Below are 72,089 nucleotides of genomic sequence, written 5' to 3'. Positions count from 1 at the left end.
ATAGCTGGAATGACCTTACCTTGAGGCTACCTGAAGGTCACCATCACTGTGAATGGTAGCACTAAACATGAGTCCATTGAAAAAATAAAGCTCGGCAACTGGACTCCTTTCATTGCCGAGCTTTCAAGTTTCCCTGTTTCTTAGTGGGTTTCTTTTTTACATGCTTTCAGGAGATGCTCAGAGGAGCCACAATAAAAACATAGGTTGTTTTTCTTTCGGGGCTCTCTTTCTTCCTGAGAGAGAGGACCTTGTGTAGCAGACCCTATCTTTATAGGTTCTGGTGCAACCATAGCCAGTGTAGGGTTGACTGGAATCATGGGGAACACACCACATTTTTCACCCTTTCTAGCGGCCTTATGAGCATCAATCTGGAGAACCAATTCCAGTAATTCTGGGAATGTTACCGGAACTACCGGTACCATAGCAAGGGTATCTTTCAATGAGTCAGATAATCCCTTATAGAACAATGAAGCCTTTTTATCATCAGGCCAACCTGTTTCAGCAGCCAATTGATTGAATTTGGCCAAATAGGCCAGGAGTGTCAGATCACCTTGCTGTAAACTTAACAACTCCAATTCCATGACTTGAGCGTTAAAGCAGCTATCAAATACCTTTCTCATAGCCTCAATCAATGCGTCACAATCGAACAATAGGGGACTCCCTTCTTCCAAAAGAGGGTTAGCCCATGCTGCTTCAGTCCCCCAAGATTTGACAATAAGAATGCAGCTTTAGTGACAGCGTCAGGGTAAGAACCCGGTCGGCACAAATAGTGCAGACGACATTGGTTTAGAAAGGTCCTGAAGTGTTTTGAGTCCCCATGAAACCTCTCAGGAGGAGCCAGTGTGAATTGTGAGGTAATGTACAATGGTCCTGCCTCCGCCTTTGCAGGTTCAACAGCTGAACTGGAGGGAAGTGTAGGTGCCAGTGCAGAAGGGGGCTGCATGGTTGTCTGTAATTCCAAGATTTGTTGTTGAGTAGTGGCATGAGCATTAGCCATGTCAGTCCTCAAATCAGCCACTAACTGGAGAATATTGGCCAGTGTCTCGTTGGGATCCATGATAGGTGGCTTCTTATTATGTCAGAATTCCCCTTCACTGACTTGACCCCGTAGTGTAGAAGAATAATTCTTCCCACTAATGTATCCCTCTGAATGTTCAGATATACATACAGAGGAATCAATTAATTGAAAGACTGGATTCCCCCTGAGACCAACATGGCTGTAAAAAGAAATATGTACAATGAGTACCTTTTTACACTTTACGAACTCCAGAAAAAACATAAGACAATATCCACCCACTGACCGAATTGCTAGAAGATAGGCTCAAAAAATAACCAGATCATGGAATAAGCACAGTAGTCAGTAGACTTTCAGCAAAATAAATTATCACTATAATTCTTCAAAACCAAAGGATATAAAGAAGAAATTGGAATTGAAAGAAACAAGTAAATATAACCTTACCAGGGAAATTCCTGTTGTTATAGTAGTTTCTGGGAATATATGGTAGTTCAAGAGAGCCAGTAGTTCCAAGAACCTAGGACCAGCACCCAATCCTGATGCCTAAAGTACCGAAATGTACACAAAACAGATAATATACCGCGTTGCAGCTAAGGCTGAAACAGACCCCCCTCTACAACGGAGTATGAACCTGATCCCACGTTGCAGCGGAGGCTGAGAGTAATCCAACGTTGCAGCGGAGGCTGAAAGCAATCCCACATTGCAGCGGAGGCTGATCGTGATCCCACGTTGCAGCGGAGGCTGAGCGCGATCCCACGTTGCAGCAGAGGCTGAGCGAAACAGTCTCTGAGCAAAGTCGATTCTATAGAACAAAATGTAACAAAGTGAATAACCGAGTACAAAGGCAGTCTTTATTCACAAGCAGTCCGGGTCTTGACAAACGTAGAAATGTCACAATGAGCCAAATCGAAAACCAAAGAAGTCCAAAAGCAGTCCGGGTCTATTATACAGACGGGCACAAAACAAAACTAAAGGAGAGAGCAAGGCAAATCCATGGACGATAAACAAAAGATCCTTCACACCAGAGAGATCAATATTTCCAAAACAGACATGGGTAATCCAAAGACAGGTCAAATAACAAAGTAGCAGAAGATATGTAACTCCAAGGAAACACAGAGCAAAATGTTTAATCAGAAGCACTGAGAAACTGTCGGGGTGGGACTAAGTAGAGGAAGTCACATGATTAGCATCGAGATCCCGGACGCAGGTTGCTTCCCCTTAGCAAAGGTTTTGCTAGCTTCCATGGCAACCTCCAGCCACCACAGAAAGCGGAGTTCCGAACTATCGTACGCCGATGCCCAATTCTCCTTACATGAATGGCTCTAATCAGGGTTTTGGCTGCTTTTGGATAACGTGAACTGTTCCCCAAATGCCTAGGCATGACAGGATCCTATTCAAGACATTAGCCATTACCCATAAATGCCTTTCCGTACTGCCCCCCTATCTTGCTGATAAAGTAACTAGAGCCATCTCCTCCAGACCCATAAGTTCATATCACGCGAATCAGCTTAAAGTCCCCTCCTTCAAAAGGGCCAAAGCAGGAGGTACCTGCTTCACTTTCTTTGCCCCCAAACTATGGAACTCCCTCCCTACAACCTTGAGAAATGTGACCTCTCACCTATCATTCCGCAAATCTCTCAAAACTGTTCTCTTCAATTAGTTCACTACAGTATCCTATGTCTTCTATGCCTTCCCACTCCTCCACCTCGGGGAAGGTCTCCTGCCTTCGGACTGGGCATTTGGAATTCTGTCTCGTACATGAACCTCTTAGCATATATCTTTTACGTTTTCTCTAGCATTGTAACACCCGTCTGTCTGCATTAGGTTCAATGTAACCAAGAACCACAAACGCTCATGCCTATTGTCATTGTAACTAAGTAAGTACCTCTGTAACAGCGCCACGATGCCCCAGAGCCGCTTTGTGTGCTTTATAAATGTAAACATTTTTTTAAAAATATGATGGTGTTATTGGAGTCAGACTGGCACACTGCCTGATAGAAAGACCGGCCCTGCATGTAACTACCATGCATGGTTACAGTACATTCATGCACCGGACAGCCTTTCTTCCGAAATCGGCATCAATTTCACGTATGGGAAAGGATGGGCAGTAAAGTGGGGACAGAGCCATAGAAAATAGATAAGGGGCAACAAAGGCCAAGTGTACACAATATCACAAGTGGTAAAGGGGTTTGCGCTGTAAAGATAAGTGGAGTGAGTGCTGTGCAGAGAGCAGGCAGCACAAAATGGGGACAAAGAGGCGGTATAGAGTTTAATAGAGGTTTTGGGGCCAAAGGTGTGCAGAGAAAAAGGAGCAAAAAGTACAATGTGAGGGTGGCTGTATATCGAACATAGAGCAATCAAATCCAAAAAAGGGCAGTATGTGAGAAAATAATTGCAGATGGGGAAAGGCCAGCTATTTTAATATTTTTTTTTTTACTGCACAATAATTACAGAAGAGGGCTCTTTCAAAATATCCATGTTTTAGAATTAAGTGTTTTATTAATGGATACACATTCATTTGGACTTCTAATATTTTAGGGAGAATAATGAAATCTGGAGAGTGAAGTCTGTACTGAACTGAAAACGTGCTGCCACCTGTAAGTGACTTCAATCCAGCATTCCAACTAAGTCAATGCCTAGTATGGGATGCCCAATGAAAACCCTTATTTATATATTTTTATGTCAAAAGGTCTTTTAATCTGGATGATTAACCCTTATATTACGCCCCTCTCTTTGGATCTCCCCGACCTCACTGAGCCAAGAAGTAGGTTTGTTTTGCAAATTAAAAGTTCTATTTGAAGAATTGAACAATATATATATATATATCACTTTTATGAATATGAACAATATTGGAATATCACACTTATTAATATTTCTTCAATGATCAGAAATGGGTAATATTACAATAGCAACAATCTATTTAATGTAGCAGAGAATACTTTGTATGGTTTGAGGAAATGCAAGACAGGAAAGAATGCAACACAGAAATAAAACTTGATATGACTTCAATCAAAAGACAATTTAATCACGTTTTCCCCCTGTTACTACTCACTCCCCCCACTATGCAATATGAAGAGATGGAAATGAGGGCACACAGGTTTCAGGAATACAATCAATAATGCAGTTCAATCCCAGTTCCCCCAGCAGCTTAGAGAGAACAGGTATGCTTGAAACACAGGTCAAAATGCTTTTGAAGGTGAAAAATGCTAACAATGATTTTAATTCACTAAATGGATTCAGAACTAGTGAAATTACTTTGGATTGGTTCAGGTCACACTAGCAATGATTGATGAATGATTATCAGATTGAAAACGAAATTCAGAAGTTGCAAGCAAGAAATAGCTATTTTGACATGTGGTGAAATTTAACCAAATTGCAATTTGCTGCAACTTTTCCGCGTGCGGGAAACGCGATTACAGAAACACTATAAGGAATTGGAATTTTTAGGTTGTTGGAAAGCTTAGGATCCTAGCTTCAAAATGACAGTTACATTTTGGTACTAGGACGTGCGGTAGGACGTGCGGTTCAAAAGTTAAAGAGGTTTTTGTGAAGGTAGATTTTTCAGAAACAGAATAAAGACTTCAAAATGAAAGATTGTGCTTTAAAGATTTTGGACTTATACTAAGGGCTATGAAACTACAAGATACCCAACGGGACAACCACCAGAAACAGGGCGCCTTCCGCTCTGATTGTTGTGCATCAAGCCACTTGAAAAAAATATCAGCGCATAGATGATTATCGCTATAATTACCACAGACTATACAATGAAAAGGATTCAGGATGGACACAAGATTCTATAATGCAGTTCTGGATAGGTTGAAATGGATGGAATAGGATTTCTTTAAACTAAGAGATTGGTTATGTACAGTTCTAGACTGGATACTTACTCCTATGGCTTTGGAATGGAGTTGGCCCCATCAAAGATCTGGTCAAGGGTTTGGCTGGGATTCTCTCACCACCGGACAGGCCTCAGGCACTGGGTTCTGCTCTCAGCACGTACTAGGATCTGCGCAGCCTCTTGGACTGGATCTGATGGGTTCTGGATACAGCTCTGCTCTCTGGGTCTGGATCTGGGTTCTAGTACAGGGTTCTTAGCTAGAATAGCAAAACAGCTCAGCCAGGCTGTTGAATGGTTTGGTTAGGCCCCGTGGAAGTTTAGGGGTTAGAATCAGGTTGCAAAAGATTCTGAAGGCCTGCTGAAATGGGTTCAGCTTTTGGATTAGGCCTCTCTGCTCCAAAGTCTGGAGTCTGGATTCCAAGTTCTGGAGCCTAGATTTTTCTGCAGGGTGCTTTGCCAAGAAATCGGTTGATGAGTGGAAAAGTGTGTGTTGCCTCTCCTCAGCAGTCCCTATTTATGTATTTCCAAAGTGGGTGGGGAGGCTGATTATCTATGCCCAACCCTCTAAGGATCTGATAGGTCATAGGATTCCCTGTCCCCTGACTGGATAAAGGAGCAGCGTGTCATCCTGTGTCATCATGTGTCATGTTTATGGCTTAGGGGAAAAACCCTCCCCTTTATCTCTGTACAGTATATCTTATTTTTCATAAAAACATATTTACAATATGCACATCTTGTTAATACTACATAAATACATGACAGATTAATTAAGGCATGTCTCTGTTCAAGTCCCATGTTCCTATGAGCTTTGATTCGTAAATGACAACTTTTTCGCGCCTTTGGTGGGTTTCTCAATATTACTTCTGCACCAATTTGTATCCATGCATGCACACCCCATTTGGGCACATTTCTGGAAGTTCTCATGTTCCTAGCATAAACACAGTAGCTACAATATGAATAAATTCTGGGGTTCAGTCTCAGAACATCGCACGGATTCCAGCTTAGACTTAAACTGTGAGCAAATTTTTCATTTTAACAATCTCAAAGTTTCACATTTTTGTCAGTTCAGTGCAATTTTTTAGAAGTATTTTCCTTAAACATATATTTAATCCAATGTTAAATCCACATTTCAGTCTGGTCTGCCTCCAGAGCTGGGCTGACTCAGAGGGTGACATGTCCTTCTTCCTGCCAGCAGTTTGTTGTCAGTCACACCCGAATTAGCATTCCTATTCAGCCCAAAGACTTCTTTGTCTGCACTCAGAGCAACAGGCCAGGGTGCCCCTCCTAGTTCCTTTTCACTACTGCCTGTCAATTTCTTAGCCAAGGGCAGGGGGAAGTTTCCTTTGTTCAGGGGGGAGGTGTGGAATTTGTTTGAAGCACAGTGTGGGAAACTTTAACTCTTAAACCCAATGTCTAAAAGTATCTTGTCTTATAATATAACTCAAATATTTAACACATACATCAAACTATTTTTTACTTCAAGCCTTTTTATAATATAGTTTTGAATTGTCTCCACCTCTTAAGCTTCTGATAGCAAGTCTTTCTTTGGCATACTTTAAGCTCAATGTACAACTTTACACAAGATGGTTTTAAATCGCCGGCTTCTGATAGAGGTGAGTACAGTATTACACCCATTTTTGACAGATTTCTTCCAGCAAGCAATCCTCAAAAGTGGACTTTGTTCAGATAACACATACTTCTGTGGACCTTATATTTATGTAGATTCTTGCAGTAGAATGATGTTAACAACCCAACAAGGAGGTTGAATCTTTTTGGGTGGTTTGTGAGCCATGATTTTTGAAAATTTAAACACCAAATAAAAACGGATTTCTGAAACAACTCTGTTTCTTTTGCAATGATTTTGCTCTGTGGGCAGCCAAATGATGGGTTTTGGCAGTGGTCTCCTGTGTTACCACTGACATAGGCAAAAGTGGATGGCGGCCTATTTTTCAGCTTTTCACTGCGCACTTTCTGATGATTTCTATCGAGCAGCATGCTTTCCGGTGGCCATTTCTGAGGTTTCTGCTGCCAGCAATGCACAGTAATGTTGCAGGGCTTGGATTAGTGGGTTGATACATCCCAACACCAGAGGTATTCCTTGAGAACATTCTGGTTCAGGAGGTTGGGGGTAGGGGGATTAAGTACCACCCTCTGGCTACATCAAGTGTATATTATCTGTGTTGGACTTAGAAGGCGATGTGCCACTGGGAACCCTACTGTGGAGAAGGAAACACTGCAGGCCAGTGATGGGAAAAGCAGGCCATTGAATCCACATGCTTAGGATGTTAGCATAGCTCCCCTTCCCCAGCAGTGCCCATGCCAGCCCCGTGGGAAATTGTCTCTGGGAAAAAGAGTTTCGGGAATCTCCTATTTTGCAGGATTTGCCTGACCTTGAGACGTGAGTGGATGCTTGGCTCAAATCTCTGAACCTTGCTGCTATGACAATGCTGGATCTGACATGGAACTGACCTACGAACTTTCCATTGAAATGCCTGAGTCTTGATTCATACTTTAGGGAGTCTTGAAGGGTAACTGGCACTCTTTTTTCCCCCCATTGCAGCCCCATACATAGGTTTAACAGGCTCCACCGGGCCATAGGTTTAGGAGGCAAAGAGATAGAACTAGACACTTAATACCATTTTTCAGGATGACTGAGACAGTGGGGTCTAGCTCTGTAGCAATGATATAAGGCTAAAAACAAGTAGGCCAAGGTGCCATGGCTCAAACCGCACCTAGGGATCAAAGTCTCAGGCTTCGCATTCATCATTCAGAAGAACAATAGTCCATTCCTGTAAGAAAGAAGACATTGTATTGTTAGTTATAGTGGACAGTTTCTCATACATAAAGATGGCCAGTAGCTTATTGAGCCATTCTGCCTTGGAGGGAGCAGAGGTTCTCTTCCACTTCTGGGCCAGAGACAAACTCCCCGATCTCAGCATTGCCACTACCACTTTTGGGAAAGTGTCCAACTCGAAATCGGGCATGGGCGTACCTAGGAGGATCTCAAGAGGGAGAAGGGTTGGGCTCATACCCACAATATCTTTGATCCAGCTGAGCAGTTCGGCCCAGTACACCTGAATAACCAGGCATTCCTACCACATGTGGTACCAGGTACCGCATTGAGAGCACATCCTGGGGCACAGTGGGGACACTTTTTCAAACATCATGGATAAGGTGGAGGGGGGACGATGCCAAGAATGAAGACTCTTGAAGCTCTGTTCCATAGCCGAGGTATACAAAGACCCCGAAAAGATTGATTTAAAGATCGCTCTCCTTGTTGGTTCTTCAAGAGTCAACCCCAGCCTTTCCTCCCATATCCGCTTGAACGGCTGTCTACCCTCTAAGTTGGCTGTGATAAGAACTTTATAAATCTTAGAGAGGGAGCCCTTTCTGGTCGTGGATTACACCGAAATCATTTCAAAGAGGGTCAAGGGGTGGGTCATATCAGCCAACAAGTTGCGGTGAGGATCCCCTTGAGACGCAAATATTCAAAGACGGGTCGGGTTTCCCCCATCGCCTCAGACATTTGGGTATACTCTGGGCAGCTCTCTCCAACCCTTTTTCCAACCATGCTTGAGTATCACGAAAGCACCTAGATCCAAAGTTAAATGGAGAACCCCAAAGAGATGACAGGGGGGAAGGTCAGAAAGAGAGCTGTTTGTTATCTTTGTTTGGCTTCCAGAATGCCCACAGGATGGCCAGCGTTGGGTGGGATCTGAGATGCGTGGGGAGGGTTTTTAGGGAGGCTCAAATGAGGTCCCGAACTTTTTTCGGGTGGGTGTGGAAGTCCTCCACATAGGTCCAGTAGGTCCCCTGGTCATCTCTCATGTGTTGTAGCATCACGCGTAGCTGGGCTTACTTATGGTATAGTCTAAAGTCAGGTAGTCCGAAGCCTCCACATGTTTTCGGAAGTGTTAAGGTTGAGAATTTAACTCTTGACCTTTTGCCATTCAAGATGAAGTGGAGGACTTGGGATTGTAGCCGCTCAAAAAAGGCTTCTAGAATAATGCAGGGAAGAGCCGAGAAGAAGTAAAGCAGGCGGGGTAGAATATTAATTTTAACCGTAACCATGCGCCCAAACCACAAGAGAGTGAGGGGCACCCATCGTACAAGGTTGCTACTGATCTTTGTCATAATTGGGGGTAAGTTGGATTCAAATAGTTTACCCAGGTCTCTGGGGATGATGGTGCCTAAATACGTGGTGGCCTTCTGTTCTATTCTCATTCCCTGCACCTCAGATTTATTGCTGACCGCGTGACCTATAGCACCCATCGGCATTATGCAGGATTTGATTACATTGACCTTGAGCCCTTAAAACGAGCCAAAATCGGCGAATAAGATCAAGCAGTCGGGGAGGGAATCCTGAAGGTCAGTCAAATAAACCAGAATATCATCTGCAAACAGGGAAAGTTTAATTTCACAGTCCCCACAGTGAACTCCTAAGATTCCACAGTCAACCCTGATCGCAATGTCCAGGAGTTCCATCGCCAAGGCATATAAAAAGGGGGATAGGGGGCATCCCTGGCGGGTGCCTCTGGAAAGGTGGAGGGGTGTAGTGGTAGAGCCATTAACTAGGACCCTTGCCAAGGAGCCATTGTATAGAGCAGAGACCCACCCACAGAACCTACTTCCCAGGCCCATTTTTTGGAGCACCTTCCCCATGTAAGGCCATTTGACGCGGTCGAAGGACTTTTCTGAGTCAAGTGGGTGGAGAAAGGCCTCTAAATCTTGACTCGAAACTTTGTGCATGAGGTCCAGAGTTTTCCTCACCTTATCCAACCCATGACGATTAGGGATGAAACCGACCTGGTCTCCGTGCACCAAGGACGGGAGGAGGTTAGCCAACTTATTGTCTAGGAGCTTAGCCAGGATTTTAACATCCGTGTTGAGAAGGGAGATGGGGCGGTAGGACTGGCACTGGGAGGGGTCTTTCCCCTCTCTGTGAAGATCCACAATGAGGGCGGACATCACGGAGTGTGGAGGGGCTCCTGTTTCAAGTGCAGAGTTAAACATCTTGGCCATGAACAGGGCTAGAGTGGAACGATACATTTTATAAAAGCGAACCGTGAAACCGTCATCCCCTGGTGTAGTGCCGCTTTTCAGGGAGGAGATAGTGTCTATTATTTCCTGGGGAGTTATGGGGAGCTCCAGGGTGTCAGCCTCTCCGGAGGGAGACGGGGATGGGAAGGGCCTCCAGGAATCGGTCCACGTCAGTGCCAACCCCTGTGTATTCTTATGAGTACAGACACTCGTAATATTGCCAAAACTGTTCTGCTATCGAGCCGTCATTTCAAAATGTTTCACGCTCGGGTGAGGAGATGGAATTCACTCTTCTACTATTTCTGAGGTCCTTCAGCCTCAAACTAGGATCCTATCTGCTTTTCTCCCTTCTCCATGTACTTCTGCTTTTTTTTATTTTTTTTATTTTTATTGTGTACAGTTTACAAAAGAAACCTTTACAAACGAAATCCTTAAATACAGAAAAAGAAAAAACAAAAGAAAAGGAATCATACATTACTGGTACATTGCATATTGATTTAATTTCATTACCAATATGGTAAAAAAAAACACGTACAGATCCACATATCCTTTTTCTATCAGTAAGTAACATATGAAAGGCAGTTAAAATATTCAGTGCACATTAAAATTTTAGACACAAATTTGGTAGTTAAAAGAGAAAAGAAAATTTCCCTTTACATAAAAAGAACGAATTTAGCAGCAGTATCAGTTAAAATTCCAGGGTTTGTATACATACATGATAGACTTGGTAGTATATAAAGATGGAATTCATCAAACAAATTGGTCAAATTGGAGGGGGATAGAGATCAAGAGACTTAATAAAACCTGCCACAGCGAGACCGTCTTTAATTTTAGAAATTGAAAGAGACTGGGACCAAATAACATTCTCTGCCCCCAAAAGACCCAGGGTATTGAATCTGCCTAAGTAGATATCTCTAAGTCCTTTCAGAGCAGTACATTCTAAAAAAAGATGGCGTGTAGATTCAATTACCCCGGGGGTATGACAAAATCGACATAAAAGGTCCAAATCACTAATCTCCTTCCTTCTATAAAGAACTTTTTTAGTAGGTAGGAGATTACATCTGAGTTTGAGAAGAAGTGAACGGTAATAGCGGTTGGGAAATTGAGTTAAGATAAAAGACAGGCAGCCTCTTTTCTTGTGGTCAAATTGCAGATCGCTGAGAGATGGGTAAGCATGCAATTTTTCCAGCGTATTACTCCAATCGCTAGTGAAAAGACATTCTTTGACTTTGTTGGGGTTAGTTAATAGGGTATCCTTGTCAGTGGAAAGATCTGATAGAGTCTTATTGCAGAGGACACTAAATCTCGAAAGAAATAAGTTTTGGTCCGGTGATCCCCATGAGAAGAGCATCTTACCAACATCAACATAAAGGGTATCCTGTTTCGGAGAGAGCAAAGAAGAGAAAAGTGTCAGAACTCTCCATATAATTCTAGCTCACAGAGAGACTAGACCCAATTCATACTTTAAGGCAACTATTGGAACACAGTTAGGCAACTTCATAACTTTTCTCCAGAAGATACCCTCAAGGGTGTCCCAAAAGGTCAAAAGAACAAGATAATGCAGTTCCATTCCATATATTAGTTTTGGAATCACCTTTCCCTTGACGAAATCCACTACAGGTTTGAAGGAGAACATGCCGTATTTGCTATCCAGCTTGATAGATTGAGAAATAAGCGGAAGTATTTTGTGTGTAAGGGAACGTCTTAATTCAATGGCAGATGATTGGGCCAGAATGAGGAATCCCAAATAGACAATTTTGTGTGCTCTAATGATATTTTCACCACCAATTTTCCATACTTTTTTATTACCCTCTCTCCCTCTAGAGAAGACCATTGTTCAAGTTTTACTTGGGTTAATTTTTAACCCATTAATTAAGGCATATTCTTCAAATTTACAGATAAGCCTCTGTAAGCCGACTTTAGTGTGATCAAAAAGAAGAAAATCGTCGGCATAAGCCAGCCAAGAGAGCCTGAGATCCCCCAATTTTGCATTTACCATGCCTGTACTTTCAAGGAATTCCCCTACGTCTGCCAAGTAGAGGATAAAAAGGCATGGAGCTAGCAAGCAGCCTTGTCTAACCCCAATACGAGTCCTTATCCTTCTAGAGAGGGTACCTTTGAGATCGATCCTAATATGGACCCCCGAATTCTCATACATTGCCATAATTAAAGTGAGTAGACCTGCCGGAATCCCCCATTTAGTTAGTCTTTCCCAGAGTCTCGACCTAATTACTAAATCAAAAGCATTTGATAGGTCGATTGAAGCCACATAGAGAGAGCCACCATATTTTCCCCATGTTGAACTTTGAAGGGCAGTTAGAATAAATCCATTAAGATTAGTTGAGTGTCCAACCCTGAAGCCTGTTTGTTGCTTTGGAAGAATATTATTTTCCTTAATCCAAAAATTAAGGTGCGAGAGGAGCATAGTAGCGAAAAGTTTGCAGTCCGCATCAATAAGGGAGATTGGTCTATAATTCTTGACCAATGTCCATAGACCTCTCTTAAAATGGGAACAATATGGGCGGTCTGCCAGCTAGATGGAACATTACCCGAATTAACTACATCTTGGAATAAGAGACAGAGGAGTTTAGCCCAAATTTCAGGTTCCGCTTTAAGTGTGTTATTTGTTAAGCCGTTAGGGCCAAGGGCCCTTGATTTCTTAGCTTTGACAATAAAGCCTAGTATTGTCTCATAGTCAATGTCAGGCTTCCAAGTATCGTTAAGCACATATTCCCTCTCCGCCCATATCAAAAAGTTCAGTGTAATGCGCAACCCATTTGGCCACAGGAATAGCATTCAACTTGTCGGCCACCGCCCCATCATCCTGGCCAGAAAAAATAGCCCAAAAAGCCCTAAGATCTCTTTTGACAAGGACTTTAAGCATAAACTCCGCGTCATTTTGTAACAGACTAGATTTTCTGGATTTGCAGTATTTTTTATATTTTTGACGGAGAGCTCTAATTTTTGTTTTGTTGTTATCCCATTCAATATCAAGGAGTTGGACCTCTCTGATAAGTTTTTGAGTGTGGGCCTTTTCACTGGCCAACTCCTGATCGAACCTATGGGCATGCGATTTCTTAGGAATACCCTTCCTTAGTGAACCAGAGATGCTGCTGTGCAAAGCATTAAGAAAGCTATCAAAGTATAAGGTATTAAATACTGCGTGTTTTCAGGAGAGAGAAGTGTGATTAAATGAGTAAATCAATTTAAATTTAGGAGATTAATATTGTCAGGAGACCAACGCACCCCTGACCCTTGTCCCATGATTTTGAGATGGCATGGCCCCCCTGCGGGCAGAGGCTTCATGGGGAAAGGAGAAGAGAATGTAACCAGCAGTGACCAGTGGTCACTCCAAGGGTTAAAGGAGACCTTGACCTCAGAGGAGAGAAGGGACAGAGAGTGATCTACATAGACATAGTCAATGGTAGACAATGAAAGACCCCTATGCCATGTAGGGCAGAGTGGGAGAGAAGCGTCAAAAGACCCGTTAAGGCAGGTTAGGCCTACCGAGTCCAAAGCGAGATTCCAAAGTCTACCCCAAACATATTTCTGGCCTTGCCGATTGTCATCCTCCAAAGCCAAACCCACGTCGTCATAGTTGGCCTCGGAAGAAATGGAAGAGTCAGAGTTAAAATCATCAGCCAAGATCAATTTCCCCCTGGGATGTAGGGATACCCATGAAAGTACCATATCTGTTGAGCATTCTAAAAAAGGCTCAATGGCAGCCATGCCTTTGTGCCAGTATACATTAATCAAGAGGAGATTAACCAGTTGATCCAAGGAGGAGGCCTCCATAGCTAAAACGCCAAATGGAGTATCCACGAGAACCTTATTCCTGAAACCAAGAGAAGCCCTGAATCCAATGAGGAGACCCCCAGAGGCCCTCCTTCCTAAACTAGGTTTAGCATTTTGGGAATGAATATCAAATCCATCAACAATGGGAGGAGAGAGTAACCAAGTTTCTTGTAAGAAAAAGCAATCTGAGGCAGTAATCATAAGTTCTGTCTCAGTATTCGTGAACAGATGAGAATTTCCCCTAGAATTCCAGGAAAGAAAAATAAATTCATTCGGGACCTTTATATTGATAAGAGTACCAGGGCAATCAAAAGAGTGCTCATTTCCACAAACCTGAGGTGACCTGGGCCCAGTTTCTAGCATTACCATTAAATCTGGGTGTAAATTGCCTCCGTTGAGGCTGTGAGGCTCTTTCAGGGTAATAAACCATAGTAAGGTTTCCCCTATACTCTTCACACCCACTATTTTTTCCAGAATGCTGATTGGGTTGTAGCAAATTTGCTTCAAAGCCAAGCTGCATTAAACCTTCCCTTTGTCCCATTATTAGTTCTAGTACCACTCTAGATTTCAGAATAATGTTACTCATATCTACACGTCCTTGAGTAGGAAAGAAAATCCTTTCCATGTCGTAACTTGAGATAAGTGAGAGTGAAGGAAGTTGGTGGAAGATTTTTAAAATATTTCCACGATTAAGACAGATAGGCATATCTTGACCCCTTAAACTAATAAGCTGCAAGATTTTGATAGACTCTTTAACCTTAGTTGATAGAGGTAAAGAGTCAGTAATACATTTTGTAAATTGACTCAGAGAGTCAGGTTCCAGATCAGTACCCCTACCGCCCCTTGAAATAGTCCTATTTTGGGTAACATGGGGTCCTACAGGAAATCTTTCATACAGATTGGGAGAATTCCTATTTTGGGTAGGTTTGGGTCCAGTGGGAAGACCTACACAGACACTTGAGGGCTTTGGGTGAGCAAAGTTAGAAGAGTTGGGAACATAGAGACCCTCCACTGGTCTAAATCCCATAAAACACTCTTCCATTATAGACTACGTGCTGGTCAAGTGACCGTCAGAATGGCAGAGTGAGTGACCATCTGTGGGAGGAAAAGTTGTTAAGGGAACCCTAACCTGAGATACGCCTGAAGTCAAATTGAAATCCACCCCAGTAAGTGAGTTTGAGCTCACAAACTCCTGAAATAGTTGTTTCACCATGTCAAGATTGACAAGATTCGCCGTAACCGGGATGGGAGTGGGCTCAGAGAGGGTAGGGTTTAAACCAGTTTGGGAGTTACCCATAGTAATTAGAGGATCTGCAATCAAATCAAATGGCAATGGATTACCTGTGATTTGTGTATTCAAAATAACTGGAGCAATGTTATTTAAAGGCTCTGGTTGAATAATTATCTTTGGTTGGCATATATCATGAGTTTCCTCCCCCTGGATTATATTGCCCACCTCCTCAAGGGGAATAATATCCTTTGACATATAATTCCCTGGCAAAGCTTCGGGCTGACCGGAAACAGCCGGAATAGTCGGAACAGAGGTGGAGCCGACGGAGACAACAACCGCATTAAAGGTAGCGGTATCAGTTATCGCTGATTCCCCCTGAGTCTGAACCCCCTTTGGCGGGGAAGAAGTTGTAACACCCAAAGGAGCACATGCCATGAACAGATTTTTAAAGAATTTGTTAGAGAAAGAATTATTTTTTTCAAGTTCTTCTGATTTTTAGTTTTCGTTATTTGTTGGATATGTTTTTTATTACCTATATGAACAAAGCCCTTTAAGGGTGCCGTTTCCTTAGTGAGATCGATACAGTCAAGAGGCTTCTCCAAGGGAAGGTCCAATATAGAAACGGGAAGGGGGGCAGCAGTGTCTCCTTTAGGTGGTTCAGCCGCTTCCGATGTAATAGATTTACCATAGGGTCCCTGAGGAGTGGAATCAGGGAGATTAGGAATCAACCCCTCTTGGGCTTTTTCCACTAAAGAATTGATAATCACTTTTATGGGAGTGACACAAAGTTTAGCATCCGGGGGAGGATACACTAAAACGCCCTCAGGGATCGATGGGGGGATTAAAGAAGATTGGTCAACAGAGCCTCTGTCCGAGCAAGGAGGGACAGTATTGACTTGAAGCATATTAAGAACGACCCCCGGAGTACTGTCTTTCTCCACATTAGGGACTTTATTAACCAGAGGCCCTTCCATATAAGGTTGCCTACGAGGAGTTGAATCTGGCCATTTTTTTATTATTGAGGGGTTATCGTCCTTAATAATTTTAACCAACTCTTCAAATCTATCTAGACCTTAAAGCCTAGTATAGATTTCAGAGAGGAGGAGAGAGTGAGATCTAACCTCTGACCAAATGTTATCATACAGACTCACAAACGAACTAAGAACCATATTGAGTGCAGATAATGTAGGTTGAGTTAATTTTATTCTATCATCTGCCTCTTTAAGGGTATGGTGTACGAATGACTCACTTACATGATCCTTTTGTATATCTTGGAGTAAGCCCCTTTCACTAAGCCATTTTTGCTTCTCTGTGTACTCATCAATAAAATGTGTGAGTTCTGAAGGGGAACCCATATAGGAGGCATCACAAGTTTGCTGGGTTACATTATTAGTATTAATGGAATTAAATTCCAGGTGACTCTCGCTGTTGCCTTGTCTGCACATGCTATAATACTAATATCATCGATATCGTTATCAGCAAGATCTTCAGTCTCCAATTTCTTTGCTACATTTTCAAGATGCGTAAGATCCAAGGAAGCCACTGTTAGGACTGAAAGTGGAGGTTAAATAAGAGTACTAGTGGCAGTCCTTTTACCAAAGAAATTGAAGATTATTTTCCCTTGAATAGGTTTACCCATACTAGGTTTTGTTTTGGAGATTTTGTAAGTGGAGTTTTGAAAACAGTGGGTTTCACTGTCGAGGTAAGGTACAGAGATAGCAGAAAAATTAACATGAATAGAGGAAGTGTAATTGGCCTCCCCATAAGAGGAGGGTACCTCCGGTGTTAACTTGACAGAAGGACCACCCGGGTTCCTATAGTCCTCCAATGGGGGGGCGGGAGGGGTTGTAGAACAATCACCTCTTTAGATAGGACAGGAGGTTCTATATAGTTCCCGACAGGGGCATCCATCATTGGTATAGGCAGTGGCAACCTAGGTTGTAATTGGGCGGGGATTGGGTATATATTGCTCACCATGCTATTATTCAGATGCTCCATACCCTCCCTTGCCCTAGATCGGGAGCCAGCTTCCTCCAAATTCAGAGCTATAGTAGCTGCTAATCGTTCTTCCTGTGCATTTACGGAGATATCTTGTTTTCCAAAAAAGATGCAGCTATTATTGATTGGGGGTACGTGGGATGATACCCATCAGATTGAGTACAGCAGACCTATCATTTGAATGGATTTGGGCTTGGGCCACACTTTTTTGTAGAGAGCTCACCAGGGGGTTCTCTACTAATGTATGTTGTGGCTTACCCGGAGGGGTAGTAATAGGGTTCATAGATGGGGCAGAGTCTAACAAAGTAGGGACAGGAACCACCTCAGGAGGAAGGGTAGAGTCAAAAGAAGCCTCCATGGTGGCCTGGCTCCTGAGTCCCTTGCATGTCATCCAAACAATGAGAGTGCCTGGGGGGGTAAAAGGCGGAAAAGTGGAAGAGAGACAGCAAGATGGCTCAGAAAATGCTTTGATGCTAGATGTTATAAATTAATATTAGAATAAATATCACAGGGAGTAGAGGTCACAGATACTAAGAACAGTGAAGTAGCAAACAGTAATTATTAAAATGCACTGAATAGGGGGAGCGGCAAAAAGACACGTAACAGTACCTCAAATACAGACTAAATGTAAAACACAGAATAATATGGGTCCTTTGTTAAACTCAAGGTAAGAAATGTATCCAAAAATAGGCCCCTAGAGTATTATATTAAAAGGCATAGGCTGGCTAATCATTCCAGGAAATCAGGAGACGACTGAGGCTGCACTCAGTATCAGGGTAAGGAACGCCCGACAGCTTGAGGAGCTGCCAGAGTCCGTCTCTCCCCCCTTACCCTGAGTACTGGTTAGAGTTCACACAAAAGGAGTAGAAACTTATAGCCACGGTCTATGATACTCACAGGGCTGTTGCATGGGCACAGTCACAGGTCACAGCCAAACAGCAAAACAGCAGCTCCAGCCCTTACTGCCTCCAGGGCTTAACGCCGCAAGGGTGACTGGGCCAGCAATTTCAGGTCGATGAAAGTCACGTGATACGTCATGTGTACTGGCTAAGCTCCGCCCCTTAAGGAAGCAGCCAGGCAGCAAGAGCAGCGCTCGCAGTGCTGCTTTGGGGGATAGCCGGCAAAACACAGGAGCAAGCGTTCAGGTAACCAAGTGCTCCTTCACAGCAGCAGAAAACACGCTGCTCGGGCGGCTGGGCCGGCAATTTCAGGTCGATGAAAGTCACGTGATACATCACGTGTTCTGGCTAAGCTCTGCCCCCTTGAGGAAGTGGCCAGGCAGCAAGAGCAGCGCTCGCAGTGCTGCTTTGGGGGATAGCCGGCAAAATACAGGAGCAAGCGTTCAGGTAACCAAGTGCATCCTTCACAGCAGCAGAAAACTTCTGCTTTAGAAAGGCTAATTTCCTTTCCATCCGATCCACTAGGAGAGTTGCCAGTTTCGACCTGAGGTTTTGTAATTCTGCCCACTGACCTGGGAACACCTGCGTTTTTAATTTCCCCCCTGGTTGAATAGAAGCAATCTTCTCTCTCAGCTTTTTCTCCTCATAGTCTCTATCCCTCTTTTTCCTCGAGCCCATCCCCATAAGTGTACCTCTGATTGTGGCTTTGAAGACCTCCCAAACACCAGTGACTCCCACCTCCCCATTATAATTGTTGACAAAGTATTCTTTAATAGCAGCCAGAAGGGACTGCCACAGCTCTTTATCCTGCAGCAATGTGATTCTCCTGAACTTTCTTTGCCCACGGACTTTGCGTCTTTCCATGGATGACTTAGAGTTCGGGGGGCCAGGAGGCGCCCACTCTCGTCCATCGTCAGCGGGTTCCTTGTTCTGATAACCCAGGAGTTCCTAGGACACCCTATGGATATCATCCTCTGTTACCAAGGTGTATTTGTAGCCCTCAAGTTCAAAAGAGGACGAAAAGGGGTATCCCCATCAATATCGCACTCCCGTATATTGAAGCATTTTTGTCAAAGGGGAGCAAAGCCAGCGCCTTCCTAAGGTGAAGGCCGACAGGTCCTGGTAAATCGAGATTTGTGCATCTTCCCAACTCACAGGGCCTCTCTTACGTGCAAGTTCCAGAATTTTACTTTTCTCAGAGAAGTAGTGAAACCGCACAAGGACGGATCTAGGGCCCCTGCCAGACGCACCCGCTCTGTGCGCTCTGTCGATGGTTGGTTCGTTAGTGTTGGCATTGTCGAAAAGAGCCCTGACAATGGCGTTGATAGCTTTAAAGATGTCAGGTTGGGTTTCACCCTCCCGTTCCAGAAAGCCCAGGAATCGTAGGTTGCAGAGGTGCTCCCTGTTTTCCAAATCGTCCAACTTTAAAGAACACTTTTCTTCCTGTCTCTCCAGTTCCGCCAAGTGCATATCAAGTTGGGTTTCAAGGATATCTATGGATGCCGTATTAGCTTCTAGGGCTCGGACTCAATCGTCAATGGTGTCCACCTTCTTGTCCAGAGTATCTAGCCTTACGGCAATGTCCGCCCTGAAGCCTCGTATTTCTTCCAAAAGAGTCGCCATGGTCTTGGTGACTGAGTTAGCATCGACTGCCTCTAGCTGCATTGGGGCTGCCATGCTGGGGGAAAGAGGCAAGCTAGGAGGGGTCTGGCAAAATTGTTGGAGGGATTCAGTCCAGTTCATGAAGGCCTCAGTTGTGCAGAGACTCGAGACAGGCCTTTTATTTAGGACGGACAATAAGGCGCAGTGTGAGGGGCCTGGGCCGATCCGTGAGGTAGAAACTGGGAGGCCGTAGGTGGGTTCCCGCAGGTACTAAGAGTGGGGTCTAAGGACAAGTGGCCAGCACACTCCGTGGGAGGGGAACTCCATTCCAGAGTAGGGAGCGCCAAGCAGTGGGGTATTATCTAGAATCTTAAACTGAGGAGAGGTGCGGTGCGCGGCTCCGCCCACCACTATCAGTCACATGGGGGAGCAGCTAAGGAGCAGGAGCCCACCAGGTAGGCTGAAGGCCGATGACGCTGGGGAGAGGCGAGGGGGCCCGCTAGTCCAAAGGGAGGATAATCCAAGGTTGTTTAGGGTGCAGGCCGGAGTCGGGGCTTGCAGCACATCACACCACTACGGTGGGTGACTAGAACCAGTTTGAATTGCACCCTGTGCAGACCTCTCTTACTCTCTAAGTGGCGGGCACGGGAGAGGAGATCAGACTCCTCCAACACCCATGGCATTCAGCCACCGGGGAACCTGGTTCCCCTCCCAAGCCTGCCGGAGTTGGTGAGAAGCAGGGAGACCCCTCAGGCGACAGGGGCCAGGGGGCGACCCAGGGCACCAACCTCAATCTCTTCAGGTGAAGCTCCTTAGGCGAGCAGGCAAGAGCCTCCGCCGCTCGTGGGGCCGGCCCACAGTAGAATAAATGAGGCAGCTCCGGAAGAAGACAAACTCTGCAGGGAGCAGGTGGGCAGGACCCCCGCAGGACTGTTGCGGTCTTCGTCCGGGTCCGGCGACTGCAGGGAGGGGGGCTCCAGCAGTAGAAACGGTAGTCCGGGAAACCAACGGGGCCCCTCCAGCTGCGCACCCCCTGTTAGGGAGAATTCTCATTTCATGGCTAATTTCCCTTACCTATAGAGTCCCCCAGCAGCTTTGCTGAATTTGAAGGGTTTGTTCCTTTCTACCTGCTAAGAGTGAGACTCTTTTTCCCACTCTTAGGCATTTTTGCTATGTGTGTTCTAGGCTATTTTTGTGTTTAATGCCTATGGGATCTTTTCTCTCACCCATAGGAACCATCTTTATGCACAGGTGTCACACAGCACCCTCCGATCCGTGACACAGGGGTGTCGTAGCGACCCCCAAACATAGACTCCATACCCTGGGACTGACTACTGTCTCCCAGGGCATGTAAAGTCCCCATTGACTTTACTAGTCGATTTTTATGAACTTAACCAGTACACCCCATCTTAATATGGAAGTACAGGAAGGGGTTAATAGTTTTTCCCCTATGTTCATTTTCGAGAGGGTACCTTAAAGTCCCCCTCTACACAGTTTCTGGCTAGTGGCAGTGGTTACTACCTTTTATATTCAACCGCAAATATTTCTCTGTGGGATTTTCCCATTGTTCGAGGCTACCACTTTTACTGACAGCCTCTAACATACCGCCGGTCAATTTTGTATTAACTTTACTCCGTTAGGTTTTATTTGCCAGAACTTTGATAAAACTTCTTTCTCGAGTCTTACTCCATTTTCCTAACCCAGGTCGGGGATCCTTTGTTCGTCCTTTTGGTGGGCTTCTGCCAAGAAGCCCTCCTTTTGGCGCCACTGAGTCTGGGGTGGGTCTGTTGTTTGGGAGGGGGAGTAGAACCCCCGGACAGAGTTGCTACCGCAACTCAGGTTGCACTCTAACCTGATAGGCTGGAGGGTCTCCCGCCAAAATGACCACTCCACTGTGTGAGTGACAGCTAGGCTGTATGAATGTGTCTCTTTCGGCATAAAAGCAGGGTCCTGAGGACTGGAAGAGCAAGACGTCGCCACTGGAACTACGGAACCGAAGGGAAGAGAAGCCAGAGACATCTTCAGCATTTACACCACCGGTGAAGCCCTGCCGGATCATCTCACCACTTTTCTTCCACACGAAGAGAGGAGATCTTCAGCGGAGGAGCCTCCTTCCCTTGGGCTGGTGGGGTCAACCAGTTCACCTATTGCATCCTCGGACCTGCCTTGGTTGACTCGACAGTGCCCCGCACTTGAAGACCGGATAGCCAGGCAGCTGTCGACCCAGACAGCGATTAAATGGAGCGTACATTTTAAACTTCGTTTGGCAGCACCGCGGCTGGTTTCATCCCTGGGTAGTGCAGCGACTCGAACCTTCCTCCACGATGAGAGCCTCTCTTCCTCTGTTGGACCCCTCGACCTGCAGGAACTACCAGGAACAACTGCCACCGCAGGAGCCATTTCTCCACGTTTAAGGTACATTGTTCGGCCAGGTCGCGCTTTCTCCGTGGTAGCCCTAAAGGTGTTTTAAATCCTTTAACTACTTGTGGGGTCGGCCGCCCTCTATCTTAACATTGTCTTTCGCCTCGCATCTACCTCTTCAATATTTTTCTACTAAAGACTTGACTGCAGCTACAAGAAAATGTTTGCTCCTAAACTCTTGGTCCTGTACCACTGACTCTGGCTCAGGCCTATTGACTCTGGCTGATTTGTTAGATCTGCTCTCACTAGATTAGTTTTCAATGAGAAATGTGTTGATGCACCTAAATCTTTGAAACCCCTCTTCCTTCCATTTTGCTCAGCTTTCATTCACTTGTCTTTTGGTTAAAGTGTTACTGTGCATTACTTGTTCACAAAACTTCAGGGAAGTGTTGCTAGGGGGTGTCTAGAAGATATTTTGGTTTAACTTGTACTTTCCCTCCCTTTCGTTGAATTGGTAGACTGCCATTTGAAGTAAGTTTTCACTGTGCCGTTTTGCTCAGTTTTCACTATACCGCAAACTTCTCTACAATTGAATAGGGAGTTGTATATGCTTTTCTTTTGACTAAACGTAACTTACTTTATTAACTGTGATCTATGTGTTGATTTAGAAGTTTATAAAATAAATATATATTCTCTTTTTAATACACAACTTTGGTCAGTGTTTCCTTGCTCCATAGTACTGTGCTACCTATTGTGTCAACCCTGAATACTGCTCATCTCCCTCTTGAGATAAGTCTGACTGCTCAGCCACAGCTACCAACTAAATCTTTGTGGTGCGGACTGATACCAAAGCAGATTTATTGCTCTCACCTGTAGTCCTAATCTGGGGTAGTGCTCCCTAAGGGAACTGCCCTGGATTCTGCCTAACACTGGTGTACAGCGGTGAGGATGAAAGTATTGGATTTACATTTTAGTGTGTTACTAGTGCCTTAGTGCACTAACCACAAGGTTAACAATCACAAAAACTTATTTTAACAAAGTCAAAATTATGGAAAGTTATATCCAGGAGACCCTCCTTACTAATACTGCTGATTATTTAAGGGATCTTTGTAGACAGAAAGGTCTTCCTGTAAAAGGCTAAGAACAAGAAATGATTGATAGACTGTTAGAGAAACAAAGTCTGGATAGTGGTGCTGTAGTGCCCACTACTCCAGCAAATGTGGCAAACAGTAATGAGGATAATGTTGAAGATGTTATTGTGGAGACAGATGAGGAAGAGGAGGATAACTATGTCACCCTCTCTGGTCCTTTGCCTGCTCAAGGGCCTCAACCTGTAGCTACTGAACCCTTAACAGGTCCCACATTAAGTCCTGAATTTATCTCCCTAGAAAAAATGAGACTTGAACTTGAATTCAAAAGAATTAGTGCCCAAACTGAAAAGAGACACCAAGAACTAAGGCTCAAAGAAATGGAGCTCAACCGTGAGCTTGAGATGAAGAAACTGTCTTTGGAAAATGCTTCTCTCCCCGAATCCTCTAGATCTTCCAGTCCAAAAAGACCCTGGATGCCTAAAGAGATTGTGGGTATGTATGAACCTAAGTTGGATGTATTAGATTGGCTTGCTATGTTTGAAAATAATCATGGGCTCCAGGATATCACAGGTGATCAGTTGATCCCCTGGTTATTCTCTAGGCTCCTCCTTGTTGCATTTGATGTGGTAATGGAGTTGGGGGAGGAGGAGAGAAAGGATTATGAATGTGTAAAGCTAGCTTTAATAGCTAGATTTGGGAAGACTCCTTCCCAGTACCTTAAGAGGTTTAGGACCCTCAAAAAGCATGATAGTACCCCTTGGGCTCCTTGGGTGAATGAGTGTTTGAAGAACTTAGAGGGATTGATTAAGGTTTATAGAGTTAACACTTATGAAGGAATGAGAAATCTTGTTATGATGGAGTCTATCTATGATGCCTGCTCTCCTGAGCTCAGACAGCACTTAGCTGATTCAAAAGAGTTAGATTCTAAGAAACTGGCTAAGGCTGCTGACGTGTGGGTTGCCAACAGGGCTACTCACAAGGATTCAGTGGTAACTCAGAAAAAGTTTGAGGGAAAGCAGCCAAAGAAAGACAACAAAGAGAATTCAAATAATTCCAATTCCAAAGAAGGCCACAAACAAAATTCTAAGGGTAAGCCACCAGGGAAACCATATCAGGCTAGTGTACCTTCTGGTCCCAGACCAGAAAGAGGTCAGAGCAAGCCACCATTCATAAAGACATTTGGAAAATGTTATGTTTGTGGCTCAACTGACCATGTGAAAGGGGATCGCAGATGTAAGGGTAAACCTTCAGGGGTCCACACTGTCTCCTTAGCCTTCGCTCCAGAGGAGGAAGTACATATGGTCAGTGGAAACTTTCAACTACTAGCTGATGATCCCATTGGAGTCTCAGCTAGTGTATCTTTAGTATCTCTTGGGTTGTGGGAACAACAGAATTTAGATGTGTATAATTCTATCCCTCCTAATACTAAAGAGTATTATAAAGACAGTGTCCTAGTCAATGGTCAGGAGACTCCTGCCATTAGAGACACTGGCGCCAGCATAACTGTGGTGGACACATCTTTTTCAAGGTGGAGGATGTTGCTAAGGCACCCAAACGCCTCACCAAGTTAGCTGGAGGGCCTGTGCAGATGCTTCCCCAATTACCAGCTCTCATCCAGTGCAATGAAATGATTGTCAGGATACCTGTTAGTGTACAATCTGAAGTACCAGGAAAGGTGCTATTGGGCAATGATCTGAAAGACCTGGGAGTAGTATCCACTATGCCCAGACCTCCTAGTAAGAGATTACAGGAGCTTACCAGACCTGCAAGGGAGAGGACCTTGAGGGGCTCTCCTGAGGAGATGATAGAAAAAGAAATCACTCCTACTCCACTGGAGTTACTTACTGTTATCTCTAAACAACCAGAAGCAAAGGGGAGACCCAAGGCTTCCAAAAAGAAACAAGCAGAAAGCACTACAGTGCTGCCAACCAGGTAATCTCCTAGGTTAGCAAAAATCACACCTGTGATTCCTCCTCCAACTGAGGCTGAGAGTGAGGTACAACCCTGGGTGGTTGAACTATAGCCTGAGGACTCAGATCTAGTAGGAGGCCAGGAACTCATTGAAGATCTTGACCCTGTGGACCATCCTGAGCTGCAGTCGTTACTGGCAGAAGGTGGACCCCAAAGGGCAGACTTTAGTAAGGGACAAAGAGAATGTCCAACTCTGGAAGGTCTTCACCACCAGGCAGCTTCTCAGCTTGAAGGGCAAGAGCCTGGGAAGTATAGGTTACACTGGGAAGATGCCTCTTCTATAGTGAACCAACAGAGTCAACTCCTGGGGACTACAACAGGCTTGTAGTGCCCCAAGCAAACAGACTCCAATTCTTGCAACTAGCCCATGAGATACCTTTGGCTGGTCACTTGAGCTTCAAAAAGACCAAGGAAAGGCTCTCTCTCTATCTTTATTGGCTTAAAATGGGGGCTGAGGTAGATAAGTATTTCAAGAGTTGCCACACTTGCCAAACCTCTGGTAAAAGTGGCTCCAAGAACGTGGCACCTCTAGTACCTCTCCCTGTGGTGGGAGTACCATTTGAGAAGGTAGGAATTGACATTGTTGGTCCCTTTGATCCTCCAACTTCTTCAGGCAACAGGTTTATACTTGGTGTAGTAGACCATGCTTCTAGGTTCCCTGAAGCAATTCCTTTGAGGACTGTTACAGCTCGGGCTGTAGCTAAGGCCCTCCTTGGTATTTTTACCAGGTTTGGGTTTCCTAAGGAGGTAATATCCAACAGGGGGTGAAATTTAATGTCCCACTACATGAAGGCCATGTGGAAAAACTGCGGAGTTACCTACAAGTTCTCAACAGCATACCACCCTCAGACAAATTGATTGGTAGAAAGGTTTAAAAGAACCATGAAGAGCATGATAGGCGCTTTAGAAGACCTCCTTAAGAAAAAGTGGGATCTTCTACTGGCATTCCTTCTCTTTGCATATAGAGAAGTCCCTCAGGAGGGAGTGGGTTACAGTCCCTTTGAAACCTCTCTATGGCCATCCGGTTAGAGGTCCATTGGCCCTGATCAAGGAGGGGTTGGAGAGTGCTACTTCCCCCACACCAATCAGAGTCACTGACTATGTGATAGGACTCCGGAGGACAATGTCACACATGATGGCTGAAGCAAGTGATAACTTGAGAGCAGGTCAGGCTCTGGTCAAGCATTGGCATGACCAGAAGGCCAACATGGTTGAGTTCACTCAAGACCAGCTAGTTCTTGTTATGGTACCAACAAGGCAGAGGGCCTTGCAGGACAAATGGCTGGGACCCTTCAAGGTTGTGGGAAAACTTGGAGAGGTGAACTATCTGGTGGACTTAGGCAATCCTAACGAGGCTCCAAGAGTCTTTCACATCAACCGTCTAAAAGCTTAAGTCTCGAGACCAGAACTGGGAGCTTTGCTTCTAGCTTCAACTCAAGAGGAGGAGGAGAGTGAACCTCTGCCTGACCTCCTCAGAGGCAAACCTTTAGATGAGAAAATAGAAGGAGTGAACCTCTTTTCTAATCTGACACCTGAGCAACAGGAGGAGTGCAAACTTGTGTTAAATCAATTTGCCCCCTGTTCTCACTGACACCAGGTTTGACCCCTTGAGGCCAACATGATATCCAAACTGGTGACTGTCTACCTGTCAAAAGCAGGGGCTACAGGATGTCAGGAAATGTAAGAACCCACATCAAAGGAGAGGTCAACAAGATGCTTGATCTCGGGGTAATAGAGCCCTCTACTAGTCCATGGTCTAGCCCAGTTGTGTTAGTACCAAAGGCAGGATCCAAGGAGTTGAGATTCTGTGTGGACTATAGAGCTCTAAATGAAGTCACTAAAACTGATGCCCATCCTTTGCCAAGGACAGATGAGCTGGTGGATAGACTTGGTTCAGCCAAGTTCCTCAGCACATTTGATCTCACGTCAGGCTATTGGAAAATAGCCCTGACTGACCATGCCAAGGAGAAAACTGCATTCTCCACCCCAGTTGGCTTATACCAGTTTAAGGTTATGCCTTTTGGATTAAAGAATGCACCTGCTACATTCCAAAGGATGGTTAATCAGGTTCTGAATGGGAGGGAGGACTTCTGCATGGCATACTTGGATGACATTGCAGTGTTCAGCCATACTTGGAAAGAACATGTTGACCACCTAGGATATGTTTTGCAGGCTCTGGAACAGGCCCATCTGACCATAAAGGCAAGCGAATGTCAAATTGGTCAGAGTAAAGTGGTCTACCTTGGGCATGAGGTAGGAGGTGGTGAAATAAGGCCTTTACTCAGCAAGATTGAAACTGTGCAAAACTGGACAACCCCTTCTACTCAAACTCAGGTGAGAGCCTTCCTAGGCCTCACTGGGTATTACAGGAATTTCATTGAGAACTATGGATCCATAGCTTCTCCACTGAATGTAATCTCTTCCACTAAGTTTCCTAAAAAGGGCAAATGGAATGAGGAATGCAATCAGGCATTTGAAAGCCTAAAGAAAGCCCTTTGTCAAGCTCCAGTTCTCAGAGCTCCTGAATACCACCAACCCTTCATTGTACAGACACATGCTTCCAATATAGGTATAGGCGCAGTGCTCAGTCAACTGGATGAGAAAGGTAGGGAACACCCCATTTGCTTCATCAGTAGGAAACTGAAGGAACCTGAAACAAGGTGGGCAACTATTGAGAGAGAATGTTTTGCCATTGTGTGGGCTTTGAAGAAGTTTAGACCATATATACTATGGATCTACTTTCACCATTCAAACAGACCACCAACACTTGAGATGGTTGATGCAAATGTAAGGGGAAAACCCAAAACTGCTAAGATGGTCAATCTGCCTCCAAGGGTTTCATTTTACCATTGAGCACAGGCCAGGATGTCACCACCAAAATGATGATGGTCTCTCTAGGATGTTTTTAACCGACTAGAGGTATGAGACTCATCCAGGAGTGGATTAGATCCTCCTGTCCCTTAGTCTTGGGGGGGGGCGAGTGTTAGGGAGAATTCTCATTTCATGACTAATTTCCCTTACCTATAGAGTCCCCCAGCAGCTTTGCTGGATTTGAAGGGTTTGTTTCTTTTTACCTGCTAAGAGTGAGACTCTTTTCCCAACTCTTAGGCTTTTTTGCTATGTGTGTTCTAGGATATTTTTGTGTTTAATGCCTATGGGATCTTTTCTCTCACCCATAGGAACCATCTTTATGCACATGTGTCACACAGCACCCTCCGTGCCGTGACACAGGGGTGTCGTAGCGACCCCCAAACATAGACTCCATACCCTGGGACTGACTACTGTCTCCCAGGGCATGTAAAGTCCCCATTGACTTTACTAGTCGATTTTTATGAACTTAACCAGTAGACCCCATCTTAATATGGAAGTACTGGAATGGGTTAATAGTTTTTCCCCTATGTTCATTTTCGAGAGGGTACCTTAAAGTCCCCCTCTACAAAGTTTCTGGCTGGTGGCAGTGGTTACTACCTTTTATATTCAACCACGAATATTTCTCTATGGGATTTTCCCATTGTTCGAGGATACCACTTTAACTGACAGCCTCTAACATACCGCCGGTCAATTTTTTAATTAACTTTACTCCAGTAGGTTTTATTTGCCAGAACTTTGATAAAACTTCTTTGTCGAGTCTTACTCCATTTTCCTAACCCAGGTCGGGGATCCTTTGTTCGTCCTTTTGTCAGGCTTCTGCCAAGAAGCCCTCCTTTCGGCGCCCCTGAGTCTGGGGAAGGTCTGTTGCTTGGGGGGGGGGAGTAGAACCACCGGACAGAGTTGCCACCACATCTCAGGTCGCACTCTAACCTGATAGGCTGGAGGGTCTCCCGCCAAGATGACCACTCCGCTGTGTGAGTGACAGCTAGGCTGTATGTATTGGTCTCTTTCTGCATAAAAGCAGGGTCCTGAGGACTGGAAGATCAAGACTGGAACTACGGAACCGAAGGGAAGAGAATCCAGAGACATCTTCAGCATCTACACCACCGGTGAAGCCCTGCCGATCGTCTCACCACTTTTCTTCCACACGACGAGAGGAGATCTTCAGCGGAGGAGCCTCCTTCCCTTGAGCTGGTGGGGTCAACCAGTTCACCTATCGCATCCTCAGACCTGCCTTGGTCGACTCGACAGTGCCCCGCACTTGAAGACCGGATAGCCAGGCAGCTATCGACCCAGACTGCGATTAAAAGGAGCGTACCTTTTAAACTTCGTTTGGCAGCACCGCGGCTGATTTCATCCCTGGGCAGTGCAGCAACTCGAACTTTCCTCCATGATGAGAGCCTCTCTTCCTCTGTTGGACCCCTCGACCTGCAGGAACTACCAGGAACAACTGCCACCGCAGGAGCCATTTCTCCACGTTTAAGGTACATTATTCCGCCAGGCCGCCCTTTCTCTGTGGTAGCCCTAAAGGTGTTTTAAATCCTTTAACTACTTGTGGGGTCGGCCGCCCTCTCTCTTAACATTGTCTTTCGCCTTGCATCTACCTCTTCAAAAGTTTTCTACTAAAGACTTGACTGCAGCTACGAGAACATTTTTGCTCCTAAGCTCTTGGTCCTGTACCACTGACTCTGGCTCAGGCCTATTGACTCTGGCTGATTTTTTAGATCTGCTCTCACTAGATTAGTTTTCAATGAGAAATGTGTTGATGCACCTAAATCTTCTAAACCCCTCTTCCTTCCTACTGTTTTAACTTGTGGAGTGCTATTTCGCTCAGTTTTCATTCACTTGTCTTTTGGTTAAAGTGTCACTGTGCATTACTTGTTCACAAAACTTCAGGGAAGTGTTGCTAGGGGGTGTCTGAAGATATATTGGTTTAACTTGTACTTTCCCTCCCTTTCGTTGAATTGGTAGAGTGCCATTTGTAGTAGGTTTTCACTGTGCCGTTTTGCTCAGTTTTCACTATACCACAAACTTGTCTACAATTGAATAGGGAGTTGTATATGCTTTTCTTTTAACTTAATTTACTTTATTAACTGTGATCTATGTGTTGGCTTAGAAGTGTATAAAATAAATATATATTCTCTTTTTAATACAAAACTTTGGTCAGTGTTTCCTTGCTCCATAGTACTGTGCTACCTATTGTGTCAACCCTGAATATTGCTCATCTCCCTCTTGAGATAAGTCTGACTGCGCAGCCACAGCTACCAACTAAATCTTTGTGGTGCGGACTGATACCAAAGGAGATTTATTGCTTTCACCTGTAGTCCTAATCTGGGGTAATGCTCCCTAAGGGAACTGCCTTGGATTCTGCCTAACACCCCCTTGTGGCGCACAGGTTGCCAAATTTCAGGGGCGAGGAGGGGGAGACCTCCTATGCAGGACATCTCTCACTGGCGCTCCTCGGTTTTGTTAGGGCCTCACACCACTCAGGGCCAAGTGGAGAAGATTAGCGCAGCCTCGACGAGGTGGGGGGGCACACAGGGAGGCGCCCGCAGGATACAGTTGCAGGGAAGGGAGATCCTACAGTGTTCAGCCGACGGAGGCTCTGGGTCCCTCCCCCACCTCGGGAACGGCGTCACAGGCGTGGAGTCAAAGTCAGGAGCCAGGCCGGGCATGCTCCGCTAACGAGGACTAGCTCGATTCTCTGGCCACAACTAACCTCTGAAGACAGGATTTTCACTCAATTATTGCTTGGGACGGTGATATTCTTCCACGTGGACCGCCTCACGCAAAGTCATCGATCACTCAATCATTCACACAATGATTAGGCTGACACGGAGCTGGGGTGCAACACCTCTTTACTGCATCACAGTCAGACTCGAACTGCCCTTGGGCGGTAACCCCGCCCCTTAACACACGTGGGTCGCACCCCATCAATGAACAGAAATAGAAAGAGGACTCAGCCTCTAATAGTAGACAAGAGTGGCGAAACCACACCCTCCCGTCACTAAACTTTATGTCCTGCCCTCAGTTCATTTCTTCAATGAGGCGATGGGGTTTCTTTCTCGTTCTCGTTGGTCGACACTCTGCTCGAACCGGCGGGTCTGTCCAGGTCTCTGGTGTCATGTCTCCTTCAGAGTCTTCTCTGTCTCCTTCATAAGGAGCATCCCATTGAGTGAAATCGTCACTCTGGTTTGAGTCGCCCACGACTGGGGCTCCCGGCATCCGTCTAAAGTGAGATGAGTTTCTTGTTATGGACCAACAGTCTCCCTCCGCAGTGATGAGTGATCCCTTCCTTTTGACGATGATGAGTGGTTCCTCGGTGAACGGGGCTATGTTTTTCCGGTGCTGAGGTTGGCGGACCACCACCAGGTCTCCTGGTGCTAAGTCGTTCACTTTGGCTCGTCGGGTGGTATCCGCGGCCCTTTTCATGTTCTCCTTCATGTGTTTGTCTTTCTTTCTCATTTCTGTGTCCTTGTCATATTTATCTTCGTCAACTGCCACATGTGGTATTCGTGTTCTAATCGCTCACCCAAACATCACTTCCGATGGTGTCTTCCCAGTGGTGCTGTGTGGCGTGTTTCTGTAGTCTCGCATGAGTTGGTATAGCAGCTTCTCGACTGGCTCTCCAGTGATGCGTGCAATTTGTGTGGTGCGCTTAATGTTGCTCATAAATCTTTCTACTGTACCATTTGCTTGTGGCCACAGAGGTGTCACTTTTCGGTGCCGAAAACCCATGTATTCTGCAAATCTTTGGAAGTCTTGCCCCGTGAATGGAGGTCCATTGTCGGACTGTACTACCTTGGGTACTCCGTAGGTAGCGAACATCCGATCTAGAGCGGGTATGGTGTGATGTGCTGATGTGGACGGGACTATCTGTAGATCGGGGTATCTTGAGTATTCGTCCACTACCACCAGAATGTATTCTCCCCCTTCCATGGGCCCAAAATGATCGACAGCTATTTCTTCCCATGTTCCTTCAGGCAGTGCGGTCATGTTCAGGGGTTCAGGGGATGTGTGTGGCTTTACAAGCGCACGGGTAGGGCAGTCTTGTAGTAGTTCTTCCACTGAGGTGTCTAGTTGCGGAAACCATAATTTCTGCCTTAGCATTCTTTTGGTAGATACGATCCCTCGGTGTCCTTCATGGGCGAGTTCTAGTACCTTCTGCCGCAGGCTGCGTGGAATTACAAGCTTGGTGCCCTTTAGCAGCAACCCTTCGTCTGATTTTGCGAGTTCCTCCTTCACGGCTAGAAAGCATGTGATGTCATGTTTCACGTCCTCATTCATTGTCTCTCGAATCTGTTTGGCATGTTTCCATCGCTCTGTTTCTAGGCATCGTAGAATTACTTGTATCCCTTGGTCAGAGTTGGACTCACGAGTTATGTGATCCATGTCGAGTCCTTGTGGCGTGTTGCTGTGGATGACATATCTTATGTACTGGTCGGCTATGGAGTGTTCTGGTCCGCATGTGTCCTTTGGGTGCCTCAAATGAAAGTCTGCCGGGTTCTGCTCTTTCCCTGGCCTGTGTGTGATGGTAAATTGATAGTCTTGTAGTCGAAGTGCCCATCGAGCTATCCTGGGCGGCATTTTTGCCTGAGGGTTGCCATATATGAAGATGAGGGCCTGGTGGTCTGTTACAACTACGAAAGGCTTTCCATACAGGAACAAGTGAAAATGTTTGCAGGCCCAGACCACAGCCAAACCTTCCTTCTCTGCCTGAGAGTAGGCTTGCTCGGTTTTGGAGAGGCTTCGACTGGCATAGGATATTATGTGCTTTCCGCTTTCCTCTCTGTCGTTCAGTTGTGTTAGAATGGCGCCTAGGCCAACTGGACTGGCATCAACGATGAGTTCTGTGGTCTTCTTGGGGTCAAAGTATGCCATATTTCGGGCGCAGAGATGCGGTCCTTGATGATTTGAAATGCCTCATGGCATTGAGGTGACCAGACGAATTCTGTGTTGAGCTTGGTGAGTGCTCAGAGAGGTTCGCTGATGGAGGCGAAATCTCTTATATATCTGGTGCAGTAACTTGCAAGTCCCAAGAATGACCTGAGGTCCGAGGTGGTGGTGGGCGGCTTGGCTTCTCGGAGCGCACTGACTTTGTCTGGGTCTGGTGTCATGCCCTTCTCCGAAAATATGTGTCCAAAGAAACGGATTGTTTTCTTGCGAAATTCACATTTCTCCTTGTTTAATGTGAGCCGTGCGTCTTCTAAGGCCATGCACACTCTCATTAGCGTGTCATTGTGTTGCTCTTGATTTTGGCCGAAGATCAGGATGTCGTCACTGTAGTTCAAACAGTTTGGCACGTGCTTGATGACATTGTGAATCTCTGCTTGAAAAATTTCAGCCGCGGACGACACTCCAAAACTTAGTTGCTTGTAATGGAAAAGTCCCAGGTGGGTAGTGAACGTAGTTATATAGCGAGAACTCTTGCAGAGTTCCAGCTGGTGATACCCTTTGCTTAGGTCCAGTTTTGAGAACACGGTCACCCCATCCAAGAGATGCACCATATCTGTTATTCGAGTGGCTTGGTGGCGTTCCCTTAGAATGGCCTCATTTGGTCTCCTCATATCTACACATATTCTGATGTTTTGGGAGTCTCTTTTTGGCACCGGCACGATGGGAGAGACCCATGGGGTGGGGCCGTCCGCTGGCTCAATGATGTCTGCCTCCAGCAATTTGGTCAGTTCGTTTTCAACTTGTTTTTGAATGTTGATGGGGATTCCCCGGTAATGTTGGGCTACGGGTGGGACACTGGTGTCGATGTGGAGCTCGATCTGTCTGTCCTTTAATTTGCCAAGGCCTTTGAATAATGATGGAAAGACTTGGTCTATGCTTGCTGTGGGGTCTAGATATTTGTGTACCATGAGGCGATATAATATGTGGATGAGTCCCATCTCTATGGCTGCTTGATAGCTCAGTATTCATCCGCTCTCAGTGGCCGCTTCCAGCACGTGCATGGGGATATCTTTCTTATGTTCTTTATATCGACACGATGCTATGAAGAATCCTTTGCATGCCAAGGGGGTCTTTGAGCCATATGGATAAATAAGTGTTTGAGCTGGTTGCAGGCGAGGGGCGTTTGGTATGCTTTCATAGACTTTCTCACTGATTACATTCACGGTCGCCCCTGTGTCAATTAGAAATTCAGCCGCCGTCTGGTTCACTTGTATTCTGAGTATCGGGCTATGTTCTTTTGCCGTACTATTTCCTAATGCGTATAGATATCCCTTTTTCCGCTGCGTTTCCAGTTGTCTTTCTGGCCGATGGGCCCTCTCATCTGATGATGCGCTTGACACACTGTCAGACTGTGACTGCTCAATGAGGCACCGTACATATCTCCGGGGTCGTCTCCTGGGTTTTGAGGGTAGGGTCTTGCTCTCCCTCCAGTCTCTTCTGTCTTGCCTTCTTTCTGGTTGTTCGTCGTGGTGTTTGTGGCGCCCTTGTTCATGGGGTTGGTATGCTCCCCGGTGGTAGTGGGGTGTCAGCTGGTTTTGTTCCAGTTCTGTTATGGGTTTGTTGCTTCTTCCCGCCCCTCTCATTTTTCTGCGGCCTTGTAAACACACGGCCTTGTAATGGTTTTCCCCGCCGCACGCGGAGCAGTTCTGACCCATTGCAGGGCACGTTCCTTCGTGGGGGTATTCATGTTCACACCGGTAACAGAAAGGGTCACTGTTTCTTGCCGTCCCCTCTAGCTTGTTGAGGCTCTCATGTTTTCCGTGGGTGATCTTTATGTCATCCAGGCCTTCGACTTGTGCGGCGAGAGCAGCATCAGATCGCGCCAGGTGTAGGATTTCTTCTAGGCTGCGCGGCTGTTGCAGCAGTCGTTTGCGGAAGTCAGCGCTTTCGCACCCCACTATTATTTGTGACCTGAGGGCCTCCTCGTTGGAGTAGTTGTTGAAATCACAGTGTTTCATTTTTGCTCGAAGTCTCATGACGAATGCATCTATGGTTTCGCCTTTGTTCTGTTTGGTAGTGTGGAATATGGGTCGTTCATAGTCCACATTTGTGTGGGGTGTGAAGTATTCTGTGAGCGTTGTCTTCAGCTTAGTGTATGTGTCTATGTTTCCTTCTGGTATTTCTTCAAGGATGTCTCGCACGTTCGGTCCCACGGCATGGTTTAACAGGTTGAGCTTCTGTTCATCCTCTAATGTACCGGCCGCTTTTAAACACACTTCGAAGTCCCTCAGCCACCTCTTCCACCTTGATCCAAGGGTGCCGGTGTCAGTGAGGTCGAAGTTTGCTGGCAGCTTTGTTAGTAGGCTGTCTGTCTTTTTCCGGTGTCCTGTTCTGGCTGGAGTCACAGGAACTGTTAATGAGTCTCCTTCTGAGCCGCTCATGAAGTGACTTTGCACTTGAGTTGTCCTATGAATGTGCTGGATAGAAGTTTCTTTGATCTAGTGCGGTGGGGCCTTGGCGCCAAAAGAGGGCGCTGCTCTAGTTTGCAGGTAGCTTACAGGCGCTTTCCCACCTTGTGCGTTGCAATTTTGCGCGCCAACCAGGGGGGGCGCTGTGCTGCGTGTTGGCGGGCTTGTGAGGCCTAGTGTCTTGCTGGAGGCCCTGATCTGCAGCCGTGGTGTTATTGCGTGCGCTGTTGGGCCTTGTGGAGGTGAAGAGAAGAAAAGAGAAAAGGGAGCGCTTGTGCTTACCCCTTGATGTGCTCTCGTTGGAGCGGGAGGTTCGTGCCTCCACCGCTCGTCTTTGCTCGTTGCCGTCGGTGGGAGGCCAGTGCTCCTCTACTGCCCGGAATGTGTGAGCAGGGAGTTACTGCTCTACCTGCCAGTGTTTCAGCGTGCGCAGCTGGCCTCGCTGTCGTTGCCGTTGGCGGGAGAAATCCATTCTCCACCGCCCGGATGATCCGCCACGCGGGGAGCCGTCGCAGCTGCTCCACCCGCGGGAAGTGTGTGCGCCGGAGCTTGGGAGAGGCTCGCGCAGGGGGGGGCCTGTCCCGACGGTGGGGAGTCTTCGCGCTCCAACCCACTCTATCGGACTTCCCCGACAGGTGGGGTCCTGCGCTTCCAGTTGTGTCAGGCAGTACACCACGAGCGCAGTGGACCCGATGGTGGCAGGCACGGTGGGACCTCGTGTCCGCCTCGTCGCCAATGTGATATTCTTCCACGTGGACCGCCTCACGCTAAGTCATCGATCACTCAATCATTCACACAATGATTAGGCCGACACGGAGCTGGGGTGCAACACGTCTTTACTGCATCACAGTCAGACTCGAACTGCCCTTGGGCGGTAACCCCGCCCCTTAACACACGTGGGTCGCACCCCATCAATGAACAGAAATAGAAAGAGGACTCAGCCTCTAATAGTAGACAAGAGTGGCGAAACCACACCCTCCCGTCACTAAACTTTATGTCCTGCCCTCAGTTCATTTCTTCAATGAGGCGATGGGGTTTCTTTCTCGTTCTCGTTGGTCGACACTCTGCTCGAACCGGCGGGTCTGTCCAGGTCTCTGGTGTCATGTCTCCTTCAGAGTCTTCTCTGTCTCCTTCATAAGGAGCATCCCATTGAGTGAAATCGTCACTCTGGTTTGCGTCGCCCACGACTGGGGCTCCCGGCATCCGTCTAAAGTGAGATGAGTTTCTTGTTATGGACCAACAGTCTCCCTCCGCAGTGATGAGTGATCCCTTCCTTTTGACGATGATGAGTGGTTCGTCGGTGAACGGGGCTATGTTTTTCCGGTGCTGAGGTTGGCGGACCACCACCAGGTCTCCTGGTGCTAAGTCGTTCACTTTGGCTCGTCGGGTGGTATCCGCGGCCCTTTTCATGTTCTCCTTCATGTGTTTGTCTTTCTTTCTCATTTCTGTGTCCTTGTCATATTTATCTTCGTCAACTGCCACATGTGGTATTCGTGTTCTAATCGCTCACCCAAACATCACTTCCGATGGTGTCTTCCCAGTGGTGCTGTGTGGCGTGTTTCTGTAGTCTCGCATGAGTTGGTATAGCAGCTTCTCGACTGGCTCTCCAGTGATGCGTGCAATTTGTGTGGTGCGCTTAATGTTGCTCATAAATCTTTCTACTGTACCATTTGCTTGTGGCCACAGAGGTGTCACTTTTCGGTGCCGAAAACCCATGTATTCTGCAAATCTTTGGAAGTCTTGCCCCGTGAATGGAGGTCCATTGTCGGACTGTACTACCTTGGGTACTCCGTAGGTAGCGAACATCCGATCTAGAGCGGGTATGGTGTGATGTGCTGATGTGGACGGGACTATCTGTAGATCGGGGTATCTTGAGTATTCGTCCACTACCACCAGAATGTATTCTCCCCCTTCCATGGGCCCAAAATGATCGACAGCTATTTCTTCCCATGTTCCTTCAGGCAGTGCGGTCATGTTCAGGGGTTCAGGGGATGTGTGTGGCTTTACAAGCGCACGGGTAGGGCAGTCTTGCAGTAGTTCTTCCACTGAGGTGTCTAGTTGCGGAAACCATAATTTCTGCCTTAGCATTCTTTTGGTAGATACGATCCCTCGGTGTCCTTCATGGGCGAGTTCTAGTACCTTCTGCCGCAGGCTGCGTGGAATTACAAGCTTGGTGCCCTTTAGCAGCAACCCTTCGTCTGATTTTGCGAGTTCCTCCTTCACGGCTAGAAAGCATGTGATGTCATGTTTCACGTCCTCATTCATTGTCTCTCGAATCTGTTTGGCATGTTTCCATCGCTCTGTTTCTAGGCATCGTAGAATTACTTGTATCCCTTGGTCAGAGTTGGACTCACGAGTTATGTGATCCATGTCGAGTCCTTGTGGCGTGTTGCTGTGGATGACATATCTTATGTACTGGTCGGCTATGGAGTGTTCTGGTCCGCATGTGTCCTTTGGGTGCCTCGAAAGAAAGTCTGCCGGGTTCTGCTCTTTCCCTGGCCTGTGTGTGATGGTAAATTGATAGTCTTGTAGTCGAAGTGCCCATCGAGCTATCCTGGGCGGCATTTTTGCCTGAGGGTTGCCATATATGAAGATGAGGGCCTGGTGGTCTGTTACAACTACGAAAGGCTTTCCATACAGGAACAAGTGAAAATGTTTGCAGGCCCAGACCACAGCCAAACCTTCCTTCTCTGCCTGAGAGTAGGCTTGCTCGGTTTTGGAGAGGCTTCGACTGGCATAGGATATTATGTGCTTTCCGCTTTCCTCTCTGTCGTTCAGTTGTGTTAGAATGGCGCCTAGGCCAACTGGACTGGCATCAACGATGAGTTCTGTGGTCTTCTTGGGGTCAAAGTATGCCATATTTCGGGCGCAGAGATGCGGTCCTTGATGATTTGAAACGCCTCATGGCATTGAGGTGACCAGACGAATTCTGTGTTGAGCTTGGTGAGTGCTCAGAGAGGTTCGCTGATGGAGGCGAAATCTCTTATATATCTGGTGCAGTAACTTGCAAGTCCCAAGAATGACCTGAGGTCCGAGGTGGTGGTGGGCGGCTTGGCTTCTCGGAGCGCACTGACTTTGTCTGGGTCTGGTGTCATGCCCTTCTCCGAAAATATGTGTCCAAAGAAACGGATTGTTTTCTTGCGAAATTCACATTTCTCCTTGTTTAATGTGAGCCGTGCATCTTCTAAGGCCATGCACACTCTCATTAGCGTGTCATTGTGTTGCTCTTGATTTTGGCCGAAGATCAGGATGTCGTCACTGTAGTTCAAACAGTTTGGCACGTGCTTGATGACATTGTGAATCTCTGCTTGAAAAATTTCAGCCGCGGACGACACTCCAAAACTTAGTTGCTTGTAATGGAAAAGTCCCAGGTGGGTAGTGAACGTAGTTATATAGCGAGAACTCTTGCAGAGTTCCAGCTGGTGATACCCTTTGCTTAGGTCCAGTTTTGAGAACACGGTCACCCCATCCAAGAGATGCACCATATCTGTTATTCGAGTGGCTTGGTGGCGTTCCCTTAGAATGGCCTCATTTGGTCTCCTCATATCTACACATATTCTGATGTTTTGGGAGTCTCTTTTTGGCACCGGCACGATGGGAGAGACCCATGGGGTGGGGCCGTCCGCTGGCTCAATGATGTCTGCCTCCAGCAATTTGGTCAGTTCGTTTTCAACTTGTTTTTGAATGTTGATGGGGATTCCCCGGTAATGTTGGGCTACGGGTGGGACACTGGTGTCGATGTGGAGCTCGATCTGTCTGTCCTTTAATTTGCCAAGGCCTTTGAATAATGATGGAAAGACTTGGTCTATGCTTGCTGTGGGGTCTAGATATTTGTGTACCATGAGGCGATATAATATGTGGATGAGTCCCATCTCTATGGCTGCTTGATAGCTCAGTATTCATCCGCTCTCAGTGGCCGCTTCCAGCACGTGCATGGGGATATCTTTCTTATGTTCTTTATATCGACACGATGCTATGAAGAATCCTTTGCATGCCAAGGGGGTCTTTGAGCCATATGGATAAATAAGTGTTTGAGCTGGTTGCAGGCGAGGGGCGTTTGGTATGCTTTCATAGACTTTCTCACTGATTACATTCACGGTCGCCCCTGTGTCAATTAGAAATTCAGCCGCCGTCTGGTTCACTTGTATTCTGAGTATCGGGCTATGTTCTTTTGCCGTACTATTTCCTAATGCGTATAGATATCCCTTTTTCCGCTGCGTTTCCAGTTGTCTTTCTGGCCGATGGGCCCTCTCATCTGATGATGCGCTTGACACACTGTCAGACTGTGACTGCTCAATGAGGCACCGTACATATCTCCGGGGTCGTCTCCTGGGTTTTGAGGGTAGGGTCTTGCTCTCCCTCCAGTCTCTTCTGTCTTGCCTTCTTTCTGGTTGTTCGTCGTGGTGTTTGTGGCGCCCTTGTTCATGGGGTTGGTATGCTCCCCGGTGGTAGTGGGGTGTCAGCTGGTTTTGTTCCAGTTCTGTTATGGGTTTGTTGCTTCTTCCCGCCCCTCTCATTTTTCTGCGGCCTTGTAAACACACGGCCTTGTAATGGTTTTCCCCGCCGCACGCGGAGCAGTTCTGACCCATTGCAGGGCACGTTCCTTCGTGGGGGTATTCATGTTCACACCGGTAACAGAAAGGGTCACTGTTTCTTGCCGTCCCCTCTAGCTTGTTGAGGCTCTCATGTTTTCCGTGGGTGATCTTTATGTCATCCAGGCCTTCGACTTGTGCGGCGAGAGCAGCATCAGATCGCGCCAGGTGTAGGATTTCTTCTAGGCTGCGCGGCTGTTGCAGCAGTCGTTTGCGGAAGTCAGCGCTTTCGCACCCCACTATTATTTGTGACCTGAGGGCCTCCTCGTTGGAGTAGTTGTTGAAATCACAGTGTTTCATTTTTGCTCGAAGTCTCATGACGAATGCATCTATGGTTTCGCCTTTGTTCTGTTTGGTAGTGTGGAATATGGGTCGTTCATAGTCCACATTTGTGTGGGGTGTGAAGTATTCTGTGAGCGTTGTCTTCAGCTTAGTGTATGTGTCTATGTTTCCTTCTGGTATTTCTTCAAGGATGTCTCGCACGTTCGGTCCCATGGCATGGTTTAACAGGTTGAGCTTCTGTTCATCCTCTAATGTACCGGCCGCTTTTAAACACACTTCGAAGTCCCTCAGCCACCTCTTCCACCTTGATCCAAGGGTGCCGGTGTCAGTGAGGTCGAAGTTTGCTGGCAGCTTTGTTAGTAGGCTGTCTGTCTTTTTCCGGTGTCCTGTTCTGGCTGGAGTCACAGGAACTGTTAATGAGTCTCCTTCTGAGCCGCTCATGAAGTGACTTTGCACTTGAGTTGTCCTATGAATGTGCTGGATAGAAGTTTCTTTGATCTAGTGCGGTGGGGCCTTGGCGCCAAAAGAGGGCGCTGCTCTAGTTTGCAGGTAGCTTACAGGCGCTTTCCCACCTTGTGCGTTGCAATTTTGCGCGCCAACCAGGGGGGGCGCTGTGCTGCGTGTTGGCGGGCTTGTGAGGCCTAGTGTCTTGCTGGAGGCCCTGATCTGCAGCCGTGGTGTTATTGCGTGCGCTGTTGGGCCTTGTGGAGGTGAAGAGAAGAAAAGAGAAAAGGGAGCGCTTGTGCTTACCCCTTGATGTGCTCTCGTTGGAGCGGGAGGTTCGTGCCTCCACCGCTCGTCTTTGCTCGTTGCCGTCGGTGGGAGGCCAGTGCTCCTCTACTGCCCGGAATGTGTGAGCAGGGAGTTACTGCTCTACCTGCCAGTGTTTCAGCGTGCGCAGCTGGCCTCGCTGTCGTTGCCGTTGGCGGGAGGAATCCATTCTCCACCGCCCGGATGATCCGCCACGCGGGGAGCCGTCGCAGCTGCTCCACCCGCGGGAAGTGTGTGCGCCGGAGCTCGGGAGATGCTCGCGCAGGGGGGGGCCTGTCCCGACGGTGGGGAGTCTTCGCGCTCCAACCCACTCTATCGGACTTCCCCGACAGGTGGGGTCCTGCGCTTCCAGTTGTGTCAGGCAGTACACCACGAGCGCAGTGGACCCGATGGTGGCAGGCACGGTGGGACCTCGTGTCCGCCTCGTCGCCAATGTGATATTCTTCCACGTGGACCGCCTCACGCTAAGTCATCGATCACTCAATCATTCACACAATGATTAGGCCGACACGGAGCTGGGGTGCAACACGTCTTTACTGCATCACAGTCAGACTCGAACTGCCCTTGGGCGGTAACCCCGCCCCTTAACACACGTGGGTCGCAGCCCATCAATGAACAGAAATAGACAGAGGACTCGGCCTCTAATAGTAGACAAGAGTGGCGACACCACAGGGACCTTCACACATCCCCCTTGGGGGGTCAATACTTTTCTCCTGAAGGGTTAAGGGGGGGGCTCAAGTCCCTTTTCACTTTCCCAGAGGAGGAAGCAGACGGAGATGATTCAGGTCATCTCGGCACCCCCTGGTGGTTCCCAGCACTCTTTTTTCAACAACAAAAAATAAAAAAAGACAAGGACCACTTGCGAGCTATTTTCTGGAGGCAGGGAACATGAGGTTGGGATATTGGCCAGGCCACACTTTCTGGAAAAAACACGTATAGACTTTGGTTTTGTAAAAAGCCCTAAGGTCGTTTGATGGTTATGGTCACTAGGCATTGAGAAGAATACATATTAAGTGGCAAAAGAATGCTTTGTGTTTAGAAGCAGCTTGCACACTGAAATGCCTTGTTTAGCACACACTGATCCTGTTACGGTATGGTCAGTGTTTGAGTCATGTTGTTTTGGAGGGATGTGGTGTCAGGCTGCAGGCAGGGTGTCTGAAAGGTTAGTTGATAGTATTGTCTCTGCGTGGGGCAATGCCATTGGGCGCCATCTGTGGGGGCCTTCCATCGATCTTTCACCACTCTACATTAATACAGAATGTTGAGTGAGAGGATTGTAGAATTGTCAGCATTTGGCATGTACACACAGTACATGTGCCTTACCAGAACACTGTAGGCAGAGTAGCAACACAAATCACCAGTATGTAGTAGAGTATATTGATTATCGATACTTATTGTTATAAAGCTTTGGGTGTGCTGTGTGTTTGTTGTTGGCTTTGTCAGCTGCTAGTGCATTTCACACGTATAGCTGCAATATATTTCCCCCACCCTCATGTAAAGCTGGATGGGGGTAGGGTTTCAAGTTCTGAGAGGTGTCAGTGTGCAGAGGAAAATCCCAGGAAATTACTGGCATTGAGTTTGCTTTTTGATCCGTGATCTGATATATCACCGATCTTGCATACTGTGATCTGACTTTGCATTACATAGGCTATAGTATGCAATATGTGGCTAACGAAAATCTACATATATCCAATTCTTTAGTACTAAGGCTGATGGTAATAATATTTTGTGTTTCACTGTACTGAAATGGCTGGAACGTTGTTGAGCTTGGAGCAGAAAACAGTCTGCGGCACCCATGGGGTGCATACAATTTAATGGAGACAAAGAAATACAGGGTGGGGGGGGGCTTTTGCCACAGAGTATCACAAGGCTGCCAGCCAGCAGGAAGCTGAAACAATAAATGCTCACTGAAAAGCTATACATCCCTATTTGTGGCTGATGCAGAGGAACTGGTGTTAAGGGTAACAAGGTGATAACACTTCTGTATACCCCAAATATAGCTTTTAAGGCAAACGCTGCCAAGTGCACATTTTAAACCAATACCTTTGCTACTTTTTTCAAACTGTTATGCTTAAATACTTGTGGTTCAGGGCCATATGGTTTGTAATGTTATTTCCTGAGATGTTATCAGATCAAGTGATGTCATTTCCCATGAAATTATCATTTTGCTAATTACCATTTTTGGAACCTAAAAAATCCTATGGCTTTTTGTTCACAAAATGTTGGCAAGTATGCATGCATTCACCAACTGACATTTTTAGGGCAACCAGAGCTGTTCTCATCTTTGCAATTACCCCTTTTCATGGTAATCAAGAGCTACCCAAACTTTCAAACTGCCCTTATTAGGGCACTCAAAGAGCTACCTCTTACCTTGAAATTGCCTTTATTAGACCAAACATTGTCCTTCCAAGGGACTGCCCCACCAACAGCAAGGCTGATGGCGGAAAATGGAATGTGATAGAATACAGGGAGTTTTGGTAGTGCCTGGACTTCAACGGCATCTCCATTCAAAATGGGTTCACGAAACTTAAGGTTGTGCATGACTGCCCAGGTACCAGAAGTCAAGCGGGACAGACTACACCGGCACTGACAAAATAAGCACCCGTCCCACCCATTATTGTGATAAATATGAATACTCACAAGAACATGCTTGATACTCTCTGCAAACTCTGCTCCTCCGGTCTCACCATAAAGCCTCGGCTGGACCATACAAAGATAACCCTTACCACAGTGGCAGACTACCAGAGTGTGACGGATTACTTCATGAAGCAAAATTTGGAATACTACACTTTCGCAACAACAAGACTATGGCCCCAGATGTTCATAATCTGAGGGTTGCCGGTGAATGCCTCTATGGGGGAGATCTATCAGGACCTTGCGGAACATGGGCTACTCCTCAAGAGTGCTGTCCAGCTGATCCCTCCAGTGTACAAAACATGGGAAAAACTTCTATTTTTTGCCACGCTGGCGGCAACCCCCGAAGGACAGCCAGCAGTCATCACAAGGATTACCAGGCTCTGCATCCTTGCAGTGACCACCAAAGCTCCTAAGGGAAGCAAAGGACCCACCATGTGCTTCAACTGCCAACGCCTTGGACATACCTCATCCTTCTGTCACTAGATGCAGTGCTGTGTGTGCTGTGGGAGGAGCCCACCTCAAAGGACTGCCCTCGCAACACAAAAAGGGACCTTGCAACCTGTGCAAACTGCAATGATCTGCACCCCGCAATCTACTGCGGGTTCCTTTATCTTGCTAAGGCAAAAAAGGATCAGCAACAAAAGCAGACACCCCAGCCTCAACAGGTGACACAAAGAAAGACACCAGCTATCCAACGCCAGGATCCCACCAAGGCAACACTGAGTGCAGCAGCACCACACCCAACTATGGACCAAGCAAGGACCTCAAAGACAATTGCAGGCAGGCAAACCTTCGCAGAGGTCCTGAGGTCACCGGTCACAGCACCCTATTGGTAACCAACCGGGCACCTCAGGTGAAACAAACATTTCCATCAACTCAAGGGACATTGTGGTAAAGATTACAAACTCATTTACAGATATGGATATTCACCCCTTAGATACAATGATGGCAAGGCTCATTCCGACCTTACTCCAAGGAGCACACAGCAACCAACATGGCAGCATCTAAACATGGTTGATTCATCGCGATGTGGACTGCTAATGGTATTCAAAAGAAAACATATTAACTTCTTTACCTCATGGAATCGAGCAATGTGTGCATGGCCCTTGTATCTGAGACCCATCTGCAAGGATGCCACAATCTGCAGCTGGCATATTGCGTAGTGTACCATACTGACCACTACACAGGAACCAGAGGAGGAGGGACTGCTGTGCTAGTGAGCATGAGGATCACCCATCTTGAACTGGCGCTGACACCCCTTAGGAGCATTGAAGCTACTGAAGTGCAGGTCAAGACTGCAGCTGGACCACTTCGATTGATTGCAATGTACTGCCCTTCTAGAGCGAAGCTGTGTGTAGGAGATCTGGATGCCTTGCTGGACTCTACTGTGCCAAGCATCATTGGAGAGAACCTGAACGCTAAGCACCGATACTGGAACACATGGAATGCCAACTTCAGGTAATATAAGCTGCTGGCCTACTCCAGGGACAACAACTTTGTGGTTAGGTCCCACAGACTCCACACAATACCCAGCCACAGCAAGCCACAACCCAGACGTGCCGGACATTGCACTGCTGAGCAAACTGTAAAAATTGATAGAACTGGAACCTGGCTGAGCTGACCTCGGATCGCAACCTGGTACTGATCACTTTGGGAGATGAAATGGAAACCTACGAGCAGACTGTGATGTACGACTTTCGTATGGCAGACTGGAGCTGCTACAAGTAAGAGCCAAGCAACGTCCTGATAGCAGGCCCATTGAGCACCAAGAGAGACATTGATATGGCTGTGGCTGCCTTTACAGCTGTGGTTCAAAAGGCAATTGAACATGTGTCATGAAGCAGAAACCAAAACGCTGTTCCATCTATGACTTACCAAGAGGCATCAAGCAATCATTTGCTGAGAAAAAACAGGCTTGGCGGCAAAGGCAGAAAAACTGCACCCCTGACCTACTACAGAAGTATAACCAGCTCACAAGGCTTCTATGAGTGCAAATCAGGGAGCACTGTGGCAAAAAATGGGAAGCCACAACAGCCAACTTGAAAGAATCGGACAACTCAAATTGGAGGATGACTTGTCGCTTCACAGGGAAGAAGGAACCAAGCCCCACTATCCAGGAACTGACCCACCTGGCATGCAGCAACAAAGACAAAGCAGATGTTCTAGAAGATACACTTAAGGTTTTGTTTATGCCAAACAAAGCCAGCAGAAAAACAGACCAAGTGGCAAAAGAAGTTGACAAATATCTCTCGGAATGCCCAGTTGAGACGGGAGTTGAGCGCATTGATGAATGCACACGCTCTGAAGTAACAGGACTTGATCAGAAGCTGGCAAGCGACAAAGCACCAGGAAGTGACAGAATAACCAACTTGGCCATCAAGATGCTCCCGCCTGCAACAATGGACTGCCTTGCAGAAATCTTCAATGCATGCATGCGACTTCAAAACTTCTCCAAGTCCTGGAAAGAAGCCTGTGTCATTGTGTTCCCAAAGCCTTAGAAACCAATGAGTGATGCTGCAAGCAACCACCCTATCAGCCTGCTCTTAGGACTGTCGAAGATTTTGGTAAGGAACTTGCTCACCCACCTCAGCAACTTTGTCTCTCAAAGGAATCTTCTCCTCAACAAACAATTTGGATTTCATAATGAAGAACATGCAACGAACGATCAGTTACTGAGAGTGGTGGACAAAATTGCCCATGGATTCAAAATTCACAAATGTAACAGAAATGTCTTGTTGGACGTGGCCGAAGCATTTGCTTGAGTAAGGCGCATAGGACTTCCGCACAAGAGGATTCACCTAGGATTTCCAAACTATTTGATGAACTTGATTGCAAGTTATTTGGACGACTGCTCCTTCCACATGAACATGCTGGCAGAGCTCTCCACAACATGCTCTATCTGAGCAGGCGTGCTACAGGGATCAATCCTTTGAACATTGCTGTTCAAAGTCTTCACCAACGACATTCCTATAGATCTTCACAAAATGGACCTGCCACTATATGCAGATGACGTCACAGTCCTCTCACAGTCTTTCGGGGAAAGGCACATGGCAAAGAACCTACAAAAATCCTTGGACAAGATGTCAAATGGTACAGTAACTGGCAGATTCCACTGAACACCAGCAAGACAACTAGTATGTTGTTCGCCAAAAATATCATCAGGGAGCACCCGTGCATCAGACTCAATGGAGAGAACATCACGTGGCAGAGCAGCAGCCATTACCTGAAAGTGACACTGGACACCAAGCTCCCCTGGAGGATACAACAGAAAGCTTCTGGCAAGCTTGCAGTGCTGTACCCACTCTTGAAATCAAGGTCCATGCCTATTAGGAGTAAAGTCAACATCTACAAGATGATTATCAAACCCACCCTGATTTATGCCTCTATGGCATGGAGCACATATGCTGAAACACCAGAGAACTCTTCAAAAGGTGCAAAACAAAGCCCTGAGGACAGTGACTGGAGCCTCACATTTAAAAGAACAGCTGATCTGCACAGGGAGTTGGGAATAGATATGTTGGATGAGCATCTAGTGAACCTGAACACAAATTTCTGCCAAGGACTGGATCAGAACGCAAATCTTCTGATCAAGAAACTTTCTACGATTACTGAAAATCCTTTTGATCGCTACCCATGGCCAATCACAGCACCTACCACGTGAAACCACCTCTACTGTGGCAAGTTAACACAGATCAAGAAGCAACACAAATCCTGACTACACTTTCAACCAGAGAAATTGGAGTAAAGAGGCTCAGCCCTGGTAAACCAACTATCCCATTGGAGGATTAAAACTGTCTGCAAGATAAAGAACGAGATAGAGCCCATTGCACCTCGTAGAGAGAATGAAGATCTTGCAGTGCTACCATGGTCTGTACTAAGCAGACTTCCCGCAAGTCCACCAGAGGCAAGACGCCTTGCAAGCAGCTGGTCATCAAGGCTGCCTGTAAGAATGCTCCCACTAGTGACAGCGTCAAACCTCACTGCTACCGTCCTGGCACTGTGGCTCTGAGGGAGATCCGTCACTACCAGGAATTCAATGAGGTGCACATCTGAAAACTGCCCTTCTAATGCCTGGTGAAAGAAATCACCCAGGACTTCAAAACCGACAGTGCGCTTCCAGAGCATGGCAGTTGTGGCACTGCAGGAGGCCAGCAAGGCCCACCTGGTTGGGCTCTTTGAGGACACCAACCTTTGCGCCATCGACACCAAGAGGGTCACCATCATGTCCAAGGACATCCAGCTGACCCGCCGCATCCGGGGCGAGGGGGCTTGAGGCACAGCAGCACCGCAACCACACTAAAACACCACAAAGGCTCTTCTAAGAGCCACCACATTGTCACGAACGAGCTGCTCGATTCCGCACCTGCACTTCTTTTGGCTACACTCGTAGCTCGGGCGAGCTTTTGCTTCAAAGGCAAAAGCTAAACACACTGTTGGCCCCATCTTTCAAAGGGTCTTTCGGTGGCATGGAAGGCCCTCCACTGTTAGGTGGTGGTGGCACTCCTGAAATGCCCACTGGTGACTGTTTTTTATTTACTTCACCTGCAAGGTGCACCCAGGGCCCTCTCCACAGTAGCCACAGGCCTTATTTCCCGTGAAGAAATGCAGCATGCCACGTTGTGCTGTGGTCAGTGGTTCAGAGTCCTCGGAAAGAGTGCAGGGTGCCCCTTGTTTGTTTTATGTTTGTTTGTTTTATTATTTATAATGCACGGATATACCAAGGCGCAGCATTTACAAGAATATGCACAGCTTAGTTACAGATATAAAATGCACACGTTAGCAATTGAAGTATATACAGAGCATAATGAGGAGAACAAGCAATATGTACAATATAAACACGAGTACAAAGTGGGTGCACGAGGTTACACAGTGTGCGGGTAGCATGAGTGAAAGCCTTGGCACCTAGCTATCTTGGTGGTCCCTCGTTTTCAGCCATGAGACTAGCATGGATCGGAATTTCAGGTAGGACATGTCTGCTCTAAGATTGGGAGGCAGGGAGTTCCACAGTTTGGCTGCTTTTACTGGAAAACGGTTACCTCCTATGGTGGCAAGTTTGAAATTTGGGACAGAGAGGCAGTCTTTGTATGCAGTTCTGAGGGGTCTCGGGGATGCTTGTCTATGGAACCTGTTGATCAAATAGATCGGTGCAGCATTGTTAAGAGATTTGTGGGTTAAAGATGCCGTTTTTAGGAGGATTTTGTCTCTAGTGGATAGCCAGTTGTTCTGTTGGCTGAGTCCTGAGATGTGCTCTCTTCTAGGGATGCCTAGGGCTGCTCTCAGGGTGTTATTCTGTAGGGTGTGTAGCTTGTTGGTGGTAGCCTTGGAGGTTCCCAGGTAAAGGGCGTTGGAATAGTCAAGGCGGGAAAGTATAAAGGCTCTAGCGAGTGTGAGCAGCTAGTGTCTGACAGAAATGGATTGGCTGAGCGGATTAATTTGCACGTGTATGCAGTTGAGGATGACAGGGAACTCAGTTGTCTTTTGAAGGAAAGGTTAGAGTCCAAGTAGAGACCCAATGTTTTGACCTCCTGTCCAACTTTGATATTGTTCCCATCTATCATGAAGGAGTTGTAGGCAGGGCTAAGTTTCTTTAAACTGGACGTGGTACCCAGGATGATAAGCTCCGTTTTCTCATCATTCAGGCATAGTCCATGAGTGGCCATCCATGCCTGAATGATGATGTACACCCTATTTAACAAGGCCAAATCCTTTTCATAATCTCCAGAAAGTGGAAGGAGGATCTGGGTATCATCTGCGTAGTTGATGTAGGTGATACCGAGATGATCCAAATCATCGAGAAGGGGCTTGGTAAATATGTTGTACAGTGTGGGGGAGACGCAGGAGCCCTGTGGGACACCACAAGTGATAGAAATGGGCTCTGCTGCAGCAGTGGGAGAGAAGACCCTCATAGTTCTTCCGTTAAGGAATGAGGTGATCCATTTGATGGCTTCTGGAGAGAAGTGAGCTGCTGTATGGAGGTGTGAGCATAGGACCGAATGGTCGACCAAATCGAAAGCTGCAGATAAGTCAAGGAGGAGGAGAAGGGCAACTTTCCCTTTATCCCTGAGAGTATCAATCTGAGGTTTTAGGTCAATAAGTGCAGTTTTAGTCCAGTGTTGAGGACGGAACCCTGATTGTCTGGACCCTAAGAGGTGGTGTTCTTCCAGGTGCTTCTGTATTTGTACATAGGCGACCTTGTCGAGGATTTTTAGTAAGCAGGGAACAGTGGTTATAGGTCAGTAATTTGTGGGTATGGCTGGGTCCAGAGTAGGTTTTTTAAATAATGGAAGTACCCAGGACTGTTTTAGATTAGAAGGGATGGAGCCAGTATTGAAGGAAGCATTGATCAGTTTAGTGATGAAGGGTGAGAGGTCACGGGCGGCATCTTTGATGAGCTGTGCTGGGCACAGATCTCTCTGGCAGTTGGATGGTTTCAAAGACAGGATCATTTTTTCTACTTCAAGAGTATTGACTTTGGAGAACTTGAAGCGGATAGGATCTGTAGTCGTGTGCTTATCCTGAATTTTGGAGGGGAGAGTGTCTTTTAGGGCAGCTTTATACTAGAGATTTTACTTTGAAGGGTCACGATCTTATTTGCCAAGGCATTTTGAATTTCTGAGCACCAGTTTTTATCTTTGGTGCAAGTATCAGGGGGTAGTATAGGGGTGTCTACTTCTTTAAGTATAGAGAAGAGTTCTTTCATATTAGATTTAGCTTGGGATATGCGAGAGTCAAAGGAGGTACGTTTGGCTAGGTAGATTTCTTTTTTATAAAGTGCGGTTAGTTTGGAGAGTTTGAGTTTGTTTGCGGCTGATGGGATTTTTTCCAGGTGGCCTCGCAATTTCTTTTTTGCTGCCTTAGGTTTTTGAGGAATGGGGTGTACCATTTGTTAAGGTGTGTTTTCAGTTTACTAGATCTGAGTTTAAGTGGGGCGATAAGGTCCAACGAGGAAGCCATAGCCTTGTTGTATTCTTCGACCAGGATCTCTGGGTCCAGGTTATCGGGGAGTGTATTAAGTGTGGGGAGTAGATTCGGGATGAGTCTTTCTGGTGTAATGTTCTTCTTATTTCTGATGAGAGTTGGAGGGGCCGTAGTGTTAGACGGAGGTGGGGGTCTGTCAGTGGACAACAAGAACGATAGCAGGTGGTGATCAGTCCAGACTAGTGGTGAGGTATTTGTGATGTTCGCTAAGCAGTTGTGGTCAGCCACCCAATCAAGTATTCTACCTTTCGTGTGAGTGGGTACCATGCTTCTTTGCGCAAAGCCTAGTTCAGCAAGAGTGTTTGCTATGGTGCTGGCTGTTTGGTCTGCCGGGTGGTTGTAGCCCATGTTAAAGTCTCCCAGGGTGAGAACTTGAAAGGAGCTTTTAAGATTGCTAGATAGGATGGCATTGAGGTCTTCCTCAAAGGTGCCAATAGGGCCTGGCGGGCGATAAATCAAATTGATATTGAGGGTTTGGGTATTAGTGAGTGGGACTTTGACTGATAGTGTTTCACAAGAGGGGACATTGGAGGAGGTTGCTAGTCTCATGGACAGACTGCATTTGTGTATGAAGGCGACGCCCCCTCCTCTAGAGTTGGGGCGATCTTGCCTCAGGATGGAATAGTTATCTGGGACTGCTAGCATGAGCATGGGGCCTGCTGCAGAGTGTAGCCAAGTCTCGGTGATAGCAAGGAAATCAAGATCTTCTTTAAGGATCAGGTCTGCGATTTCTGTGGCGTGAGCTACTAATGATCTGGTGTTGATCAGAGCTCCCTTGATTTTAGGGCTGACTGTGTTTTTAGTTGTAGTTGTGTGACGTTTGTCTTGTGTTGATTCGAGAATGCCCTGACTGGGGAGGTTATGAGGGGGTCTGGTGGTGGGGTTGTAGGGTGGATTAGAAGTTTTGGTGGAAGAACTGGATCGAGGAGGCTGTTCTTTGGACTTCTGTAAAGTGGGTAATGAGCAGGCTAGAGGCTCATAAATTTTGGTTAGTCTAGCTCTAAGTCCTAGGTTCCTATCTATGGTAGTACTAGGGAGACTGGTGGGGAGTAGCTGAAGGCTGTTTATGTCTAAGTGTGGTGCCTGGTTAATAAGAATAATTGGAAGAGGCATGTTGGGTAAATGCGGAGCCATTTTAGATTGAGTTACACTGTTTAGGACGATGAGGACGCAGGCAAACAAACTAATAGTAGATGGAAGCATACTAAGCGGTGGTAAGAATATTGGTAGGCCAGTGTGCATTTAAATTATGGACCTAGGCCATAGGACACCAGCTAGATTCAAATATGGCAATGAGGCTGAAATGCATAGAACACCATCTAAGTTCAAATATGGCAATGAGGCTGAAATGCATAGAACACCAATTAGATTCAGAATATGGCAATGAGGCTAAAATGCATAGAGCACCATCTAAGTTCAAATATGGCAATGAGGCTGAAATGCATAGAACACCATCAAAGTTCAAATATGGCAATGAGGCTGAAATGCATAGAACACCATCAAAGTTCAAATATGGCAATGAGGCTGAAATGCATAGAACAAAAATTAGATTCAGAATATGGCAATGAGGCTAAAATGCATAGAACACCATCTAAGTTCAAATATGGCAATGAGGCTGAAATGCATAGAACACCAATTAGATTCAGAATATGGCAATGAGGCTAAAATGCATAGGACACCATCTAAGTTCAAATATGGCAATGAGGCTGAAATGCATAGAACACCAACTAGATTCAGAATATGTTGCATAAAACAACAACTAGATTCAGAATATGGCAATGAGGCTGAAATGCATAGAACACCATTTAAATTCAGATATGGCAGTAAGGTTAGGATGCATGGAGTGCAGTGTTTGGTGTAGGTCATGGGCCGTCAGTCTTTTGAGAGAGGTGAGTGATCACAGTACTCACGGTGCAATTTCCACGTTATTGGGTGCCGGAACGTGTAATGTCTGTGGAATATGAGCAACACTCATGGATCTGGCCACGAATGCACGGACGAGCAGAATTTTAGGGCCTGGGCTCTGGCAGTCTCTGGACAGGCTTAGGACAGGAAGAGATATGGGACCCGGTCCAGGAGGCGGGAGGGCTTAGTGCGCGGTATGTAATAGAGTGGCAATTTAATCTCCGCTTGGCTGCATCATCCTTTCTGATCAGTGTTTGCAAGGCAGTGGTGGGGATAAGAGGGATTGGTAGAGGTGGTGGAGAAGAGGTGGGGAGACAGGGATGCCAACAGCATGGTGCATGCCCATAAGACATCAAAAAAGCATCTGAATGTGAGGCTCTTTGTTTGGCAAGTCTCCTACCCTGCCAAGAGACAAAAGTGGCTAAAGCAACGGCTGGTAAGAGTGGGCATTTAGAAATACTGCAGTTTCTCCACTCACCGGGCCCTGCGCAGACCATGCTGTGCATGACCACTGGCAGTCCTCCCTCCAGTGTGCCCTGGGTGCATATAAGCAGCGGCTCGGGAGGCGCACCCTCATTCTCCGCTTGTTTTTAAATAAGAGAAGAGTCACCATGTCTGTACGTGGCAAAGGAGGGAAAGGGATCTGCAAAGGCGGCACCAAGAGGCACAGGAAAGTGCTGCAAGACAACGTCCATGGCATCACGAAGCCCGCCATCCGCCGCCTGGCCCACTGTAGTGGAGCCAAGCGCATCTCTGTCTGGCTTCATCAAAGAGGAGACCTGGGGCGTGCTAATGATCTTCCTGGAGAACATGATCAGGGCACCATCAGCTACACCAAGCACGTCAAGAGGAGGACAGTCACCACTATGGATATGGTCTATCCCCTGATGCTCCATGGACGCACCCTCTACCAATTCTGTGGTTACGCACCACCTCTAGATCCAATACCACAACACCAATGGCTATTTTAAGAGCCACTCACAGAATCCATGACCGAGCTGCTCATCTGCACTCTGCTTAAGCACCGTACTCTGGCCCGCCTGAGGCAAAGTAGAGGGGCGTGCAAGGTTCATGTTTGACCAGCATTCCAGGGCCTTGAAAAACCTCAGGCAGTCTCGCACACCTCTACCGTGATTTTATGAATGATGCTTATGTGTGAATGAACAAAGAGATCTAAGCAAGCACATGTCATTTTTCTATCCTACTTGGCAATTCTTTGTCTGCATCCAGAATGGGCCTGTAGGAAGGAGAAAACAAACTCCTATGCCCAGTTTCTGCATCATAGCTATGAGCGGAGAAACCCTGCTGTTAAGCTCACCACACCACTTAATACAAGCAGCAGAGGCTGTGTTAATGATGAATTGGAGGAACCCAAGGTTGCATGCTTTGAGCAAGGGAGAAATAAAGTTGAGCAGAAATTATATAAGAGAGTGGAGGGTAGGTAGGGATTGTATTGGAAGCCAAGTTAAAGATGACAGTCATCAAAGAGTTCAGCATGAGATAGCCGAGAACCATCCAGTGATGTATTGCAGTGAGACAGTTGGTAATCTCTTCCAAAATGGTGGGATGAAAGAGGGAAAGGAGAAAAAGATTTAAGTCTCATCAGTAAGAGATGATAGTGAAATCTAAATGAAGTGATATCTCTTCCTAGGGCACTGCTACAGAGAGTGAAGATCAGAGGTTCAAGGACAAATCTTTGGGGGACACTGTAAAGGAGAGGGGTCGGTTAGAGGTTTGCAATTTCCTTGAAATTTTAAAGGATCAATTTACCGGGTTAATGGTTATCCAGCTAAGAGCAGTTTTGTGAATCCAGTTGAAAACCACCTGTTGAAGAACCTTTGAATAAGGGGGAAGGAGGGCAACTGGTGAAAGTTTGCTAGGACATTTTGGTCAGCGCAGGGTTCTTCAGTAAGGGTAGGACAGTTGCAGATTTGAAGGAGGCATAGAAAATACCAGCAGAGAGCAAGAGGTTAAAGAGCTCAGAGAGATAAGGGCTGGTGATTGAAACTAAGGGCCCAATTAATGGAATTTCCCTCAGAAATCCTGCAAAACCCAGCGTGCCTAAAGCAACTCTGCGCAGCCCTACGGGCAAACATCTCTCTGCGCGCTCTGCGTATTCAAGGATTCCAAAGGATACCCATTTGTGTAGATAAGTTTGATAATGTGTGTGTGAATGAATGATGATATGAATGGTGGAATACACATGTAGATTTCAAAACATTTTTTCATATATGTTTTCATGTAAGTAAGATGGTGTACGAATTAATATTGTAAATATTGTATATAAATAAATATATTTTGTGATATTGACAAGACTAACAGTGTTTATATGAAGAAAGTTTTCAGTATCAGCTGCCGAGAGCCATTCTTTCTTCTGATCCATGTGATTTGCCTGAAGGATCTGCGGCTTAACAGGCACCCTTATTTTTGTAACAAAACACACTATAGAACAATTACTACTAGCAAGTAGAGTTATAACACCACACTAATAAACAATGATATACATACACAGTCACTTATTATAGGGCATAATACATATCAGAAACTCTTTCAAGGGAAAGGTTAGATTGGTATTATGCATTCAAGGTCCACAGAGATGATCCCTAATTAAATTCTTCCAGCCCTAAATTGTCAGGGCCCTTTTGCCCAATAATTCAGGTAAAAGTTCCATGGATGTTATGAAGCAGGAGAAAATGCAGGTAGGGTCTCTGGGTTCCAGTGAAGGGTTCTTATGGTTTGGATACGAGTTAGACTAACTACCAAAAGAAGCCACAATGTTCACAGGTCTTGCACAAGCGAGCACTGGCAAAGTCAATATTGTTATAATTAAGGTTTATTATAAGCCCATTGACTTATAATGGGAGTATAGGGGTAGTTAAGAAGCTCTATAACTCACCCACCCGTACTCTGATTCTTCCGCAGACTTAGCTGGAGAAAGAAAGAGGATCTGAGGTTGTTTTTCCCGCTGAAAGTCACAGTCCTCGATTTGCAGGGGTTGCAGGTTCAAGCTGATCTTTGGTTGGTGTCTTTCACTGTTGCAAGGATCCTCGATTGAAGAATGCAGGACCCCTCTCAGGACTGGACCCGGGTCAGGTAAGAATTTTCGGATGGTGGTCTCTGCAGCACGGCAACACAAAAGGGACTCAGCAACTGCAGTCTGAATATCCCTCCTATATAGGGTACCCTTGAAGCTAGGATGTCTACATTTTGTAGAAGTCAGTCTCGTAGTGCCAGCTGAGAATCCTCCAAGTTCCAGGGCACAACTTGGAACGGTGACACCGGCAGCACAGTAACCAAAACTCAAATCTGGTCAGCCACAGGACGGTTCCAGGGCACTTCCGAAAGCTTCTTTTGGCAGGGCACTGAGCAGACATCAGGAATGGATGGTCCCTCCACTCCAAGGGTCGCAGTTCCTTAGCAGGACTGCTAAAGATCACGAGCAAGACAGGGCTTCTCTAGGACAGCAGCAGAAGTTGGTCACCAGGCGTCCTTCAGTCAGGACTCGGGTTTCTTTACGGGTCTTGCAGCTGGATAGGATTCTTGGCTCCTTCAGGTTTCTCCAGGATCTCGGAAGGATGGGTTCAGGTGTCCTCTTCTTATCCTAAAAACCAGGTAAGAGCAGCTGCCCTCACTAGCCAATAGCAGGGCTAGCCCCCACACACACACCCGCAGTGGTCTAATCCCACATCCTGCCAGCTAACACACAAAGCCCTCCAATAACCCTCCAAAAGCTTCTGCTTTCCCGGGCACTGGAAGTCCTTATACAGATTTTCCTGTCCCTTAGGCCACAAAGAAGGCTAAAGAACAAGATGGCAAAAGGACAAATGAAAAATACTGTGGCATGGCCATGTTTGACCAGTAGCCACAGTTAGTAGCCAAACGTGGTAAACACAGTAAAGCTCAAACGAAAATTCCCCAAAAGTGGGGAAATGTCACTGTTGCCACCAGCTTATCCTTTTAACACACCTAGAGTAACCAAGAGTGCTCTGAGTGTTAGTCTAGGGCAAAACAAAAATGTACCCCATTGTTCGGCAGTGTAAGCTGCAATCTACAATGATAACAAGTTACCACATGTGATACAAAAGTAACCAAAAGTAGTAACACAGTAACATGACTAAGGGATGCAAGGTTTCCCAGTACTGACATCCTGAAGGACATGTCAGTTTCCCCATGACATATGAGCAAAAGCCAGTGTAGTGAAGCTTAAGGCTTCATTGCACTGTGAAAAGTACAGGTGAGATTCCAAAATAAAAGCAAAACGTTTGGGGATTCCATAAAGATGGAAGGAAAGGTGCAGTAAAGAGAGATCTTTCCTAACACATGCCCCCCAGACTAAGGGACAGGGGGAACTAATCCACCCCTGGATGGGTCCTCTGTTCCAGTTGTTTATCCCTGTTGGACAGCCCATCAAAATTGCTACATTTGGGATGTTGTCCCTTATGAGTAGAGATGGAAGTTAGAGGGACAGATATATCCCTATAGGCTGCCACTTTGCTCCTGTGTTTCCCAGCGAGGACCAGGAAAGTCCTCACTTGGGCTTGGGCAGTGGGGGTTGCCCCGTTCTGTAAATGAAGTAATTCACTGAAAAGAGGTTGCATCTTGTCCCCACATACACCAACTTCATGCGTGAGGAAGGCCAATTGCTCCTTTTCAGCTTGACAATTTTTTGTCTCCCTGAACAAGTGTGCCCAATGAAGGTCCTGACACCCAGTCTCTTGAGACATACCCAGTTCCTTCCAAGTGGGGGTTGAATCTGCAATGTCATCCAGACATGTATTGCTGAGATCCATTTTCCCCATTCAGAACAGGGGCTAAGCTCATTTGACAGGTGTCAGTTGCAGCCACCAATCCAGAAGCCCATACACAGAAGTAAGGATCTGAAAAGGCCAAAACTGCTGTCTCCCTCTCAGCATAGACTGCAAGGGAGATGTTTCCATACCCTGCAGAGAGAGCATAACAGCAACTGTCCTTTTCATTACTGAGCTGATCCACTAAGTTGTTACCTCTTAGTGAAGAGTGTGCATCTGTCTTGGGGACAGAACACAGAACTCCAGTGTCCATACAGCATTGACAACTGGCTTTACCTGTATCTCCCACCAGATCCTCAGAACTGGACTCTAGGCAGCTAGAATGCTTCAACACTCTTTGTTCCAACAAAGGGAGGCTCTCACATCAACTGTCAGAACTTTCTCTTTGTTCTGAGTCAGCACAATACCCAAACCTGGTGGGTTCACTTACTCCCAAACACAGTCTGGTTTACACCAACCTGTTATAAAGGGTGTCAGCGACAACTAGAGAGGAGGTTGCCTCAGCAAAAACCTCCAGCTCATCCTGCTGATGTGTCAGGTGAGCAGACACTAGGTCATCCTCACTGAAGCCATTTGGCTCCCACTCTATAGCCATAAGCAGGGATCCAATTGTATCTCTCCAGATTAAATCCCCCACACTATTCCTAGGAAAATGCATGGCAACCTGTTGAGGTCCACCAAAGCCTTGAGAGTAGTTTACCTTGCCAAGCTGTGAAACATGGCAAGGCCCAGACCACTGACAGGTGGTCAGGGATTCACATACGTTTGACAGGAGAAGGTCCCACTTCCTTCTCTAGGGCTCACTTAAGACACCAATCAAACTTAGGAGAGAACTGACAGGTCTCTCTCTCTCAGACCATCCTTCTGTGGAGGACAACTCAGTGACACTTGACAGGTGACTTCACCATCCGTCCACTGAATCTGACCACTACTCAACACAGCAGAGGTACTACCTCTGTAACTATCATGCAGTAGGGTGTCAATGACTGACTTGGCAGTCATTCTCTGTGGGGTGGCACAAGGGCATATAGGATTGGGATCAGCAATCTACAATTGCAGCATATTGCCTGAGGTCTCCAGAGCCAAGGGGCTAATCAAATTAGGCCTTGTCTTTGGTAGCAATGGGTTCACTTCTAAAAGTGAACTCTGGAGTAATTGAATTCCCGTCTAACCCCTGTCAATCTTGTGACAGAGAGTGAGACTCCGGCAGTGGTTTTCCTCTGGGACCCCCATCATGGGCCAGCAAGAATGCGTGTTAGACCACACAGGTGATATCCATTAGGATGCATCACCAGGGGAATATCAAACACCAACTGTAGGAGGAAGGGCCTCACAACCCGAGTAACCTCCAACTCTCATGGTTTTCTCTGGTGGGCTCTGTGGGCTTACTTTGCAGTAACCCACCTTCCTTTTGAACTCTTTGCTTCACTGAAGGGAAATCCTCCCTTTGGAAGCAGGCCTTTCTCCATAGGCCTAACCATGATGGTTTCTTTTTCGGATGGCCCATACTTCTCTCTCTCTCCTGGTACTCTCCTCTACCTGTATACCAGGCAGCTGAGGAGGCCTATAGGATTCACGGTCTTCTGGGGAACCTTCTTCGAAACTAGGAATAGGGTCTCTTCCAACTACCTCAACAGATGTTGTAGCTAAGGCAGGGGGGATCTTCTCCTTCCCTCTGCCTATGTTTCTGGCTCCTCTGACCATGGGTTTCCTCTTAGGCCTAGGCTTTCTCTCAGGCTTCACTAAGACAGCCTTATTCTGAGACCTAGTGCTTAAAGGGTCTGGTGAGAGCCAATCAGGACCTAAGTCTTGAAGACTCAACTCACCCAGCAGTCTTCTAGGAACCACTACCCTCATATTGACAGATGCCCTGACCATGTCTCTATTCACAGCTTGAATGACAGGTGTGTAATAACGGCGCATACACAGCAGAGTGAATCAGTAAGTCATTTATTTGATCAACCTGTAGCCAGCGGTGCTCCAGTTCCTACAGAAACTTCCTTCAAATGTCGTGTAGAACTCCACACGTAGGTAAACAAACCTGGAACATAGAGTGAGGAATTCTACCATGGTAGAATTCCACACCAGCTTGGCATAAGCTATTTACTTCACTTCTGCCCCCTTTACACATTCAACAAAACATAACACACAAGCCAAACCATAACCCAAAAAGAAAATGAAGAAAACAAGAAGGAAAGGAAGAAGGAACAGGGAAAGGAAAAGGAGGAAAAGATTAGCGTGCGATAGCACCAACAACAAACTCATTGTACTTAGAGGGAAACCTCCTCTCCCTGGCCGGATTAGTCTTGCGCATCCCAGAACCCTAGTCACACACGGTAGGGGCCATTATCATTGCCTTCCTGCCACCAGAGGTCACGGCAGAATCCACTGGACTTGTGGTTGTTAATTCTGCACCCCCTCTGTCCACACCTTCCGCACTCACCCCTTCGGCAGAGCCACCACCATCAAGGTTAACTGTAACAGCAGGTAGTACCTCATGAAAACCACCGTCGGAATGCGCATCAATGCCATCACCAGATAACGTGCCACTAGCACCCGAGGAATTTCCATCACCCAGGAATACACCACCCCTTTCCACAACAACAATCAGTCTCAAGCTCCATCTGGAACCATCGTCCAGCTTTACATATCCACGTCCCGTCTTGGCCACCACACGTGGCTGCATGTATTTACTCAAACCCTTAGCTACAAACCTCGTATTTCTCACAACAACCCCATCCCCAACTTCTAGATGCAGAGGATTCTTGAGTCTTAACTGCTCCTGCCAAAAAGAGGCTTCTTTACGTCACACCCTATCCAGAACTTCTTGCATGTCTACTTGTGACTGACCACCACCACCGAGAGCAGGAACCCTCAGTTTAGAGCCAGGCTTCCTGCCCCACATTTGCTCGAATGGAGACAAACCTGTGAGAGCAGAAGGGGTCAGCCTGTAAGCATTAAGTGCTTCAGAAACTACACTGCACCACGGCAAGCCGTTAGCGAGGTCCAATTGTATGGCTCCCTTCACAAAGCGGTTCATGCGCTCCACTAGTCCGTTGGCTTCTGGATTATACAGGGACACCCTATGGTGGTGAATTCCTAAATTACTGAAAAACACCTGCATCACACCTGACATAAATTGTGCGCCATTGTCAGTGACCACACCAGCAGGAACGCCCTCCCTATCGAACACAGCTGAAAGGAACTCCACCACCTTCTCTGTCATCGCAGAGGACAGGGCCGTAGCCTCTACCCACCTAGAAGTGTAATCCACCATCACTACAATGAATCTCAAACCTCCACCCAAAGAGTCTATGGGCCCCATTATATCAACAGCTACCTTGGACCATACATCCTCGGGAACCTCTACAGGGTAGACAGGTTGGGCAGTGGGCACTTTGCTCTTATCACTAGCTGAACACGCTGCACAATCCTTAACAACACCTTCGACATCATCATCCATTTTGGGCCACCAATACACTTCCCTGAGTCTCCTTTTGGTCATAGATCTTCCCAGATGTCCCTCGTGAGCTAGGGCCACAGGCCTGCCCTTGAGTGATTCTGGTGGAATCAATCTCAAACCCCTGGCGATACCCCAAGGACCCTTGGATAATTCTGGCCACACATGGCCATACAACTTGGACAATTCCTCACTACGGGAACCGGTTCTAAGTGCAGACTTGATATCAATCAATACAGGGTCTCGACTACACTCCTCACTCCATACTTGTTCACAAATTGCAGGGTTAACACCAGCTATCGAAGTACAATCATCGCCAGCCAATTCTTGAGTTTGATCAACATCCGCTTGACGCGGAAAACGCGATAGACAGTCGGCGACCTTGTTCCTTAGACCGGGAACATATTCTACCTTAAAATTAAATTCCCCCATATCAGCCATCAATCTCATGATCATAGACGAAGCTTGGGACAGCCCCTTAGTGATTAAAACATGTACCAATGGCTTATGATCAGTACGCAGCGTATACCCAACACCCGAGAGGAAAGTTCTAAAATGCTTCGAGGCCTAGACAGCAGCCAGGGCCTCCCTCTCAATCACTGCGTACTTTCATTCTGCCTCTTTAAGAACTCTGGACGCAAATGCAATTGGGCGAAATACGCCACCTTCCCTCTGTTCCAAAACTGCCCCAATACAGTACTCAATGGCATCCATTGTCAAGACGGTTTTCCTTGATGGACAAAAAGAAACCAAGGAAGGAGCTTGATCTATGTCCGCCTTTAGGTTCTCAAACTCGTCTTGACACTGATCCGACCAAACAAAGTGTACACCCTTCCTGAGTAAAGCCCTCATGGCAACCATTTTGTCAGCATAAGCTGACACAAACCTGCTATAATACTCAGCGAGGCCCATGAAAGATTTCAATGGCTCCTTATTGGCTGGGGGACGCGCGTCATGTAGTACCTTTACCAAATCCTCCTTGGGATGAATACCGTCAACATCCAAGGTGTGTCCAAGGTAAGTTACACTTTCCACACCCACTTTACACTTGCTCTGCTTAACTGTAAGACCACTCTTTTTCAATACATCCATCACCTGCAAGTCGCTTTTGTCGTGTTCCTGGCGAGAGCTACCCCAGACCAAAATGTAATCTTGAAAATATTTCACCCCACGGACACCAGTGAATAGCTTCTGCATAACTCGTTGGAAAACAGCGGAAGCAGAGGCCAAACCGAAAGGCATTCGGCAAAAACGGAACACCCCAAAAGGAGTGATGAACGAGGTAAGAGGACGTGACTCAATGTGTAGGTCTATCTGATGATAGGCGGATGAGAGGTCCAAAGTGGAGAAACAGGAGCCCCCCCCCCACCAACGAGAGTATCTCATTGATGTTCGGCAAGGGATGTCTGTCGATCCAGATGTTGGCATTTAGGTCTCTGAGGTCGACACACATCCTCATGCCCCCATCCGACTTGCGTTTTAGCACCACCGGAGCCAGCCACTCTGAACACTTCACTTCCTCAATCACCCCCGCCTCCATAAGCTTGGTAAGTTCCCCTTTCAATGAGTCACGGGCCACTATAGGAACACGCCGGACCTTGTGTACAACAGGGGTGGCACCCCTTTTTAATACTATCTTGTGTGCAAAACCCTTCAACTTGCCTAACTTGGATGTAAAAACAGTAGGAAACCTGCTCTGAAGTATCTCCACTGTCAAGGGTACAGCCAGCTCAACGGTATTCCCAACGCTATCACTCACACTTAAGACTGGAACGGTCTTCCCAGGGCAAATCTCTATTTCTAGAGCAGCCAGCTCATCCCATCCCACAACTGGATCACCCTTATGTGCCACATAGAGTTTCCCTTTGGTTTTCCGCCCTTGGAACTCTATGTCAACCCAATCAAAACCCAGAACCTTGATGGGAACGTGGCCGTAGGCGTAAGGGTTGATGTCTGAGGGATACAAGTCAGACAGTCTCTTCTGGAATTTGGAACAATACAGTTCTGGAGAGACCATAGTATAGGGGGATCCTGTGTCAACCATCAAATCAATAGGCACGTCATTTATGCTAAGAGTGGCCCATGCGCTCTTTCTTCCAGAACCCACACTGAACAAGTGGCCTCTGGTAAAGTGGCACAGCGAGTAGAGCGCTCGCTTTGACATTCATGCAGAGCCTGCTCCCGGCAGGGCCTACCTCAGCCTTTCATCCTTCTGAGGTCGATAAATGAGCACCATACACTCTGGGCAATAATAAGCAGCGCTCAGATACCTGAGGGATCGTAGCGCTATATAAATGCGAAATTATTATTATTATTATTATTATTATTATTATTAACAACAAACCCTCCTTGACACACACATCGGTGGTTTGAGAGGATCCTATGTAACCAACCACCGTCACCCCTTCCTCCACATCATTGGGATCTACCATTCTCACGGTTTCCTTAGTAGAAACACTACTCCTGCACGTACGGGCATAATGGCCTCCCCCTTTACATTTCCTGCACATTACTGTGGCGGCCGGCCATTCCTCCGACTCTGGCAAATGCCCAAGCCAACCACATCTCTTGCATACATCCAGTGGTCGAAGTGAGCGGGAGCGGTCGGGAGCGGTGCTCCTCTACTTTTTTAAATTACCTTTTACAGCTCCTATCCTTTTATTTTAAAAAGAAACCGTTCCGGAATGGTTTCGTTTTAAAATGAAAGTGTAGGAAGCAGTTGAAACTTGCCCTTTCAGTGCACTGCACTGAACGTTCCCTTAAACAGCAGGTCCAAGTGTTTGGTGGTGTGTATTGTGGGTGGGAGGGGACGTGATAATTGGGTTTGTGGGGAGTGGGTGCAGGCCAGTAGGGAGCATAGCTCCACTACTTCTTTTCGTACACTTCGACCACTGCATACATCCCTTGAATTGAACGTCCCTTTGGTGTCCTTGTCTCTAGTTCTGGCATCTTCACTCCTGCGGGGTAAAACCACATGTACAATCTCATTTTTCTCTGACAATTCCTTCACACTTTTTCTAGATTCCTCTATGGCTCGAGCAATTTCGATCACTTTCTCCAGTGGTGGATCCTTCTCAGTTCACAACCTTTCCCTAACCCTAGAGTCGCTTGTCTCATTATAATCTGATCACGGATATATTCTTCAACTACACCCGTGAACTTACACGTGGCTATCAATGTACATAGAGCAGTTACATAAAAGTCGATGCCCTCACCCGGGCCTTTTGCCCTTGAGAAAAAATTATACCTTTCTAGTACCACATGGGCTCTCTTTCCAAAACGCCCCTCCAATTTGCTAATTGCGGTTTCATATGCAAGCACCACTCCTTGCGAAGCATTACCCCCTTCACCATTATCGGGGTGAGGGGCCAGTACAGTGGGCCCAGGCAAGTCTCTGAAAATTCTGAGGCCTTCTGTGCCAAGACAATTAAGAAAGGCTGCTTCCTTGTCGTCATCCGATAGTCTTGCACCTCCTGAGGCCCTGAGATATACCTTGAACGTGTCCACCTACAGTTCCCAGGCAATGGGTGGTTCCCCGGGTTGGGTAGGAAGGCGTGAGGAGGACGAGCGTTGCTATGCTGCATAGTTGAAGAGTAATGTATCCGAAGGTTAAGAAGGACCCTTCCAGCAATGGCACAACCTGGGAGCCAAAAGGTCTCTTTGGGTAACTTGGAAGGAGGCAAATATTTGAACTTGAAGGAAACAAAACCCTGGGCACGGTCTTTAGGTCTTTGTGGAACTTGATGAACAAGTAATTCAGTTGAACAATTTGCGCTTGCAACTAAACCAAAAGTTCAGTTATAATAAGCCAAGAATGTATCTCTAACCCTTAAGGTTAATTTTGCTAATTGTGCAGGCAGAATGTGGGGAAATCGCTTGGGACCAGCAAGGGTTAACGCCTGCGCTTTATCTCGTGCAGGGGCCGTCCTTCCCTGAGACTTGACTTCATCTTGTACGCTGATTGGAGACCAGGGTTACTACAGGGCCCCACCCCTTCCTATGGCTTGTGGGTTCGAGCAGGGAGACTACACGCTGCGGCTTCCTCACCTGTGCTGCAGTGGTTCGGGGCACACCAGCACCGCGCCGCGCTCTACCCAGGCTGGGGAGCGCAGCTTGCACGTGTGGAAGGATGCGTATGCTCGCCGAGTAAGGTAGGTCTCCCAGACGGCAGCGCCGGCCCATGGATGCGAAAGCAGCTGTGCGTAGCTGACGCCGGCGTGCAGGAAGAGGCCTCACTTCCAAACAGCCTCTCTCTCCGGATGCTCAGGACATTGCAACAGGGAATGTCGGCGAACACTACTGGGGCAGCAGACAGCCGACAGGGGAAAACTGGGCAGCAAACGCTGGCGGTCGTCAGGTGCGTGGGTAGACAGGTTGATCACTCGTCGCCAGTGTAATAACGACGCATACACAGCGGAGTGAATCACTAAATCGTTTATTTGATCAACCTGTAGCCAGCGGTGCTCCAGCTCCCACAGAAACTTCCTTCAACTGTTGTGTAGAACTCCACACGTAGGTAAACAAACCTGGAACATAGAGAGGGTCATTACGAGTTTGGAGGTAACCATGGCGCTATTAGCGCCATGGCTGCCTCCAAACCCTTACCGACTCCGCCCTGGTGAATGGAGCTATATTCGCCCCGTTCCAAGGTTGGCGGGGGCGGTAATTCCGCATTAGCCAGGGCCCTTCCCCATTCCCATTTGAGCCCCCATAGGGCTCAATGGGAATGGGGAAGGCGCTAATAACGGTACCGCAAATTGCGGTATCGTTATTAGCTCTAAGGTCCCTTTGCGGGTCCTGTCCTTAACGCCTGGTAAAACCAGGTGTTAAGGGAGGACCCGCAAAGGGAACTCGTAGTAGGGCGGTAAGGGATTACTGGTACCGGTGCCCTTACCGGTACCAGTAATCCCTTACCGCCCGGGTCGTAATGAGGCCCAGAGTGTGCAATTCTACCAGGGTAGAATTCCTCACCAGCTTGGCATAAGCTATTTACAACAAGGTGCTGCTGGAACATTAAGAGAGGGCCTACCAGCCAACTGAGTATCCCCCACAGGAACACTGGCAAGAACCCATGGGCTTACCATGAAGGAAACTACATCAGTAGGACTGGGCCCAGTGTTCCTAACAGTAGAGGTACTTACACCTACTACCTGAACACTATCTTCAGAAGCAGAAGAAGTATCACTATGCAACAGGACTGGGATCGGAGCCAGTGCTCCAACATTACTAGTGTTCAAGGAATCTAGACAAACTTCAGATTCTTCCTCTGGGGGAATGCAGTCTAAAGGGAAAGACACCCCTGCCATCTCTTCTTCCTCATACTGAGAGAAGCCCAGACTGGCAGAGTGGCCTGCAAAGGTCTTACCCTTACATTAGGGATCCCCCTTCCGGTTGTCACTTGATCCACAAGTGTAACAAGTCCCACTGGAACTTGACACATAGGGAGGCTTAGAGAAACCACTCATGTGCTTGGGAGGGTTATTCCCACTACCCTGACCTGATTCAGATGAATTTCCCTTATTAAACTTGTTTTGGGCCTTCTTAGAAATAATTATATCAGTACCCCCACCCTCTTTCTGATTCTTTCTCTCCTCCTGCTTACCTCAAGCAGGATTGTCCTTATGGGACACTCTATGTGATACCCATGATATGATATGATAGTCTATTTATATAGTGCCTATACACAATGTGTTTAAAAGTGCTTAAAGGCAAGGGAGGGAACAAGGGAAAATACAATGACATTCTTACAGGCCATGAACAGTAAGGATGTGAAATTAACTATCATACTCGGCCTGACGACATTTCCGATAGTGCAAGAGCTAAGACCTAGATAAGGGAGGGAGGGGGAGAGTGGGAAGGAAATGGAAACCGACAGGCGACTACCGTACTAGGCCTGAGAACATTTCTGGTAGAGCCAGAGAAAAACAAAAGGTGAGGGAGAGGGGTGTAGAAAGGGAGGGGAGGAACAAAACAAGCGACTATCATACTAGGCCTGACGACATTTCAGATGGTGCTGGAGGGGTGTGGGGAGGAAAAACACAGTAATGGGAGGGTGGAGGAAACAGATGAGGTTACTATCATATTAGGTCCAGGGACAATTCTGATAGAGTAAATGTATAGAAGAAGGGGAGGAGATTGGAAAAGGGAGAAGGGAAAGGAAGAGAGAACAGAGAGTATGCAGTCAAAAAGAGTGGAGAACCAAGAGTGGAGAGTGAATACAATTGCAGAAGTCAGTAGTAACACATAGGGCCTCATTACGAGTCCGGCAGTAACCGAGGTGGTAAAACCGTCTAGTTACCGCCGGACTCGTATTACCATTCCGCCTCCGTGACTCCCGGAATTACCGGGGCATTACAACCCCGGTGTCCCGGGAATTCCGGAGGCGGAATGGTGTTAATCCCCATTCCCATTGAGTCCTATAGGACTCAATGGGGATGGGGATCATGGAAACACCGGCACCATCTCGTGATGGTGCCGGTTTTTCCTCGTCCGCCTGCAGGCGGGCGGTGTTAAACCCGCCAGGTCAGACCTGGTGGGTTTGACGCCTCCGCCTGCAGGAGTTGTGATCGCCCTGCATGGAAACAACGGTGGCTGCGGGTTTACCGCCACCGTTGTTTCCATACCGAGCGAGTTATAATGAGGCCCATAATGTTGCAAGCCAGGATACAAGATGAAGATGGGAACAGCATGATTCAGGGCCACCATGAGTACAAGATGCAAAGGAAGTCCAACATGAGAATTGAGAAAGAGTGACGCACCATGAATGATTGAAGTCCATAAAAGTCAAATCCAGCATTTGCCACAATACTGTGATGGTGAAACCAGAATGTATCAGGACAGACTCCTGTAGAAGTAGGCTGGAGGAGGTTGAGGGGGAGCAGGGTAGAAGAATCAAGCAAAACAGGCAACACCTGTGTGAGAGAATGGGGGGCACAAGGGAACATCACAGGGAGAACAGAGGGGTTGGGGATGGCCTGTGGAGACAGAGGGGGTAACACATGTTGGTGCATGCTTACCTGCTGTCTGAGCAGGGGGTCGGGCCCTGGGTCCTCCTGGTCCATCTAGGTCCAAACAGAAATTGCCCTTTTCTTTGTCTACCCTGCACTGCAGACGCCCGGGTGAGCGACGCCCTTGATATAATAGTTAAGAGCAGGAAGGAAGTGGCAGGTCTAAGAAGGTGGGTGGTGCTTAGACCAGGTGACCTAGATCCACTTGCACCTATTCCCCATCTGCAAAGGAAAAGAGGCTGAACGGTTCCTTAAGTAGGGAAACAGAGCGGCAAGCAGGAAGGCACCAGCTGGGCGGGGCTTGCTAAGTGGTGAAAAAGAGCGGCAAGCAGGAAGGCACCAGGTGGGCGGGGCTTGCTAAGTGGTGAAAAAAAGCAACAAGCAGGAAAGCACCAGGTGGGCAGGGCTTAGGCCAGGTGACCTAGATCCACTTGCACTTGCTCCCCATCTGCAAAGGAAAAGAGGCTGGAGGGCTCCTTAAGTAGGGAAACAGATTGGCAAGCAGGAAGGCACCAGTTAGGCGGGGCTTGCTAAGTGGTGAAAAAGAGTGGCAAGCAGGAAGGCACCAGGTGGGCGGGGCTTGCTAAGTGGTGAAAAAGAGCAGCAGGCAGGAAGGTACCAGGTGGGCAGGGCTTAGGCCAGGTGACCTAGATCCACTTGCACCTGCTCCCCATCTGCAAAGGAAAAGAGGCTGGAGGGCTCCTTAAGTATGGAAACAGAGAGGCAAGCAGGAAGGCACCAGGTGGGCGGGGCTTGCTAAGTGGTGAAAAAGAGTGGCAAGCAGGAAGGCACCAGGTCGGCGGGGCTTGCTAAGTGGTGAAAAAGAGCGGCAGGCAGGAAGGCACCAGGTGGGCAGGGCTTAGGCCAGGTGACCTATATCCACTTGCACCTGCTCCCCATCTGCAGTCAGCAGCAATGGCTAGCCACTTTGGATTTAACTCTGTTGAGTCAGTCAAATGCTGCTTAGGTCCTGGGGAACAAGAGGGAAAAATGTGTTCAAGCATGACCAAATTGATAATACCCTCAAAGGTGGTTACTTGATAGCCATCTATCCAGCCACACCGGTTTCTTAAGGAACCTGCAACAAAAGTTACATATGTAATACATTAATTTCTGTTATACTCCCTAAACCTCCTCAATTATTAGGCAGGAGTCTTCCCAAACTTGGTGATAAGAGATTGCTTTAGTTTTACAGAATCTAATATATCAGCTGTTGATATTTCCATAATGGCACTGCAGCCAGAATGGGTCAGTCTGCTTATCAACCATGCAATTCTGTCAGCATGACACACTCCTTGTACCGCACATGCATACTCAAAAGTTACAAGCCAGTCAATTATGTCATTCTTCTCTTCATACATACTTAGTTCTTTTGGAAACCTAGGATGTGAAGAGAACCCAGAACCATCTCCAGATCCTCTGGAAGTACCTTGTGAAACCGGAATCTTGGCAAGCTCCAGCTGGTGACCTCTGTCTTTCTGCCTTTCCATCCTCTCAAAATCCAATCTGGCCATGTTGAACTCATGTTCATTTTCTTTAAACCTGCGTTTTTCCTTTTACAGGTCAAATAATGCTTCAGCATCTGTGGTGGTGACAGACAAAAGTTCAGAGGATGCACTTTGTTTCTCCTCATCCTCAACATTAGTCACTGCAGTGGCAGCAATCACTTTACTGGTGCTGGGTACCACCCCGGCTCCACTATCAGGACCATTTGCTAAGTTAGGCACAACCTTATTCCTTTCAAAATCCAGAATTTTCACAACCAACTCTGCTTTAGTGCCAGAGAGTGCCACGCTCTTATCAGCACACAACTTTCTTAACAGATCCACTTTGGAGGCACTTAAAGTGGTGAACACGATTGTTTCCATTATATCTAGTACAGTAGGTGACTTGTTCTACAAGGCAATCAAAAATGATTGTGTTCTGTTTAAGTATTATCTGCACACATCACAAGTGATCTACACTGTGGCACCCAATACAGATCCTTTTCACAAAACACCCAGCTGTTATGTGCAGAGGGTCATCCCACTGCTGTACACCAATTTGTTAGGACTGATTTTTTATACTGTGGCCTGGTGAACAGATGTATAAAAGGCCAACCTATATTGTGACAATGACAACTCTGGGGAGCTGTAGCCAAACCAGTTCAGGTAGCAGCCACAGATGGTCTAGGCCAAGATCCTCAGAGGTGGTGAGCGTGTAAAGGTTTCACAATGAGGTCGCACAATAGGAATCACAAATTACACTTACACAGGAGGTATAAAAATACAGTAATTTATTTATGGCCAAAACACACAATGGAAAAATGACTACTAGCAAGTAGAGTTATCACACCATACTAATAAACAATGATACATGTTTACAGTCACTTATTATAGGGCATAATACATTTCAGAAACTCCTGTAAAGGAAAGGTATTATGCACTCAAGGTCCACAGAGATGATCCCTAACTAAAATTGTCCAGCTCTACGTTATCTGGGGACTTTGCCCCAATACTTCAGGTAAAAGTTCCAGAGAAGTTATGAAGTGGGAACAAATGCAGGTAGAGTATCTGGGGTCCAGTGAAAGGGTCTTATGGTTAGGGCATGAGTTAGACTAACTACCACAAGTAGCCCAAATGTTCAGAGATCTTGCACAAGTAAGCAATGGCAAAGCCAGTATTGTTAGAATGAAGGTTTATTATAAGCCCATTTACTTATAATGGGAGTATAGGGGTAGGTAAGAAGCTCTGTAACTTACCCCCATACTCCGATTCTTCTCCAAACTTGACAGGACAAAAGAAGACCGTCCAAGGTTGCTTTTCCCACTGAAAGTCCCAGTCCTCAATTTGTAGAGGTTGCAGGTTTGAGCTGATCTGTGGTGGGTGTCTTTCACTGTTGCAAGGACTCTCGATTGAAGAATGCAGCAGAACTTGATGCAGGACCCCTCTCTGGACTGGACTCGGGTCATGTATGTGATTTCAGAAGGTGGTCATTAAAGAACGGCAACGCAAAGGGACTCAGCATCCGTGGTCAGACTTTCCCTCCTATCTCGGGTCCCCTCAATGCTAGAACACCACACTTACATAGAGGTCAGTCTCGTTGTGCCAGCTGAGGATCACCCAAGTTCCAGGTCGAAACTCAGAGATCCTGGAGAAACCTGATGGAGCCAACTATCCTATACAGCTGTGAGAGCCACAAAGAAACCCGAGTACTGACTGGAGGAGGCCTGGCAACCAACTTCTGTTGCTGTCCTGGTGGAGCTCTTTCTTGCTTGTGATCTTTAGCAGTCCTGCAAAGGAGCTGCAACCCTTGCAGTGGAAGGACCATCCATTCCTGACGTCTGCTTGGTGCCCTGCCAAAGGAAGCCTTCCGAATTGCTCTGGAACCGTCCTGTGGCTGAACAGCTTCAATGTTGGGCTACCGTGCTGCTGGCATCACCATTCCGAGTTTCAGCCTGAAACTTGGGAGATTCTCAGCTGATCCTACATGACTGACCTCTGCTAAATTTCGGTGTCCTAGCATTAAGGAGACCTGAGATAGGAGGTCAAGTCCGACCCTGGCTGGTGAGTCCTTTTGCGTTGCTGTGCCTCAGTGACCACCAACAACTTTAAGCGGGAAAAGTGACGTTGGGCCCTCTTCCTTTGTCCTGCCAAGTCTGGGGAAGAATCAGAGTACGGGGTTAAGTTACAGAGCTTCTAGCCTACCACTATACTTCCATTATAAGTCAATGGGCTTATAATAAATCTTAATTATAACAATATTAACTTTTCCATTCCTTGCTTATGCAAGACCTCTGAATGTTAGGGCTACTTTTGGCAGTTAGTCGAACTTGTACCCTAACCATGAGAACCTTTCATTGGACCCCAGAGATCCTACCTGCATTTTACCCTGCTTCATAACTTCTGTGGAGCTTTTACCTGAAATATTGGGCAAAAGGCCCCAGATAACTTAGGGCTGCACAATTTTAGACAGGGATCAACCCTGTGCACCTGATGTGCATAATACTAATCTAACCTTTCCTTTGCAGGAGTTTCTGGTATGTATTATGCTCTATAAGAAGTGACTGTATATATGTATCTATTGTTTATTAGTGTTGTGTGTTAACTCTACTTGCTAGTAGTCATTTTTCTATAGTGTGTTTTGGTCATAAATATATAACTGTATTTGTATACATAATGTCTAAGTGTAATTTGTGATTCCCAATGTTTGATCTCATCGTGGTCCCTTTATAAACTTCAACAAATTGGAGTCGAAAGGTTGTCACCTTCCGTCTATACCTTAGTCGTTAATATCACATAAATGACAGAAAGATGATTTATTAAATGTTATTCCTACGGCTGGGTCCCTAGTGATGATTTGGTTAGCCCTGTGTGTGAGGAACCTCTTCTGAAGTCGCTACCAGCCCTAGTTAGTGCTGGTGTGCCGCCTACAAATGGGGTGTAGAGGTCCTGACCCTTTCCTCTCTCACTACTTTCCTAGATTCTAAAGGTAAATGCACACATCGTGGGGGTCGGTATTTATCTTTAATGGTGCCGCCTCCAGTTTGTGTGTCTTATCAAATAATAAATGTGACCCAATGGTCGGAAAAATG

The sequence above is a fragment of the Ambystoma mexicanum genome, chromosome 13, assembly GCF_040938575.1.
Source record: "Ambystoma mexicanum isolate Mex_15411 chromosome 13, UKY_AmexF1_1, whole genome shotgun sequence".
Taxonomy (NCBI): domain Eukaryota; kingdom Metazoa; phylum Chordata; class Amphibia; order Caudata; family Ambystomatidae; genus Ambystoma; species Ambystoma mexicanum.
The sequence above is the reverse complement of the archived record's forward strand: the minus strand, read 5'-3'. Positions refer to the sequence as shown.